General features: G+C 35.6%; 1 protein-coding gene across 1 annotated transcript; it reads left to right on the top strand.

The window, feature by feature from the left end:
* Positions 1-44,126: 44,126 nt before the first annotated feature.
* LOC131078812 (uncharacterized) lies at positions 44,127-65,748 on the top strand. The gene is made up of 2 exons (XM_058016580.2): positions 44,127-44,297; positions 64,288-65,748. Exon 2 carries the CDS (start codon positions 64,356-64,358, stop codon positions 65,433-65,435), a length of 1,080 nt encoding a protein of 359 aa, XP_057872563.1. The 5' UTR covers positions 44,127-44,297; positions 64,288-64,355; the 3' UTR covers positions 65,436-65,748.
* The last annotated feature ends 6,341 nt before the right edge of the window (positions 65,749-72,089 follow it).

Below are 72,089 nucleotides of genomic sequence, written 5' to 3'. Positions count from 1 at the left end.
GTATAGTGGTAGTGGCAGGGATAGTAGGAGCTAGTATTTCTAGACCTTCTAGAGTGTTACCTATGGATTGGGTGACCAAGGTGGTCCAATGGAGGAGATCTAGATATATACAATAGGTTCAACAGGTTGCATAGGAAGATCAAGTACCATAGGTAGAGCAGGTACAGGTACCAGGAGAGACTTCTCGATGGATACTCATTAGGATGTTGTCCATCAACAATAGGCTCAAATTAATGATTTATAGGGCCAGGTGTAGCAGTCACAGGATCAGTTGATAGAGAGAGATACTTAGATAGTCCAACTACATGCACAAACGACATAGTTACAGACACAGGTACAGGGTTAGGTGACTCAGATGTAGACACAAATTTATACGGTGACCATAGAGAGAGATACAACCATAGAAAGGCATGGGCAGGCCCAGGAGTTGATACAGACTTTACAGCGGACAACCTCTCAGGGATTGACCCATGAGACCTTGAGGGATCTAGCACACCACTCTGTTCGGGCAGAGTACTACAAGGAATTATACTTCCAAGTTGTACCTCCAGAGAGGCGGGGGACATCCTATGTGCAAAGCATTGGGCGGGGTAATTCACATCGAGATTTAGAGAGCTGGGGTGTTACAGGTCCTAGGAGGGATCTAGGTGGGTCAGGTCCGTCTGGTGGTGATGGTGCTAGGTCTACAACATTTGGTGTGATCTCAGCTCCTTGTCTTTATTAAGATGTTGAGATATTACAATTTTGATCTGATTGTATACACTCGTTGATGATGCACTAATGGTTCTTGCGATCTATTTTTGTGACGTATCTCTGAACATTGGATCTCGATTATTTTTTATGTTGTATGAGATGCAGTTTATGATGCAACTTTATACTATGGATGCATTTATTTACATGGCTATGTATTTACTTTCTATATGATGGATGCATCCATTTTATGATATGCAATGTATATGATGGATCTTCCAATGTTGAGCTATATACATGATTATGCAATGAATGCGTATTTACTAGGATGATTTAATATTTACATGATGTATGCCTATGTGATTATGTGATTTATTGATTATTGGATTCCATGCATGACAAATCCTATTTGAGATATGTTTATGCTCTTTAAAATGAATGATGCAATAGTGCTGCAATGGTGCTATATGTGATGAATATGAAATGATGCTATGATTCTATGATATAATAATGTTTTATGTAATGATTTTTTATGTATTGATGTTTTATGAATGATTTTATGTACTATGTGATTCATATGCGATGGTATGAGATGCTAACTATATGATATACTGTATTTTTATTGTTGTTGTGATTTTTCAATGTGATTGTTATGAAATGTAATGCTAATGACACTATGATAATGATGTGTAATATGAGATGTATGAGTTAACTAAATGTATGCAGATGGAATGCAGTACAAAGACATGTATGAACTAATGAATGTATGATTTATTTATTTTTGTTGATGTCCAATGTAGTCAATCACTTAATATGAGAGATAACATCACTTGACCTCAGCCTCTAGAAAGTGAAATTTGATCCCTTATGCACCTTGAATGCAACATACAATCTAATCTAAATATGCCAATATTCAAGTATTGTCATGTTATTATCGGTCCGATCACTTTGATCGTGCTTTTTATCATCACCGAGCCTTTAAAATATGGTAAGTGAGTGCAAACATTGATGGTATAATGAACCATGATGACCTGAGTACTATTTACCTGGATTTTGATATTGCAAGTTAACACAAGCATCAAGGTATAATGGACCAAGATGACCTGAGTGTTGCTTGCGTGCAAACAGACAAAAGTTAATCATCCTCCTATGCAAACCCAAAATGTCATTAATGATATTTGATTGATCATGTCTCGTGAAAAGTTTGCACAGTAATAATGATTAACTAACAGACAATAGACAAAGAAAAGATCATGCTTTGTCCTTGTTTCTCTGGTACAAGACATCCTTGAGTCACTCAAGAAGAATGATAACAAATTTCAAAACACAACAGTTGAACATTCAAACTAAAGTTTTTCAGATATGATTTAGATTATATCATCCATTGATTTGTTCTTTGGTTTGATGTTGATGTTGATTTTGATACTCACTGTGTATGCTTAAATTCATCATTAATTCAACTAGAAATAAAGGGAAATCACGAATCCCTATCTAATCAAAGAATTCCAAACAAAACCAATGAAACAACAATCAAGAAATAGTAATATAAAATCTATCAATAAAAACTCCCCATTCCATTGTTCTTCTCTTCTTTGTGGTATGATGGCTCTCAGATATCACGTTGGCAACTTGCAAATGACACAAAGATTCAAAGTTTGTGATTGTTGAAAATGGAGATTGAATGCTCAATTTATAGATTTTTGGAGAGGATTGATTGAGAGGTGGAACTCGGGTGAGCTCACATGCTGATTGATAGTTGAACTGCTGATTTGGTGGTGGAACTCAATTGATTGAATAGATTAATTGAGAAAAAAAGTTGATTGAAGGATATTAAAGAATGAAATAGTTAATGATTGAAAGTTGATTGAATGTTTTTTTGGAAAAAAACAAAGTGGAAGATAGAAATAGGAATTGAAAAGATTATGATTTAATTAATTAATTTAGCATGTGCTTGCACTTTGGTTTAGATTTTCAATTTAATATTTGCATGAGATTTAATTCAAATATTGAATTTATTTTAAATTCAATTTGTCATTTGAATATATTTAGAACTTGACTTTGATTTTTGAAATCATGCACATGTATTTGAATTTAGAGGAAATTGGAAGAATATGAAATTTGGATTTGGATTTGGAGAATTAATGAAATTAGACGAAATTAGATGAAATTAAATGAAATTAGAAGAATATGAAATTAGATGAAATTAGAATTTGGGGATTTGGAATTAGAAAAAATAATTAGTTAATTAAATAATTTAAAGAAAACTATTTAATTATTTTAGAAATTGAATTTAATTAAATAATAAAGATTATTTAAAATAAAGAATTAAAATCAAATTTAATTAAATAATAAATATTTAATTAATATTTAGAAAAGGGTTGCATGATTAATTGAATAGAGATAGAAATTGAAAATCAATTTATTTAATTAATAGAGATTATTTAAATTGGAAGATTAAAAATCACAATTAATTAAATAATAATATTTAATTAACATTAGAAATTGGTTTAAATGATTAAATGATGATAGAATAGAAATAGAATAATTAGTAAGATGATGAAGAAATATGAATTTAGAAGAATAAAATTAATTAACTTAATTAAATAATTAAATAATTATTTAACTAATTAGAGGAATAATTAGTACAGGATTAATGAGATATTTTTAGGTGTCTACATTTGCCCCTCTTTGAGACAATGTCGGAATAATGTTGTTTCAAAGAAAACAAAAAAATTATGCCCCGATGATACTTAGGGTGTAATGTCCCCTCAAGAGATTTGTTTATGCATTAAAGGTATGAATGATCTCTTGAAAGAAGAAAAATGTGAGATAGAAGAATAGTTAATTGATTAGAGATAGAGATAGGTGATATGAAGATGATATTGAGATAGAATATGAGAGAATAGATCGATGAAAGAATAATGTTAGATGATAGAAAATGTTTTAGAAAGAGATGGTTAGAAAAGAATCAACAAACTAGAAATAAGCAAATGAGATGAAATAATAAAGATTTATTCACGAACTTGTGTCATTATTTATTGCACAATATATATTCATCACTGAGCCTTATTATGGAACAATGGAGCTTAGCACATCAAGGTATAAGGAACCAAGATGTAAAGATATCTCATTGAAGAAACAAAAACATAGCAGACAAGGAGTGAAACCCTCCATTCTGGGAATAATGCCAGGGTTCAAGGTATGTGTGATAGTCACAAGCATAACTATCCATGATATTTTGCATGAGGTATTTGTCGAATGAACGTACCAATCATAGACACCCACTGAAACTATTGCCCCAAAACTTCATTGGTCCACACCACAAACAATAAACAAAGAAAAAGATCATGCCCATCATGACTCCTCTAGTCATTTGTGGACATCCTTGAGTGACATAGGAACACATTCTGTCGCCAAATGATAAAAGATAAAGACTGACACGAACAAAATTCAATAGCCATATTGATCTGTGTCTTCGTTTTGATTGTTTGATGTGATAGTTGACAATGCCTAATCTCAGAAAGTTGCGGACGTTGTTTAAGACTGACCTATTTGATTTCGAGTGTATCCTCTTTTGTTTAAGACAAGATAATGATCACTTGATATGGATATTGATACGATTGATAAGATAGTTTGATCAGTTGATTGCAAATGTTTGACTGGATAGTTGTATCCTTTGTTAACTTCGTGCGAAGTGTTTGCTAGATATCTGCTAGGATGTTTGATTCTTGCGAGATATTTTATTGCAAGTTTTTCATTGATTTTTAATTGTTTTTGGATTTTGTGGATTGATATTTGAATGTTTCTGATTGATTTTTTCAGGACTTTATTTGAATGTTTTTGGTATATTTCTCTGTTTTTCAATGTTTTTGAATTTTTTCAGGACTTTATATGGATGTTTTTGATATGATTTTTGTGTTTTTTTAGGACTTTTATGATTTTTAGGATTTTGTGCTTTTCAATGTTTTTGGATTTTTTCAAGATCGTATATGGATGTTTTTTATATGTTTTTTATTTTTTCAGGACTTTTTATGATTTTTTCAGGACTTTTTTATCATTTTTAGTATTTTTTCAGTTATGCCCCCAGTATGCAGACCTATTTGACATGACAATCAACAAAATGCATGTGGAGACAATGAATTTTTAGCCATGACCTATGTTAATGCAATATGTATGATGAATGTGCATTTCCTATTCGAACAAGGATGACTACGTTTGTTTAGTATTTGTAATACACCAATTGAATTGGAGGTACAAAACATTTCATAGATAAGCGGTCAATTGATCCTTAATTTCCCTTGGAACATCCAAATTAACACACTTAGTGATTAGGGTTTACAAATGGAGACGCGAAAAACTTCCCCATTGGTTTTTGAAACTTCGATCTTCTTTTGCCCATGTGTGTGCAAATGAGTTAATTCTCGCTCTTGTGTTCACTAAAGATCCTTAGCATCCTATATGACTGGCTACGTGGATTATTCTAACTTCAAAAGCATCCTGAATAGAGCCTCGCTACCAGCAAGTTTTTAGAGCTCCAACGAGGTTATACTTTGTAATTTCTCAAATATTGCTCTATTGCCAACAAGCGTCCATAGCCCTGATGAAGTTACTCGTATGTTCTTGTTGATGTGTTATTTATGCACATAACAATATAGAATAAATTACCAAGATAATTTACCCTCTCTTGAACAAAATCACCTCAGATGCTAAGAATGAGATCAACTAAAATGATTCCAAGGTTTCTACATGTCAGGTCTTGACGAGTGGGTAAGTTCAGTGGTTGATGTGAATTGTTGTGTTTCACTTGGGGACTTATGCAAATGTTTGGATTATCATGAATGATGCGGAATAGGTGTGCTGACAACTTAAGATTTATCAATGTGGCTCTGGATTTACTTCTTACTAAAAAAGGGGGAAAAAGAATAGGGTTCAGGAAATTTATTCTAAACCTAGGAATGTAGGAAATGATGAATGGATCTAGTGGAATCAAACCAGGCAAGGTCTCATAATCAGGTATTGACACAAGCTTAATGCAATCATCTAAGGTATACTTAAAGATTTTCAGGCTATCACCATCAAACGTAGACACCATCCAAGTTGATGCTTGTCAACGGACAAGTAATAGTTGAAGTTATGCTTACTCAAATTCTAGTTGACCACACAAGGCGCACTTACCAACGACAAGAGGCTAGTGGTATGGATTAAGGATTCCACACAAATATATCAACAAATCTTCCACTCAATCTAACATACATGAAAATAAATTCTAATCTAACTTGGAGTAATTGAGAATCATGGATGCAAATACAACACTTGAAGAGCAAAATCACCAACAATCAAACAATGATTAGGATTCAAATAGCTGTAGCATATACCAACAATTCTACAAAAACTCTCTCTGACAAATGAGAGACAAAGGGGCATATTAGAGTCTCTTACAAAATGGATGGCCCAGATTGATCTAAGATCAACGGTCGAGATCATACCAACAAAACCCTAGAATTGCCCTAATCAGGGTTACATAAAAAACGATGCCACCAACATATGGGCCAATGAAAAGATACCTAGTCATCATATAGGGGATCTTCTATAAGATTCCTCTCTCTCTCTCTCTCTCCTAGCATACTCCAAGAATCTAGCCAATACTAAATCTAACTCCTCCATGGAAATGCTAGGCAAGGTATCCTACTGTAAATCAATCACGTCCAATGAATCTGAGCAAGCATTCAAAGTGTTCTCCCATTCTGGCATGAGCTTCTACGAGCTATGAACATGAATCAACAAAGAGACCAAGTCATCTATCTGATTCTTCTTCAAAGAGTCCAACTGGCAAAAATACAAAAATTTCATCTTGTCTCTTAATTCGGCTAAGTGTAAACCACTAGCATCACTAACACCAACACCCAATAATTCCTCAATCGAGGCAAGGATCTTCATCTGAATGTCCTGAATTAATCCTTCCATCTCCATACAATTCGACTGGGCATTCTCACAAGTTGATTTCTTCATGGCTAATGCACAATACCAACCATGGAAATCGTATCTGTCTCCACTGTGCACAATGTTCTCACTGACCAAGGTGGAATTAGGAACCTTCTTCAATGCCTAGAGGCGTGGAATAGTCTTGTCTTGAATAGGCCGGAAATTATTCCCAAACTCCCTCAAAATACTGGATTTTGAATATAAGCCTTGTTGTCCTATCATATGCATGAACAAACTGAGTAAGGAAACCATCTGTGTACCTCTCGCTACCTCACAGTGTGAATGTATTCCATGGTCAACTGCAATAGGGGAAATAAGGGCGGGATCTTCATGCCTTATGCCTACAATATACTCTTTGAGTCTAATATTTTCTTCTCTGTACCTTTCATTCTCCGCAACTGCTCTGTCTAACCTTGCATTAATTGCCTGGAGGTTGTCACCAATCTCCTGGAATTCCTGCTCTCTGGATGTACGACCAAGGGCGACTGAAGTGATCTGGAAATCCATAGGAGTAGCAATGTTTGCTGTCACGCTTGCAATAGGAATAGCAATCTGTGCAATCTGCATTCCTGTCTCATCTCTAGCTATGTGTGATAAAATCTCCGCTCTCTTGGGCTCCTTCCCCTTAGCACTCCTAGCTAGGTAGTCATCAATATCATCAATAGGTTGTACCTCTATCATTTATTTACTTTTTTCCATACTTCTCCTCAGCCATTCAAGAATAGTGGCCATTTCCATACCATCATCAAGACATATTTCTCGATCAAGCCCTTTCAATGTCAAGATAACATCCTCATTGTCATTAGGATTATCCCTGGTCCAATCATATACCTCATTTCCCAAACTAACTTCCAAAAGGATAGTAGGGGAGTCCGGTTGATCATTATTCTCATCATGAGGTGTAGACGTCGTTGTGGCATGGAACTCCTGAATATTCTCTGGTAGTATCACTGTGTTGGAACACTACTGAGTTTCCTTATTCTGTTCTGTTACTTCAATCACTTTGATTGATGAGACACTAGGAGGGGGTGAAGGAATGATAAGTGGAATCATAGTCTTTTATTTCTTCTTCACATCCTCAATCTTCTTCCCTCTGGCCTTGACTTCTCTTGACGTGTTCTTCCTTCTCTTGGGAGCTTGACTCTCTTCGTCTGCATGAATCCTGACATCACTCACAGTCCTCTGATCATCCTCAGAAGTAGACTCTTCTAACTTCATATTTTTATAAGTGAAGGGAACACCCATGTCAACTAACTTATTCATTTGTATATCCACCCATAGGTGAGAGAAATTCAAGACCTCTCTCATCAATATATTCAGGTCAATCTCTTCTGACTCTGACCAATTAGGCAATAGGATTGCCTTCTTCATTTCGCTCTCATACTATGGATGTGTGTGATCTATATCATCTAATACTTGATCAGGAATGAGGAAGAGTCCACACTTCCTCATGAAATCCACTAACATTCTGGACCACATTCTTCTCTTCACTGCTTGCTCGTCCATCAGGTTATCCCAATAATCTTTTATGTCAACTTTATGAGTGAACTTCTCTCCTCTGATCCTCCCAACCTTCTTGTCTGGATCAAATCTTTCTCTCTTCTTGTATGTAGCAAATCGATAGAATGCAAGCTCCTCACTCGTAGTGCTGGCGGCTATGGAGGATTGGCAAACCTCTGACGTCTTCCCAACTAAAATAGGGAATGTCATGCCCGTCTTGTGCTTCTCTCTCTGAATAAGATCGAACTCTAGAAGTTGTCTCACCACTTCCAGCAATATCATTCTGTTGGTCGAATACCTGGGAAGTCTATAGGGTTCAGATTGAAACCCATGAATCCTGAGGTATGTGAAAGTGGGAAACTGTATATACCACGATCCATACTTTTCTATTAACTCTGTTGCCTCCTTGGACAATCTTCTATGGATTTCGCCTTGCAGCATCCATGTGATGTACATAGTGAATGCATCATTCACTCTCTTACAGTCTTCAATTCTATACATGCTCAGTTGGGGGTAGCATTCATAACTCTTGAATTGTCCTTGCCCATTCCCGACTTCAACTTTTCATATTAATCCTCTGTATGAAACAAATCGTGCAAGCAGGTACACCAGGTAAGAAGTCATGGTGAATGAATTGGACTGCTCTACATTCCTCAGCTGAAAATCCAGGTTGTCACTTATAATCTTTGACCAATTTACTAGTGTTCCTCTAAGACAATCCTGGATGAAGTAGAACATCCATCCATCAAATATTGGTCCCTACAGCATCCCCATCACTCTGTTGAGTAGGAATATCAAATCACTATATTCCTCCTTAAAATCTATGTACATGAGTGTCTTGGGAGCCTTGGAATGATGAGACCTAGGCTCAATCATCCACTCTTTGTTAATTAAATTCTTGCATACACCCATCTTATTCGTGTATCTTTCTGCATAATCATCCTTGGTCACATCCTTCATATATGTTCTGTGTGGAATTTTGAATACCTCTGCAATAGCATCCTCAGCAAGGTAGGTGATGACAATGCCCTTAGGAGTCTTAATCATTCTTGTGAGCGGATCGTAACATCGTGCACATTCCAGGATAATCTCACTACACTGTATGGACTATGGAAATCCATCGGCATGGAAAATGCCACTCTTCATAATATTCGCATATGCTGGGGAAGGAACTTGATCTCTGACTCCGAACATCTGACACTGCATCTGGTCAAAGTCTAGGAAATGCATGTTTGCATTAGTGATCTCCTTCCATCAGGATGAAATCTTAAACTTTGGATAAAATCCAGTCTCCAACATCTTCAATAGTTCTTTCCTTTCCTTATATCCTAACTTTGACATCGCACCTGTACGAAGTTTGAAGTTAGACAGGAAAATAATATTCGTAATAAAATTCCTGACTTTCTAAAGATTTATCTAATTTAGAGCATGGAGTCAGGAAAATAATCCATACACTTGGTAAATTTTAACAATTAAGTTCAAAGTGTGACAACACTAAGGCAAAAATATGCAAGCTAAAATGCAAAGGAGTATACCGGATAAATGATGACTAAGGAAAGGTGTGAAAGGTTGTGTTTTCACACAATGAATGTCTGAAGACACCTTCCACAATCAACAATGGAGGTCAACAATTCTGAAGACAACCTGAACATCAAACTTTTAAAACATATTGCAATCTTCAAAATGTGCATAATCTTGATAAAAATTAGTTCTAATGATGAAAACAATCATTTTCGGGAATGTAAGTATGGCTGGTAAAAAAAATTATTTCAGAGGACAAGTCTGAAAATTGAATACTTTAGACTTACCAGCACCTTGCAAAGTGGTTTAAATCAGTGAAAATGATGAAAAATGGCCAAGGAAACAACCCTAAGCAAATTCGCCAAAAATACCTCCTTATGCTTAGAAAATATGCAAGCTAAAATGCAAAGGAGAATACCGGATAAATGATGACTAAGGAAAGGTGTGAAAGGTTGTGTTTTCACACAATGAATGTCTGAAGACACCTTCCGTAGTCAACAATGGAGGTCAACAATTTTGAAGACAACCTGAAAATCAAACTTTTAAAACATATTGCAATCTTCAAAATGTGCATAATCTTGATAAAAATCAGTTCTAATGATGAAAACAATCATTTTTAGGAATGTAAGTATGGCTGGTAAAAAAATTATTTGTGAGGACAAGCCTGAAAATTGAATACTTCAAACTTACCAGCACCTTGCAAAGTGGTTTAAATCCGTGAAAATGATGAAAAATGGCCAAGGAAACAACCCCAAGCAAATTCGCCAAAAATGGTTAGGTGGCTAGAAATGAAAATTTCTAAAGACAACCACCTAATAATGGAGTTTCAGACCTGCAACAACGATAAAATGGTCTAAAAAATGCACAGAAAACTCCATGAAATACCTCCAAATGCTAAATGTTTAAGTTGGAATTGGCTGGGCAATAAAAAATTAAGTCTAAAAATTAATGGCAGCCATTAATGGAGGTCAAAATCTGAAGCAATCCTTAGATCTGAAGCGAATCAGTAGGTTGGAAATGATGGCAGCCACCAAGAATGAATAAAAATCATCAAAATGTGGCACCAAATCACCTCCCAAGCAAAATCGAAAATTTCCAACTATGGCGGCAAACTAAAAATCTGAAAATTATTGTCAATGGTAGCCTTGATTTGCAGTAATGAAGGTCTGAACAACAAGCAAAAATGGTGGAGGAAAAATCGCCTGTCTCCAAACATGAAATTGCCAATTTTCACCAAAAAATGCTAAAGTTTGAAAAAATCGCCAAACTTAGCAAAATCCAAATTCTGAAACTGGTCTTTAATGGCAACCAAGAGGAATAGATCAGCAAGCTAGAAAAAATGGAGGAAAAGAAATCCTCAATCCCACACTTCACAAAAATGCCTTGCTAAAAAATTCGCCAAACTTGGAGAAAAATCACTTTCATGGAGACACCTGGCAGAAATAATAATAAAATAATGCTAAGTCTCCTCTCATATACTTGCTTTCACCTTTCATTTTCACCACACAAGCAATGTGGGATAAATCAATTGTATAAATACTTGCTTGGTGAAAACCTAACTTGCTTTTAAAAGGTTCAAATATTAAATGATTATTGCAAGTTATTAAATTTGCTTTTAAATTTTAAATAATCATGAATAATTATTTAAAAGCAATTAAAATTGGGGCTTACCTATTAAAATATTGCAAATTAAATCCAAAATAAGCCTCTAGGGGAAAATTGATATGGGTTGGGATTGAAAAATCCCTTCAAAAATCATTAAAATCGTAAAAAAATCCCCATAAGGGAAATTCAACCCATGCTTGGACAAAAATTCATGCATAAATTCATCAAAATGCACACAAAAACCCTCCCAGGGGAAAATCAATATGAGCTTGGACAAAAATCCAGACAAAAATCCACTCTATTTGCAAAAAATCACCCCCAAGGGAAATTCGATATTAGTCTGGACAAAAATCCACACTCAAAACTCACTTAACTTGGAAAAAACCTCCCTGGTGGAATTTCGGCCTCAGTCTGGATGAAAATCCAGACTCAAAACTCCTCAAAATATTCCCAGTGGAAAATTGATCCCTGTTTAGATGAAAATCCGGACAAAAATCCTTACAAATGCTCTTAGGGGAAAATCAACCTCTGTCTAGATGAAAATCCGGACAAAAATCCTTCCTTAGTTGTCACAAAAATCCTAGTGGAAAATCGAGCCAGGCATGGAATCATCCTTAACTTTGTCTGCACTTCAGTCCGCACTCCTGGTGGAAAATCGATGGCAGTCTGGATGAATCCTGACACTTAGCCAAATTTTAGCACTTCTAGGGGAAATTCAACCCAGGTATGGATAAACAGTGGGGGGAAATAGTAGCCAGTATGGATTTCAGGGGAAACCCATGTGTAGTGTGGATTTTGAGTGGGGGAATGGGTTGGGTAGTCTGGAATGTGAGGGGAAAAGCACCTCTAGCATGGATTTTGACCCTTTACCCCTTGGGATATGAATTTCCCTTAGGATTTTATCATTTTAACCACTCAAAATCACTTAGAAACATTAAATTTACACCGAACTTAGGTTAATTTTCAAAAAATATGAGTGAAACGCTAGGAAAATATTGGAATAAAGTGCGAAACCAATTTAAATAATACCTTAGGAGTGAGAAAACAACTCCAAAAGGTCTATGAATATCTTGGCACTTTAAAATCACTGATGCGCGTGTTTAAAAACACGTTAACGCTCAAATAGGTCTACACTTAGACAAAACTTAGGATCATTAAAATATCAACTTTTTTAACTTGATCCTATAACTTCAAAAACCCTAGACGACACTAGGCATGATCAAAACTCCGAGACTCGGGCACGGAAAATGCAAAATTGCCCACTAAGCAGCTAAAACCCTAACCTAACAACGCATAAAACCGACAAAGAGGGGGTCCTCGTTAGCAATGGGGCAATGTGTGAAAAGGTCACAACAATTCCCTTAGTCAATTTTTTTGTCACACTTGTATGCGTGATATTTCAGCTATATATCATTTCTCTTTTTGTCGCTCTTTTTTATTTTCTTACCTTGACTTATAAGTAATGAAACCTACTTGGGTGTGACAATTACAATGGCGTTGAAGATTAATTTTAGATTTTTCACTAGTCATATGATCGACTAGGTGTCTATAACGAATTAGAGATTTTGTTAATGTGTTTGAGGTATAACAATTGATAGATTTTGGGTTAACAATTCTCAAATAGTGAAATCACTACCCAACCATAAGTAAAGCGTCGTCATAGGGTGATGTTGAAAATGAATGACCTTAGGACCTCAAAGACTTCATGTCCGAATATATAAGAAATGAGACGACCCTTTTTTCTATTAAATTCAAACAAATGATAAACTTGGATAGTTGCCTTGTTTTATTGATGTTGCTATGTTTAAATGCAGAAACTATATGCCATAAAATTTGTGAATGTGATGTGCTTGGAAAGAAACTATATGTGATGTAGTGCTTTGAATAAAATGAGATCCAATGTGGAAAGCAAAACCTAAACTAACCCAACCCTTAGATATAGTATCATTTAAGGTGCATGTTATTCATAGGGTTAGGGAGTTTTGTGTAGGTATTTCATTGGTCTTTGTTTGAAGAGTTGGATAAAGATGTCTTTTTCAATAGGATAAAAGGACTCAGCTGAGTGCACATGTTCAGTAACTCCAATGTTGATTTACTTAGTTTTTGGATTTTGTGGATCATAAGAGGGAAATCCAAATTTGGCACCCGTGAATTCAGCTATAGCCTTATCATTTTCAAAGCAATCCAACCGTGGTAGATTCTCTTGCCCCCAATCTATCAAGTGTTGGTGTATGAGGCAAATAGATCCTAGTTTATGAAGTTGTGACATGAGTAGGTGCTATGCATGTTTCTATTGAGGCACTTGAAGAGGACGATGAAGTCAACCAGGTGTTGATCTCATTAGTTGGTGTCATGCTTATTTTTGTCACCACATTGGCATGTGAAAATGGAACACATACAATCATTGATAAATTTTTCTCTGTAGTATGACCAGGATTGGTGATTTCATTGATAATGGGTTCATGAAAAACTTGTGTAGAGGGATTGGGATCATGAGGGGGACTAGGAGAAATGGTAAGTTCATTTGAGAGGGAATCTTGTGAGGAACATGGAGGATTATGATATAGAGATGAAGGGATGAAGGTATCTTGATCAGGAACTGGAGAAATAATGGGATCTTGCTTAGCATATGAAGGTGAAGGAATACTTTGATCTTGACTTGGAAAGGGATTATTAGGAAGGATGGAAGAGATGTCCTGATCTTGTTTATGAGGTGGATGTTGGATGGGACTTGAAAGGACACTTTGTTCTTGAGACAAAAGGGTATCATTATAAATGGAATAGAAAAGAGTGAGGGGATCATCATAAGATTCTTGGTCGGTGGGATCTTGATCAAAAATTGGGTAGGATGGAAGGGTTTGTTCTTGATCTTTATTTGTTTCAGGTTTCATTTCTTCTAACTTGGGATCATCCTCTTGACAAGGGGAAGGAGTTTGGGTATCCATGGGAGATTCTAGGAAGATTTTAACATTTTGGCCTAATGAGAAAGGATTTTGAATGGGACTCTCTGAAGTGGGTTTTCTTGGAAATGGAATATATGATTGCATTGGATCTTGAATTTTTGAATCATGGAAAGGACTAGAATCATGACTTGGATTAGAATGGATTTGTATTATGGATAGCCCTTGGGAGGTTGTGTTATTGGATAAAGATGGTGCGGACTGCTCTTGTGTGACTTCAAGGTATGAGGAAATAGTGGAAGACATGGAGGCTACTTGAGGTGCAAAGTTTTGATGGGAAGAGTCATTGCTAGACATGAGTAGATGACCTTGTTGCATGATAGGTGACACATTGACCATGTTTGATTGATGTCCAAAGGGTGACATGTTTGTAAATACACTTGCATTCATTTGGGACACCCTTGGTGGTGTTTTTGAAAACATAGGAGGATATTCACAGACGAGTGATGTTTTTGAAGGCAAAATTGATTGGGTGATTGTGTGTGAGCTTGGTAGTGGTTGACTAGTTTGCACAATTTGTGGTGCTGAGAGTTGTGTTGTTTGTTATATTGGTTGTTGGAATTGCATTGTTGGGATTGCATTGTTGGATGATGAAATGGTGGATATATATGATTATTTTGGACTTTGGTTGAATGGGATTTGATTTGGGTTGAAAGGGGTTTGAATGTTGGGTTGATGTGATTGATATGATTGATATGATTGATATGTTGGGTTAAAAGAAAAAGAAGGTTGACATGACTGTGATGTTTGTTGAACTGAAGTAGGAGCGATTTTATTGAAGAATGAAGGTTGACTTGTTTGAATGGTCTCACAAGAAAAAGAAGGTTGGTCTGATAATGATTCGCTCGTGGTTATCACTTCCCTCATCATTTTTTATAACCAATCCCTATCGTTGTTAGGACTAGTCATGTCTCTTATTTGTTGTTGCAAAGTCTTAATTTGTTGAGTTAAAATCTCTATGGATGGTGATAGAATAAGAATGGAAGGGATGAATTCTTCACCTTCCCTACGAGATGCATAACACCATTCCATGATGTTTGCTTGATTGGTTTGGACCTAAGACTGCAATAGATAAGATGTTTTCTCTATTTCTCTAGATGTGACAATGTTTTATTTGTTGAACTTGACAAACTTGTTTGACTTGAGGTTGAGTTTGTTTGATCCTCTTATTGTGTTTTGGATGTTTGGGGTAAGACTTTCTAGGATGATAATGAGGACTATGCAAGGACTTTAACATAAGAACTGATGCAAAGTAAGGATGTAAATGAGGACTATAATGAGGATGACAATGAGGACTATGCAAGGACTATAATGCAAGATTATGATGACTATGCAAGGAGTTATGTGAAGATTATGATGACTGTGCAAGGACTATATGTGAAGATCATGATGACTGTGTATGGGAACCCTATAAAGACGTATACGGAGACTATGCATGGACTTATGAAAAGTAAGGACATAAATGAGGACTATAATGAGGATGATAATGAGGACTATGCAAGGACTATAATGCAAAATTATGATGACTATGCAAGGAGTTATGTGAAGATTAAGACGACTATGCAAGGACTATATGCGAATATTATGATGACTATGTATGGGAACTCTATAATGACGTATATGGAGACTATGCAAGGACTTATGCAAAGTAAGGACATAAATGAGGACTATGCAAGGATGCCTATGGTCACAAGTATGTAAAATTTTGGAGTTTGTAGGACTGTCTGATGTTTCAAGATAAACTTTATTTCAAATAACTTTTTTGGTAGGACAAGTCTATTATTTTTCAAATATGAGAATAGTTGTTTGAAGATAAGTATAGCTGACTGAACTGTGTTTTGACTAACTCTGAGAATTTAGAGATATGCAAGGTAGGGCCTAAAATAGCCCAAATACTTACTCAATACTGATCTAGCACAACGATACATGTAAAAACACATAAGTCAATCTTAGGCTGGATAGTGGAAACTGTTTAATGGGGGCCCTGCAGCAAAATGAAACAAGACGAACAGATAGAGAGTCTGGCAGCACTGGCTCCACTCCACGACACACACTTCTTGGGCATGCCAATCTCTCTTACCCTGAAGATCCAAAGATCTTATCACCGAGGAATTTCTGTCTCATTAAGCAATGTATATGGAGGGTATCTATGGGGTATGATCCGCACACCCGAAACCAATAAACGTAGGATTTGGGCTACTAAGTTGGTTCTTATTGTAAGTTTCAAAGGGTCCTGATCCAATGATAGATTATTAGAGCAAGCCACTTAAGACTTTAGTTAAGCTTATCGATGCAGGGAAGCCCCCCACATACGTCGAATTCACTCAACACTCTAGCTGCCTGACCAGTATATTTATATAACGGCTTGAAAAACCCGCTCGAGAGTACACTAGGATAGATGATATCCCCAACGCATCCCAATTTGAAGTACCTTTGTGGGGTGATGAAATCCCCAGTCAAAGATACCCCTCACTACTAAAATGTAAAAGTGGATTTCGTTATCACCTTTCCCTTTCTCTCAAGACCCCGAAGGTGGGTGGAAAGGTAGATAATGCAACAATAGGTCCACCCCAAACACAGTAAAAAGTTCTTTCCCTTAAAAAAACAAAGTGTGAGTTATTCTATTCATAAGCCTGATTCACGTTCATTTTAAAAACCCAAACTTAGGTGTGACATACGTATGTGCATGTCAATTTCAGAACACCAAACTGAAGTGTGAAAGCATGCATGTCAATTTTAACTTAATATATTTTAAGCCCCAAATTGAAGTGTGAAAGCATGCATGTCCATTTTAGCCAGATTTATTTTAAGCCCCAAATTGAAGTGTGAAAGCATGCATGTCTATTTTAACCAGATTTATTTTAAGCCCCAAATTGAAGTGTGAAAGCATGCGTATTAATGATTTCTTAAAATATTCAATAATGACTTGGCCTTCTCTGTGATTTCGCCACATGTTGCAAACAAAGAATCAGTAACCCCAGAAAACACACAAAAAATAGTAAATCAAACTCTTCATTAAATGAACGTGTTATAATACTTGTGCAAATGTGTGATTATGTGTGGGTGATTGTGTGATTATGTGTGGGCGATTGCGTGAAAATGTCTATGCGATTGCGTAATTCTGATAGATCGATTGCGGTATACTGACAGAGTGAATGCGTGATAGAAAGACAGACAAGACAAGGAAAAAATTAAGAAAGCTTAAATTTGATCAGGGACCCACAAAACATACTTGTCATGCCCTAGTAACATCTCTCAAAAAAAATTCTATATTAATCAAATCATATTTCACAGTTTATGAGAGAACTAGGTTGTTGTATCTGTCAATAGCTGGTTGTTCCTCTAGATCTTGTATCTTCTTTTATGCCTTTAGGATTTGCTGACAACGTCTGGCTTGCCTCCTTTGTTCCTTTGTCCTCCTAGCACCTGAAATCTTAAATTGTACCTTGCATGCCATAACATGTCATAACGAAAGCATCAAATAAGGATAAACAATATTCAGATTTAACAAATTTCATACAGAATTAAGACAAAACAAAGGACAAAAAATGAGAAAAATAAGATAAACAAAATGCATAAACAGGTCCGTCGAATGCGTAACAGGTTTTGGGTGAATGTGTGATAGGATCTACGCGATTGCATGATGGGGTCCGCACAAATGTGTGACCCTGCGTTGTCGATTGCGTGATCCTGTCTATGCGATTGTGTGATTCTGTATACTCGATTGCATGATAATTGAATCTGCTTTGCAATCCGTACAAAACCTGCAAAAAAATGAAAAATCCGTATGACCTACAAAAATCACATAGAAAACATAGAGGGTTAATTAGTTATTGATTCACGTCGGGTTCACCAAAATGTGTATGCTTAAATTCATCATCGATTCAACTAGAAATAAAGGGAAATCACAAATCCCTATCTAATCAAAGAATTGCAAACAAAACCAATGAAATAACACAATCAAGCAATAGGAATATAAAATCTATCAATAAAAACTCCCTATTCCATGATCGCATGTAGCTTCCATTGTTCTTCTCTTCTTTGTGGTATGATGGCTCTTAGATATCACACTGGCAACTTGCAAATGACACAAAGATTCAAAGTTCGTGATTGTTGAAAATGGAGATTGAATGCTCAATTTATAGATTTTTGGAGATGATTGATTGAGAGGTGGAACAGATTGATCAAGAGGTGGAACTCAGGTGAGATCACATGCTGATTGATAGTTGAACTGCTGATTTGGAGGTGGAACTCAATTGATTGAATAGATTAATTGAGTTAATTAATTGAGAAAAAAGCTGATTGAAAGATTAAAAAGAATGATTGGAGGATATTAAATATGAAATAGTTAACTGATTGAAAACTGATTGAATACTTTTTGGAAAAAAGCAAAGTGGAAGATAGAAATAGGAATTGAAAAGATAATGATATAATTAATTAATTTAGCATGTGCTTGCACTTTGATTTAGATTTTCAATTTAATCTTTGCATGAGATTTAATTCAAATATTGAATTTATTTTAAATTCAATTTGTCATTTGAATATATTTAGAACTTGACTTTGATTTTCAATTTGATTTTTGAAATCATGCACATCTATTTGAATTTAGAGGAAATTGGAAGAATATGAAATTTGAATTTAGATTTGGAGAATTGATGAAATTAAATGAATTAAATGAAATTAGACAAAACCATATGAAATTAAATGAAATTAGAATTTGGGGATTTTGAATTAGAAAAATAATTAGTTAATTAAATAATTTAAAGAAACTATTTAATTATTTTAGAAATTGAATTTAATTAAATAATAAAGATTATTTAAATTAAAGGATTAAAATCATAATTAATTAAATAATAAATGTTTAATAAATATTTAGAAAAGGGTTGAATGATTAATTGAATAGAGATAGAAATTGAAAATAAATTTATTTAAATAATAAAGATTATTTAAATTGAAAGAGTAAAAATCATAATTAATTAAATAATAAATATTTAATTAACATTAGAAATTGGTTTAAACTATTAAACGGTGATAGAATCGAAATAGAATAATTAGTAAGATGATGAAGAAATATGAATTTAGAAGAATAAGATTAATTAACTTAATTAAATAATTAAAGAATTATTTAACTAATTAGAGGAATAATTAGTACATGATTAATGAGACATTTTTAGGTGTCTACACTCATGTTCAAATGTTGAATTTCTTGATCTTTGTTGTTCTACAAACATTACCTGATTGTTGTTTGCTTGATGTGTTTAAGCTCAAAGTAGATTATTACTGACTAAGTTCAGGATTTTGCCATGAGTCCAACATACATCGGGTATATACAATGTTCCAAACCTTGGTGGGAATTTGCAAATGAGTCTCGATTAGATACAAAAGGCTTTATTGCGAGCATGTACAATGGTGATAGATGGATGCAAGATAAGTGATTGAATAGATGGAGAAGTTGACGGACAAATAGCGGTTGTTACTAGGTTTTCACCATTTGTTTTTATTGCAGTTTTTCTCATATTTGAATTTTTTTTTTTTTGCTTTTTCCAATTTTTTTGGATTTTCTCAGGTATAGAATTTTTTCAGATGAATGCTATTAATGGGTTCCTTGATCTGATCTCCTTTAGGTGTGATAAGCACCATATCCATATGTGGTTGTGACAACAAAAGGACCCAACCAATTTGGCTAAAACTTCCCCTTCTTTTCATGATCCTGCTGATTGTGTGGATTCTCCTTAAGTACAAGATAACCAACTTGAAACATCCCAGGCTTGACCTTATGATTATAGATGTGTGACATCCTTTGTTGGTATACTCTCAAATGATCAACAACATTTTGCCTGTGCTCTTGCAGCAACTCAAGCTCTTGCAATCTAGACACTCGTTGTTCCTCATCTGGAATGAGACCCTTCGATGACACATAGAGAGATGGTATTTCAACCTCTATTGGTAATATTACTTCAGACCCGTAGATAAGAGAATATGGTGTGGAACCTATCGGGGTGCAAATACTAGTGTGATATGCCCATAGAGCGGGGTTCAACTGAACATGCTAGTCCTTGCCAGCATCATTAACTTCTTCCAAATTTTCAAGATTGTTTTGTTTGATGCTTCTGCCTGACCATTTCCTTGAGGGTAATACGACGTGGAAAACCTTTGTTGAATCACAACTTTTCACAGAGCTCTCTTACATCTTGATTTTTTAATAGATGCCCATTGTCAGTTATAATAGTCATAGGAATACCATAGTGATACATGATGTAGTTCAAGATGAATGTGACAATCTGCTTCCATGTGACATTGGTGAGTGGCACTGCTTCAATCCACTTCGTGAAATACTCAATGGCTATGAGTATGAACTTGTGACCATTTGAAGAAGGTGGATGAATTTTTCCTACAAGATCCAAGCCCCATTGACAAAACAACCATGATGTTGCCAAAGCATGAAGCTCCTATGTTGGTGCATGTGAGATCATTGTGGACCTAACATTGTTTGCACTTTTTGGCGAATTGAAAAGAATCCCTTTCCATAGTAGGCCAATAGTAACCCAATCGTATGAGTTTCTTTGAAAGAGTAAGACCACTTGAATGAGTACCACAAATACTATTATCGACTTCATTTAAAGCCTTCTCAGATTCTTCCTGCTCAAGACATCTGAGGAGAGTACCATCCAGACCTCATCTATAGAGGGTATCCGCGACAAGGGTGTAACGAGCGGATTGTCGGATGAAATTTGGTTTTTGCTTCTTTGATAGGTTAGGAGGAAGGTTTTAATCTTTCAAGTAGGTGTAAATTTGGCCATAATAAGATGAATTAGGTCCTATTAGGTAACATATGATCTTGGAATCAGGACAATCATAAGCAGGGTGAAACAGTTCATCCACCAGGAATGCGTAACAATCTTGGTTTTTTTGTGTTTGAAGTAGAGAGCCAATTGTGGCTATGGCATCAATTGCTTTGTTGTCATTCCTCGTGATTTGCTAAAAATAAATATCCACAAAGTAATTTCTAAAGTCATCAACGATCTTCTTATAAGGCATTAACTTATCATATTTTGTTTGATAATCATCATTGGCTTGATTGATGACTAGTTGAGAATCTTCAAAAACTTGCAAATGTGTAATATTCCATTCTGAAGTCATCTTAATTCTTGTTACGAATGCCTCATATTCTGCCATATTATTGATGCAAGGGAAAGTAAGTTTGTATGCTTAGAAGATTGTATGACCTTGAGGTGTGATAAATAGAAAGCCTACCTTCGATCCATGTTGTGTTAATGAACCATCAAAATATAACTACCATGTTTACTTAGTGATTGTGAGAACGTCAGTGTCTGGAAATTCAACATGTATTGGATGATCGTTCTGGAGTGGTGCTTTAGCTAATTGGTCAGAGATCACTTGCCCTTTTATAGCTTTTTTGTCAATATATTAAATGTCAAACTCACTTAGGATCATTACCCATTTTGCCAATCTACATGTTAAGGCTACCTTGCTAAGAAGATATTTTAGCGGATCAATTTTGGCTATCAACTTTACTGAATGGGTTAGCATATAGTGCCTTAGCTTCTGGGATGTGAACACTACTGCTAAGCATGCCTTCTCAATAGATGAGTAGTTGAGCTCATATCCGACTAAGGTCCTGTTGATGTAGTAAATAACTCATTCTTTCCCTTCATGATCCAATTATGCTAACAAAGCTCCTAATGATACATCAGGGGCTGATATATAGAGCAGTAAAGACTTGCATTCAATTGGTGACATTAGGATAGGTGGGTTCATCAGATAATTCTTTATTGCATGAAAGGCTTCTTCTAGTAGAATGGGAATCACCGACAAAGAGGATAGTTCCTAGTGATATAGGAACCCCCAACAAAAGGAGCCAATTCATAGTGCCTATCACTTCTTTGACAATTTAGAATGACCAATTGTTGAAGTGACTAATGGGTTTTAAAGATTCAATAAAGGTTTTAAAACTCTTTCAAGTGTTTTGAAGACCTTTTAAACAATGACACATGCTGAATGAGATCAAATCAACTTGCGACTATTCAGCTCAAACGATTCAACTTCTTTCGTAGACAATATATAAACCAAATTAATATGGTTGAGAAGGAGGTCCTTCATGTAAGGGATATACCTGAGAGAAATATACAACAAAATGAGTGCAAATTAAGACATAAAAAGAATAGAAAATACATAGACATAGATATACATGGTTCACCCAACATGAGACACATACACAAAGAAACTATTAGTCCTCCTTTTTTTCTTTTTCCAACAAAATGAAGGGATACAGCCCATAGCACATCCAATACAACTTCCTCTACCCTTTATCACAATATCCACATACAATATAAAGTCATAATACAATGCCCTTATAAAAGGGAGTTGCCTTCTAGGGAGAAAAAGAAGATAAAATAATCTTTATCATTAGATTTGTGACCTTGTGATAAATGGTCCAGATTTATCACATAAAAAATCACATTTCATAATAAAAATGTATCTTTAAATTTTGGATTCAATGGAATTTCACTTGATCCCTCATCAAAGGAATGGGTAACTCCCCCTTTACCCTCGTAGAATGAAATGGGCTCCAAAAACAATAGTGAAAAAACACCCAAAAATGAGACATTTAACAAGACCAAGCTTTATGACCAACAAGTCATTAATTGAAAAGGAATTGGAGGAGATGTTGGTGGCTAGTAGGAGATGAATCAAAGGTTCTGAAGAATAATATTATATTGTTGTAATTTAATCTTAATTTGATATATCATAATCCTAAATATTGATTGCTACTATTAAATAAGTGCACAATGTTGTTCTGATAACTATTTATATGACATGTATGTTTTTTGGCTACTAATTCTAATTATTTGCTATAACCCTTGGTATTAGATTTGCATTTAGTGGTACTAGAGCTAAGTTCATTATTGTGGGGTGTGGATGTGTCAAGAGATGGGTTCTAATTTTTTTGTTGTGGGGAAAGAAGAAAATGCATGCTTGTAACTACAAATAATCCAAAGAAAACATGATATAAAGAGGACGAGATAGAAGAAGAGCACCATGGATTAGTGACGTGGTAATTATAGAGATGTTGGGAAACATAACAACATAGTTACATGCTATGGAGGCAACACAAGGATGAGGGACCTATACTTGGAAGACGTGAGGATGAAGAAAAAATAGAAGAAAGAGAAGATGATGCAAATGAAGGTGGAGATGAATCGAAACAAAGGTTTTTGAAGGAAATGTATCATTGAATTAGTAGCAAAGCAAGGATTCATCCTCCAAGTCATAATAGAATTTTAAATCTAGAAGAGTTGATTAACTGGATATCAAAAATAGATAAATATTTTGATTTTTAATTTCTTAAAGATCTATGTGAGGTTTTCCCAAACAAAGTTGAAAGCACATGTATTCCTATGGTGAGAATATTTGCAATTTGAAAAATAAACAAAGAGAAAAGAGAATATTAAATCATGGGATAGAATTGTGACTAAATTGAAGTCTAAGTTTTAGCTAGGATCTTGCTAATTGAGTTTATTTAGGAAGTTGCAAAGTAAAAAATAGAACAAAATCAATGTCAAGGAGTATATTGAATAATTTTACTGATTGAATATTGGTGTTGGTCATATTGATTACTATGATGAGAAAGTATCTAGGTATGTAAATGATTTATGTTTGTACATTCGAGATGGAATTAGTATGGTTAAATTGCAAGCTATAAAGGAAGCCTATTATTATGCCTTAAAGGCAAAAGATAAACTAGCTAGGAAACAATAGAATAACTCAAGAGGTAGAGGAAGGATTTCACATGGAAGATGATAGTCTAGTGGCGCAAGAAGTTACCAAAATAAACAAGGACAAGCTAGTACATCACAATCAAATGTGCATGATAATAGAGGGAGACTTGTGATTGGCCTACATGAATATGAGATTATTCTTATGGTAGAGTATAATTTGGAATCTAGGTAGAGGAAGATGATTCATTGATACATGTTACCGGTGTGGAGAAACTTGGTGTAAGGCATTTGAATGTCTCCGAGCACAATCAAACAATAGTAAAGGAAAATAAGCCACAATTCATGTGGTCCAAGTAGAGGAAGAAAGTGTAGCTTCACCCAAGCATGGAGAAGAACTTGAGAATGTCCATAATCATTAATGATGAAAAGGGTTTCATTAGAACCATAATAGGAGCAAAAATAACCAATGTAGATGGGTAATTTGTTCAAAACCAATGTAAATCTAGGGAAAATTTATATATAAAAAAATCTTAGTTAGTGGTAGCACTGGCAATTTGGTGTCAAAAGAGATGGTAGAGAAATTTGCACTGAAAAGGATGATGCATCCCAGTCTCTATGAAGTATCTTCACTACAAAGGGGACATGAATTATTGTTAGTTGAACAATGTTTAGTAAATTTTCATATTGGTAGTTATAAGGATGATACATTCTTTGATATTATGCTAATGCATGCAAACTATATTATATTGGGTGGACTTTGTTAATATGATAGACAAGGCATTCATGATGGAAAAACAAATTATAATGAAGAAGAATAGGAAGGAATATGCTTTGAATCTCATGAAATATAGGGATGAGGGGGAAGAAAATGATCTCAATTTTTTTCGGTAATTGGGAACCAATTTTTGAAGGATGTGGAGAAGGAGAATGCATGTTTTATATTTCATTCCCAAGTGTAGAGGTTGGGAAAGAAGATAAGAATGAAGAATTTCGAAGAGAAATTCAATTTTTTTTGAATTTATTAATAAAAAACTAATGAAGGGGTTAGCGGGTGGATTGCCATCCATGAGAAGTATTAGTCACTACATAGACTTGATATTGGAGGCTAGTTTTCCAAACAAAGCATCGCATATAAAATTTGGTGTATATGGAGAATGAATAAATGCATAAACAAGTGCATGATTTTTTAGATAAGGGGTTGATTAGAGAAAGTCTTAATTTTTGTGATGTACTAGTTATGCTCACATTGAAGAAATATGGAGAATGATAGACATGTATCAATTCTAAGGTCATAAATAAGATTACTATAAAGTACAAATTTCTTTTGACTCAAATGATTGACATGATGGTTGTTTAAGTAGAGTTAAGTAATTCACAGAGATTGAATTGAAAAGTGGACACCATCATATCTAAATTAGAAAAAGAGACGAGTAGAAGAAAAATTTCAAGACCAAGAATGATTTGTATAAGTGATGGGTGATGCCACTTTAGTTAACAATGCACCTAGTACTTTTGTGAGGTTGATGAATGAAGTATCAAAACCTTTCCATGGTAAGTTTGTCATTGTTTATTTGGATGACATTCTAATTTTTAGTAAGACAAAGGAAGAGCTTTTATTGCATGTTAGAGCGGTTATGTAGATATTAAAGGAAGAGAAATTGTTGGTAAATTTAAATAAATTTAGTTTTATGAAGAAAGAACTAGTGTATTTTGATTTTTTTTGTGTCTAAAGAGGGCTTGAAGACGGGCCTAAAGAATTTTAAGGAAATACTATCCAGTGGCCTTCATGAAGAAGTATGTTTGAGGCCAAAAGTTTTCGTGGCTTAGTGAGCTTCTACAGTGAATTCATAAAGAAATTTAGTGGGATATGTGCATCTATCATAGAGATAATAAAACATGGTAGGAAATAATTTTAATGGACAACTACAACAAATAGAAGTTTCTAGCAATTAAAGAGAACGGTGATAGAACAATCAGTATTGGCCTTACCATATTTTGGTAAAGTGTTTCAGGTATATTGTGATGCAAGTGGATGTGCAATTGAAGGATTTTTGAGTCAAGAAATAAGAGCCATTGTTTATTTCAATGAAAATTTGAATGAGGTAAAAAATATTTAGTATGTGATGAGGAATTTTATGCAATAGTGTAAGCACTTATTTTTTGCCTAAGGAGTTTTTATTGTGCATAGATCACCATGCACTGCCATTTATAAATAGCCAAGGTAAGTTAAGTTAGAAACATCTGAAATGACTATAATTTTCATAGAGTTATTCATTTGTTTTAAAGCATAGAAGTGGTCAATCTAAGAGGGTAGTAGATGCACTTAGTAAAATATGTTTATTGTTGAATGAACTAAGAGTTAGTGTTGTTGGATTTGATGCAATGAAAGGATTGCATAAATATGATACAAATTCAGGGAAGCATCATGGGCAGTGTGTAAGAGTCTAGTGAAGACGGATAAAACATTATGGTTGGAGTATTTTTTTTTAGAATGATTATTGTTTATAAGTAAAATATTGTGCACACCATAGGGCTCCATAAGAGAAAACTTGAAAAGGGACAAGCATAATGGGGGTCGTAGTAGACATTGTGGATAAAACATTGGCACAACATAATGGAGAGTAATACTGGTTGGGAATAAATGCAGATGTAAAAATTATGGTGCAAGATTTTAGAGCATACCAACGTGGCAAAGGAGTAAGACAAAACATAGAGTTGTATCAATTATTGCTTATTTTGAAAAAAACCTTGGGAGGATGTGAGTATGGATTTTGTTCCTGGTTTACCTATAACTCAAAGAGGATGTGATTTAATTTTTGTCGTAGTTGATAGATTCTTAAAAATGGCATGATTCATTACATGTAATAAATTCAATGCCGCTTCACATATTGCTAATTTATTTTTCAAGGAGTAGTAAGATTGCATGGGTTGTCAAAGAACATAGTTTCAGATGAGGACACTAAATTTGCTGGCCATTTATGGCATACACTACAGAAGAAGTTAGATACTAAAATATGATTTAGTTTAGTAGGTCCTCCCCAAACTGATGGGAAAACTAAGGTCGTAAATAGTTATAAATTTATTGAGATTTCTGGTAGGAGATAAACCACAATAATGAGAACTTATATTTGCACAAGAAAAATTAACTCATAATAACATGATCAATAATAGTGTAGGAAAGATCCCATTGTAGATAGTTTATGAGTACAACAAAAGAGGAGTTGATGAGTTGAGAGATACAACAAATATAAGGAGGAAAAGTGTAAAAGTATAAGTTTTTTCTAGCTATTTACAAGAATTATGTAAGGGGGTGAAATAGATTTTAGAGAAGAGTGTTAATAAATCCAAAGAACGTGTTGATTTGTATAGGAGAGAACAATAATTTTAGGTGGGAGACATGGTTTTGGCACAATTGAGGAAACAAGATAGGTCATTGTAGGGTAGTGAGGAGGTTTTCATCTAGTGCATATGAAATAGAATTTATAGTAGGTATAGATGTTTTCCCTGTCTTCAATATTGCATATTTGTATCAATATTATATAGGTAAAGTAGTGCAAAATGGAATACAAGTTAATATTTATAGAATGAATAGTAATGAAAATATCATTTTCTCGAAAAGAACCTATAAGAAGTGGATAAAGTAATAGATTCTCGAGTAGTAATAATATGGGGAAAGGAAAACAAGGAGAACCTAATCTAGTAGAAGAATAAAGCAACAACAAAGGATACTTCAATTAGTTGCTCTAAATTAGTTAAGTATAGAATTTCTATTCTATACAATGAAATGCCCATGAGTTTCAAAAATCATGAAATATTTCACTTACTTGATTTGTCTAATGCAAGAGCATCTAGGTTCACAAGCAATCACGTGCTACCCAAAAATATTTCTATTTTTAACTTTTCCTCACTTTTTGTTATGTTCTAGTTACTTTTGGTGATTTATTTTAGGAGGCATTTTCATATTAATTTTAGTAAAGAAAGGACTTCATTTAGGTGCAAATTTGTGTCTCCAATTTTATTTTGGTGGAAATGTGAGCAAATTTGATTAATTTTGAAGGAATTTTGAGTTTCAAGTCTATTTAGGAACAAATTAGAGCTTCATTATGTTTTGATAACATTAGGAACCATCAATAAGTTCTTGTTTTCATTAAAATATTTGATGGTTTTTTAACTTAGTGTTTTCAACAAAGTTTTTTTTTCTATTGGGCATTTCCATCTTAGCCAAAAGTATTTGATGAGATGAATTTATATATGGATTAAAGTTTCAAACTTGAAACTCCCAATGTTCTTATTCCTATCTATATGTTTGACAATCTAAATATTTGCCTCAACGAGTAAATTAGAGAGTGATAATTCTTGATACAATTGAAACCTCTAACAAAGTCTTCTTACGAAAGAGAATAGAAACATTGGATAGTTCTTGGAACATCAACAATACTTGATAAAGTTTCAAATGTTCCCTTAATATTTGACATTTGGAAGTGTTAAGTAGTGCCTAGTGGTGTAGGAAATTTCAAGAAAGGGGAATAGATTCTAGTTCCCATTAGGAAGAGAATCCTAGACAAAATGAACTAGAGTCAAACACTTAAACTTTTCAAAAAATGAAATAGTTCCTAGTGGGATAGGAACCACCAATAAAGATGAAGAGTTTCCAATGAGATAGGAACCCTTGACAAAAGGAGTTGGTTCCTAGTTCCTATCACATATTTAATGGATTGAAATGACTAATTATTGAAGCGACCGATTCCCTCCAAGGTAGTTGGGAAATACCAATAGAGTTCATAATGGATCTTACAACTCTAAAAAATCTTTGATATCTATTTCAACTATTTTGAGGACCTTTTAAATGGTGGCATGGGGTATAAGGAGATTAAAATGACTCGTGACTTTTCAAATTCCAACAATTCAAATTATTTTCATGGATATTGTATAAACTAGATTGATACGTTGGAAAGGAGGTTCATCATTTGTTAAAGAGGAATTACAAGAGATGTTAGTGGCTCATAGTAGACAAATCAAAGTTTTTGAAGAAGAATAATATAACTAATGAATTTAGATTTTGATTTGATACATTATACTCCTGATATTGATTACTATTGATGAACAAATGCATAATTTTGTTATGAAAATAATTTATATAATGTCTATTTATTTTAGCTGCTAATTCTAATAATCTGATAATACTATTGGGATTAGATTTGCATCAATATTCATCTCCTTGTTGATTCTTGATTTCATTTCTGGCTACTCGAGCTCTTAGTGGTTGGTGTCAATCCATCAATGCTCGATCCTTAGATAGATTATACCAACTTGGATTGCACACCATTTAATTAAAGTTATCTTCTTTTTTATGTCTCATACCATATTTATACTATTTAGTATATGCTAATAAACTCGTTTGTCATCTTTGAGCTAATGCAACATCCTCAAATGAACTACATTATTCAGCTTTATCCTTGTTCCTATGCCTATTTCAACTTATCACATTAAACATCATTATTAGGGGAGATTGCATTTAATCACTAGCTTCTTATGTCATTTTAATTTCGACTATATTATTCCTTAAGCCTTTTGTTTTAATTTTAGTTGATTAGCTGTGATTCCAACATTGGTGAATCAACCCTATTACCCTTTGCGATCTCCTACTATTAGTTACATGTTATTCTCTTGTTATAGTTAGTATTAACATCACTCTCGATTGCAACACGTGGGATTATACTACCTAGTGTTTTTTCCTAGCAATTTAATAGATTGCCTATTTTATGTTGCAGTTTGTCCCAACCACTAGCTTGTCTCTATATTTAGCATCTACGTGGTCTATGTTGCTTTGTTTCCACTAATCTTTGTTTGCCACCTGAAATTTTTATGTTGGCCATAATAGAGTAGACAACATCGATGATTTCCTCCTATATCGAGGCCACCATTGCATGCAATCTTAACTATTGGAGTCTACTCAAATCATTTTTTAAACCCATCTCATTCCAATAATCACCTTTTTATCAAAGAACCTTCATCCTCGATACCCTTTTTTTGTCAAAATATCATTTTAAATTTTAACCCCCATAAATATTTAAGAATGAACTTGACATCATGTCTTTTATTGGAGACCTCGAAATTTGGTTTCCCATCTCTCTCTTCATTATACACGTGTTTTACAACTTCCTTGCTATGTTGCTTACCAGTTTACAGGCTATTGTTTTCTCTTCTACTAAGTTTTTTTAAGCTATTATTTTCCATCGTTTGACCAACATTTGAGAAACTAACATGTGACCTCATAATTCCAATACGCACCACACAAAAACATGAAAACCATTCATCCCTCTTCCATAAGACCAACCTTAATTTACTGGCCCTTTTTCATGTCATGTGTTGGTAATTGTTCTCATTTATAATAAATCATCATCCCAAAAACAAAGATGCTTTCTATGGTAATAAGGGAAGCAATAACTACCAAAATAAAAGACACACACTTGAGCTAGAGATATTAAATATTGAAAAGTGAGATTTATTAGTGAGGAAAATGTATCCAACATAGCTTTTGAAACTCACTTTAGTACATAGGTTGAAAGTGAAATATCCTATCTAAACATCTAAAAGATAAGATTTGTCCCAACTACTCAACCAATTACTATGTTTGATTGACTTCTTCTCTTACTTGAAACCCTTTTCCTAGTTGTCAAATGTCATCTAGATCAAGTTTGATGGCTCCTTTCAAATATTTTAAATTCTAGTATGTATTCACTTACCATAATAAACTTGTTGGGTGAAAAATTTGCAAACTTGAGAGAGCTTACAAAATATGGGTTTCACCACAATATGTGAGACAATATCTCTCAGAAGGCAAGATATGGTCCCTCCTACTTGTAAGGGAAGACTCCCCCTTTGCACTGCAAACTATATCTAGTATTATCCTATCTGCTAACTTTACACTAATCTTGGATGATACAATTACTTTACTCTCTTTTTTCAGAGTAAGTATCTACCCAATTCTCTATTTAAAATAGAGCAACAAAATAATTTTAACTTGCAATAATCTTAAGAATCTATGCTAATTGGGAGCAAAGTGTCCATAAGAGTACAAAGCCTCTCATTGATCCCTTTTTTCTGAAAATAACTTTGGGATGAGAAAGTAACTACAAAGTTCAAATTCTTCTTCTAATTACTATCTTATCAACCTTTTACAAATGACTCTTTTTCTTACAATAAAATTTCAAGTACAATCAAGTAGAATAAACCAAGAAGCTCATGAAAGCTCAAAGACTTTCCATGACTTCCTTTAAATCTTCAAGAACAAATATGAGATACGTGTAGCTCAGAGACTTCAACATGCACTTCAACTTAAATGCTCAAACGTAAAAGGTAAAAGCAACACAAAGACTGCAAAATATCTCTTTGCTTGAGTATGAAACATTAGCTTCAAACGTGATAAGTAGCTCAAAGACTAAAAGATCAAGTTTGACAGCATAACGCTAATTATAAACACAATAAGCAACTCAAAGGCTACAAGATTGGGTTTAAATCTCTTTCAAATAACACCACAATACTCACAATCAACTTTGTCATCACATTACAAATTGTCCCAACACAAAGATTGAAATCAACTTGTCTCTTTTATTGATTGCAATTTTATTTACATCTTAAAAAAAAGTTTTAGAGTGCTTTCCAAACCGACAAAGTTTTGTTGCATTACCAAAAAGATTAAAAAAATATGAAAAGGAAGATCAAAAAAGATCTTTATTACAATGAGAATCTTCATATATATAGAGGAGAGGTGCAACATGAAACTAGGAAAGTTACAACTAATTTGTGACCAAGTCAAAAGTAGAGTCCTATTTGACTTAGGACACATGTATTCCTACATGTGTACTATAGAATACATAGAATGACACTTGAGGTGTTAATAGCTTATTACAAAATGACACTTGAAGTGTCGATTGAAAATACAAAATTCCACTGCGCTAAAGATGCATAAAAATGACTAAGTGTCCAGAGACACGTCTTCATTATCATCATCCTTCTTCATAAAATATTCATATTGTTTGCAAGAGCCTGTATTTTAGAGTCATCTGGTCCTCGTGTGTGGAATTTGGCATCTAGAGTGGAGTGCAGACTAATTTGAAGAATTCCAAGAGTTGGACAAAAAAAAGAAGCAGAAAAGCAAATAGGGGTTACTTTGGTGCAATTCAGGTTTATAAACCCGATTTACACCAAAAGGGTGACTTTGGTGCATTCAGAATTATAAACCCGATATACACCAATAAGGGGGACTTTGGTGCAAATCAAGGCTTTAAACCCGATTTAAATACCAAAAAGGATTACTTTGGTGCAATTTGGGTTTATAACCCAATTTACACCAAGAAGGGGGACTTTGGTGCAAATCGGGGCTATAAACCCGATTTACACCAAAAGGGGTGATATTGGTGCAAATTGGGGCTATAAACCCGATTTACATCAAAAAGGGGGACTTTGGTGCAAATAGGGCTATAAACCCGATTTACACCAAAAGGGTGAATTTGGTGCAAATCAGGGCTATGAACTCGATTTACACCAAAAGGGTGAATTTGGTGCAAATCGGGGCTATGAACTCAATTTACACCAAAAGGGTGAACTTGGTGCGAATTGAGGCTATGAACTCGATTTACACCCAAAAGGGGGATTTTGGTGCAAATCGGGGCTATAAACCCGATTTATACCAAAATGGTGAATTTGGTGCAAATCAGGGCTATAAACCCAATTTACACCAAAAATGGCGAATTTGGTGCAAATCGAGGCTATAAACCCAATTTATTGCAAAAAGGGCGAATTTGGTGCAAATCAGAGCTATAAACCCAATTTACACCCAAAAGGGCGAATTTGGTGCAAATCGGGGCTATAAACCCAATTTACACCCAAAAGGGCGAATTTTGGTGCAAATCAGAGCTATAAACCCGATTTACACCAAAAGCATGAACTTGGTACAAATCGAGGCTATAAACCCAATTTCCACCAAAAGGGAAACTTTGGTGCAAATCGGGGCTATAAACCCGATTTACACCAAACAATAAAAAACTAAATCCTAAAAAGAGAATTTGTCAATTTTTTAGATTGACGAATTGAGACTCCAATCAAGATGATTTCTCGAGAGCCTGACTACACATGAGGGGGTTTGACAAGCGCCTCAACATAGAGGGTGTGGGCTATAAATTGGACAAAATTTATAGGAGTTATTCCACAATTTTGAGCAAGCCAAAATTGAGGATAACAATTGGCTTTGATTAGGGAACTTCCTTCGATTGTTGGAAAGATTGAAAGGGGTAGAATCCAAAACTCTAAGTACCTTCATCCATCCATTGGGCTACATAGTCAAACAACAAAAACATAAAAGACAAAGGGGAAGAGGCAACTGACTAAAACAAAACATGACTCGATCTTTGTGCAACTGCACTTACTGGAAAGGGAAACTAACCTATCTTAGACTAACCGACAATGGAAACTTCTTCAAATGAAACCATTAACTGGTACTCCAAAGTAGCTACCCTTCTTCAATAAGGTAGAATGTGTTACATGTTCATAAGCAGCCACAACCAGTTGAAGCATGAACAATTCTACCATAGCTTGATGCACTACTTTTTGGAAGAAATGAACAAATGCACTTGCCACCTGAAATGGGTTATATGTACTATTGCTCCAAAGTGGATCAATGAACCAAGACTACTCCTGCTCAACTGCCAATGCATCTTTGGTCTCACTCTCAATTGTATCTTCATGTTCAGGAACAAGTGTGGCCTTTGATTTATTGTTGGCTTCCAATCAAGCTAGAAGTCTTACAGGACATCCCCTTGATATGAAAAACTCTGAGCTCTTCTCGCCTATCGTGCCTTTATCATTTGATTCCACAACCACAACCTCATGTTGAGTGGAATGATTTTCCTCATGTGAGTCAGGTGAAAACATGGTTGCATAGCTTGCTTAATCATGTCGTTCACAAACTTTAGATTTCGGAGAATTGCCATCAAGACTTAAGCAAAACTCCTTTATTATGCTTGTGAAAAGGTCTTCATCAAGTTCCCCGGTAGTTCTCTCATGCAAAATATGTCCAAGTTCATGACCTTGAAATATAGATGCATTCTTCTCATTTTGTTCAACTTGAATGATACTTTCATGCATGTCCATTTTTTTACATCTCATGATATGACGGTCCTCTTTTACCAACACCTTTGAAAAGTGGCCTTCAACCTCTTGTTGTGTATTCCCCATGATATTTGACATCGTGTTTTTCTTCCTGTTCAATAAATTTCTGGTACTGCATAAACCAACTATGAGAGTCGCTAACTATGCATGCTTCCTATTATTGGAAGAGATTAGCAAGATCACTTTGTTCAGATTCAGAGTTCCCCACTACTGGATTTATTGGTGGTGCCTCAAGTACAAACTTTTCTAGTGGTGAAGGAAGCTTGTTATGATTCGCTTCGGCATAATCATAGATAGTATTTGGATGTCCTTAGTATATCTCTACAAGAGATAAAAGAAGAGCCTTGTGATAACTACTTCTTAAGGGCTAACACTTCATTAGCCAGCCTTTGCACCATGGGTTTTGTTCTGCAGGTAGAAAACGATTCCATAGAAGAGTTTTCTCTAGACCCATTTGGCTCTATCTTTATCTTACTCGCAAGGATAAGATCATCTTCAATCTCAACTGCTAGGACTTGTGCTGCTGCAAGGTCTCTTGGAATTGCCCTCTTCAACAAGAAACTCACCTCAGGCAAATGAGTGTTGATGAAGAAGCACTTCAAATTTTCAGCAATGGGTTGAGCCACTATTGGAATTCTGTTAGACAACTTGTTAAATTTAGCCATAAATGCCTGCATGGGTTCTTGTGGTTCTTTATTCATTTGAGTCAACTATGTTAACAATGCATGAGCATCTTCTGTAGGCTTGAACCTCTCTTCAAACTTTGTTCTGAGTTTTTGCCATTTGGTGATGGTTCGTGGTGTAAGATGGTAGAACCAATCAACAACAACACCTTGGAATGTCTCAATAAAACTCCACACTGAGACATCTTCATGTTCAACTCTAAGAATACCGCATGCAATGTAGAAAGCAACAAGATTTCATCTGGATGTTGTTTGCCATCCCTATAGAACTTGGGGAAGTTCTTTCATGAACCATCGGGAAGAGCATGTATGGGTGGAGTCAGATTCAATGGACCAAAAACATTCCCCCAAGGATCTTGGGTAGCCACTTCACATGTCCTTGGTGAAACCTTGACAAATTAAAAGAAAATAAATTACAATGGATAGGGTACTAGTATACATCAACCAAAACCGTGAGGCCTTTGGATGCGTATCGTATCCCCAACAGAGTCACCAAAAAACTGTTGGGTAAAATTTTTGTAAACTTGAGAGAGCTTAAAAAATGTGGGTTTCACCATAGTATGTGAGACAATATATCTCAGAAGGAAAGATATGGTCCCTCCTACTTATAAGGAAAGGCTCCCCCTTTGTACTGCAAACTATATCTACTATTATACTATTTACTAACTTTACACTAATCCAGGATGATACAAACACTTAACTCTCTTTTTTCAGAGCAAGTATCTACACAATTCTCTATTTAAAATGGAGCAACAAAATAATTTGAACTTGCAGTAATTTTAAGAATCTATGCTAATTGGGAGCAAAGTGTCCACAAGAGTACAAAGCCTCTCGTTGCTCCCTTTTTTTGAAAATAACTTTGGGATGGGAAAGTAGCTACGAAGCTCAAAGTCTTCTTCTAATTACTGTCCTATCAACCTTTTACAAATGACTATTTTTCTTACAATAAACTTTCAAGTACAATCAAGCAAAATAAACCAAGAATTTCATGAAAGCTCAAAGACTTTCCATGACTTCCTTTAAAGCTTCAAGAACAAAGATAAAATGTGTGTAGCTCAAAGACTTCAACATACACTTCACCTTAAATGCACAAATGTAGAAGGTAAAAGCAACACAAAGATTGGAAAATATCTCTTTGCTTGAGTATGAAACATTAGCTTCAAACGTGATAAGTAGCTCAAAGACTACAAGATCAAGTTTGACAACATAACACTAATTATAAACACAATAAACGGCTCAAAGACTACAAGATTGGGTTTAAATCGCTTTCAAATAACACCACAATACTTGCAATCAACTCCGAATAATGTCGTCACATCACAACTTGTTCCAACACAAAGATTGAAAGCAACTTGTCTCTTTTATTGATTGCAAAGTTTTAGAGTGCTTCCCAAATCGGCAAAGTTTTGTTGCATTACCCAAAAGATTGAAAAAATATGAAAAGGAAGATCCAAAAAGATCTTTATTACAATGAAAATCCTCATATATATAGAGGAGAGGTGCAACATGAAACTAGGAAAGTTACAACTAATTTGTGACCAAGTCAAAAGTAGAGTCCTATTTGACTTAGGACACATGTAGTCCTACATGTGTACTAGATCATACATAGAATGATACTCGAGGTGTCAATAGCTTATTACAAAATGACACTTGAAGTGTCGAATGAAAGTACAAAATGCCATTGTGCTAAAGATGCATAAAAAAATGACTATGTGTCCAGAGACACATCTTCATTATTATCATCCTTCTTCATAAAATATTCATATTGTTTGCAAGGTAGCCTTTAATTTAGAGTCATTTGGTTTGCGTGTGTGGAATTTGACATCTGGAGTAGAGTTCAAACTGATTTGAAGAATTCCCAGAGTTGGACAAAAAAAAAGGGGTTGCTTTGGTGCAATTTGGGTTTATAAACACGATTTACACCAAAAGCGCGACTTTGGTGCAATTCAGGTTTATAAACCAGATTTACACCAAGAAGGGAGAATTTGGTGCAAATTAGGGCTATAAACCCGATTTATACCAAAAAGGGTGACTTTGGTGCAATTTGAGTTTATAAACCCGATTTACACGAAGAAGGGAGACTTTGGTGCAAATCGGGGCTATAAACCTGATTTCCACCTAAAAGGGTGACTTTGGTGCAAATAAGGGCTATAAACCCAATTTACACCAAAAAGGGGGACTTTGGTGCAAGTTGGGGCTATAAACTCGATTTACACCAAAAGGGTGAATTTGGTGCAAATTAGGGCTATAAACTCGATTTACACCAAAAGGGTGAATTTGGTGCAAATTGAGGCTTTAAACCTAATTTACTCGAAAAGGGTGAACTTGGTGCAAATCGGGGCTATAAACCTGATTTACACCAAAAAGGCAGACTTTGGTGCAAATCGGGGCTATAAACCCGATTTACACCAAAAGGGTGAACTTGGTGCAAATCGGGGCTATAAACCCGATTTACACCAAAAGGGGGACTTTGCTGCAAATCAGGGCTATAAACCCGATTTACACCAAAAGGGTGAATTTGTTGCAAATCGGGGCTATAAAATCGATTTATGCCAAATGGGGGACTTTGGTGCAAATCGCGGCTATAAACCCGATTTACACCCCAAAAAAAAGTAACTCCTAAAAAGAGAATTTGTCAAATTTTCAGATTGACAAATTGAGACTCAAATCAAGATGATTTCTCGAGAGCCTGACTACACATGAGGGGTTTGACAAGTGCCTCAACATACATGCTTAGAGGGTGTGGGCTACAAATTGGACAAAATTTGTAAGAGTTATTCCACAATTTTGAGCAAGCCAAAATTGAGGATAATAAAATAGTGAAGAAGTATATAGTCACCTCTATATGAGCTTCCCCTATGGCTGCAAATATATGATAGTTGTAGTGTCTATCCAACATTGAGGATGTCTTATAGGGTGTTGTGAATGTATCAATAATTAGAACCTCAAGGTATTCTTCTTTGAAAGAAGTATTACATCATAATGTACATGTGAGGCAAGTGAAGAATTGTGAATCGTAATCAAAATCATAATGTCAAACACAAGTTAGTGCTATACTAACTGTAGCGTCATAAATTATAAACCTTTAATTAGCGTATCCAATTCCACACTTGGTTAGCACTCATTTTAGTATGTCTCATTATACTATGCATTGAAGGACTTCCATATGCATTTAATTAATTAAATAAATTTGAGTCCTTTTATTAATTCAAATCACATCACAGTCTATAAATTGGGCCCTTGATTCTACATGTGCCCTTTTATCATTTTATCCTGATTTATCCTTAATCCTAACCTAATTGAAACTTCCAAAACACATTTCGTATATCTTTACATCATGGTTTAATGAGCCATTGAGTTGGAATTAGCATTAGAACCCCTTTATCTTGCATCCCCAAAAATTCAAGACAAAGTTGTTAGTGTGAGATTATGCTTGAAGCAACCAAGATCAAAGAGACCAATGTATAACACAATGACAAGAGAGATAAAATATTCAACAAGAATAAACTGTATTCCTATCAAGATGCAAAAGAGGTCAATTGGATCATCACAAGAGCCTGCTTATAAAGGCAAGGCTGAGAGACAAGAGCGCACATAATGATGACATGTGGCTCAATGAGAGGCAAGAGTAGGTAGGATAAATAGTAAAATATTCCACATGAGGTGGATCACCCACCAAAGGTGGAATTATCATCCCACAATAAGTGGATATGATAAAGTAATAACAAGGTCACACCATAAAAGGTGGAAATTCTCCTACATACACACTCCCAATGTATCACATATCCCTAAGTGTCTCATATGAAAAATGCAATGTTATGCATGTACCTAAGTAAACTAAAGTAAAGCGTAATTATATCCAACATGAATAAATAATTACACCAAAAGTTAGGACTAGGATGGTCGTGCACCCCCTTAGTCCCGCACTTTTTTTCCTCGAATTTCAGGAGGATAATTTGGCGATCTTAATTAATTCAAATCCTTCCATGTGAAAAAATAGCAAATTTAAGTTGACTTTTCATCAAATTCAAATCTAAGATTTCATATATAAGGCAACTCACTTTCTCATTTGTGATAACAATTGAGGCATCTTCAAACAGCAACAATTATGCAATTGAAGGTATGCCAAGGAATTAAAGGTGCTTTTTGTAGACACCCAAATTAATTAAATTAATTTAACTTTTTCGCATAATTAATCATTGAGACATAGACCAGCTAGGACTTGAACCTAGGACCTTCCATACGCTGCTGGAGTGCTCTACCACTGAGCTACTGGCCCCTCTTGGGGTCCATCATCAGTCTGGGTGTGGCTTATTTCCAACGCCAACACCCCCCCTTAAGCCACACCTCTTGTGTGCTTGGGGCTCCTAGCCTGGACCTGGCTCTGATACCATGTTGAGACATGGACCAGCTAGGACTCGAACCTAGGACCTTCCATACATTGCTGGAGTGCTCTACCACTGAGCTACTAGCCCCTCTTGGACTAGTCCATCGTCGGTCCAGGTGTGGCTTATTTCCAACACCAACATTAATTATATTAATTATGTTAGTCTTCTTTCTTCTTAAAATTAATTAAATTATATTTTAAATAATTTTATCACCTTAGCCTTATAATTAATTTATTGAAATTAATCATATCCCATTCTTCTAAAAAGCATTTCAATCCCTAACCTTAGCTAACATTTCTTCTAAAATCTTAATTAGTTAGTTAATCCCAGTTAATTAACTAATCCTTTGATTCCTTTAAATCACCCTTCTAAACCCATCATCTAGCCTAATTAATTATAGCCTTTAATACTGGGTTACACTTTTTGGCCTAACTTGTCATCGGAATTAGCATTTTGCATCAAATCTATACTTTCTAAAACCCATAGCAGCCAAACCATTAAAAAATTGAAGATGAAGTAAAATACTAATTTGTGAGATTTTTCATATGGATTCTAATTTTTTTTTTTAAAATGATTAGAAATTAATTGTCCATATTATTATGTTAATTTTAATAACTCAATATTTACAGTAATCAACATTTTTCATAAGTGACATTTATTTGGTAATGCATAACATTTTTTATAGAAATAAAGAAATTCTAATTTTGTAAATATAGAATTGGCACACCAATATCCAGTGAATGGATATTTTTTCATAGTTTTTTGTTACGTATATTTTTTTTAGTTAATTTTTGAAGACAAACTTCTTCTTTTTGTGTTGAAATGAAGAAATCAATACCTAGGAAAAAGATATTTCTAACAATTTTTTTTCTCTATTTTAAAAATTTTCCACATGTGTGAAACATAATCCTTGATGTTCGATAAAAAACCTACATTCATAAAAAATAAAACATAAATATATTAATGAAATTAAATATATTAAAAATTATACTATTTGGAAAGCTTATAATAAGAACTAAAAACTTAAAAAAACAAAACTTCTAAATGAATTCATTTGAGCCCCCAAAAGCTAATGTAAAAGTGGGTTTTTAACAGCATTTTGATAGCTGTGAAGCAAACTTCATTGTAGGTATGATTTAGAAGTAGAGAGATTCTATCCACAAAATTTTGATTTAAGAGTCTTTGATCTAACTCTCCTTAATTGATTACTTCAAATGGGACCTCATAAAGCTTAAATCATTATATTTTCTAAAAAATGTATGATTTTAGCAAAAATCAGGGTGTATCGAAAAGTGTAATTAGAATAATGATTATCATTTCCTTGAATTTTATATTCCTCCACTCATTCTCTCTCCCCATCTCCCATCTTCCTAACTTGCCCACTTTGTAATGTCCCCTTTTTGGGACATTAGAAAATAAATTAAATAATTAAGTTTTAAGTTGTCAAAACATAATAACTTTAAAGACAACTTAAATTGATTATTTATTAAAGCAAATTAAAGTGACTTTTATGTCAACACCAAATTATAAAACAAGTCACTTTACTCTTTAAGGGGAATTCCAGGGGATATGCAGAGGTTATGCGAAGAGTCACAGGGATGTGTTTTTTAAGAGCATGGAGAGACTCATTTTGGCATGCTTGGTTTATGCTTGGTTGCTGTTTCTCTTGGAGAATTTTGGGAAGCTTTGACTTTCAGTAGGTTTGAGGACAAAAACCCTTGAGCTTGGAGGCAGTGGATGGAGAACCATTGTTTGTTGGAGATATCACTTAGGTGTCTCACTTTGTGCTTCAAGTTTTTATTATTGTTTATCCAATCAGACTGTAAGTTCTATGGCTACGATTGGATTTTTTCTGTTGTTGCTCTACTAAAGATTTAAGGCAATATTCATATCTAATTTCAGAATCTCCTTTTCAATATGAAATTTAATGATTTTCAATATAATTTGTTGGATAAATTGAAGTCAATTACATGCAAATTGTTTGTTAGTTTTTTTATGGATCATATAGTAAATAACTCATAATATCCATAGGGGGATCTTATACACATGCACTCTAATGTCTCATTAGCTTGATGGGTCAACTCTTTGCCATAATGGTTTTCCCATCCCATCCTCCAAAACATAAATGCCACCAATTTGGTTCATCCAAGGAATTTCAAATTTCTCGAATCTTCCCATGCCCCCTGTTCCCAAGGAATTTTTAATTCCTTTATCTTTTATTCTTCCCACACATCCTCTTTTTTAGAAGTTTTTGATTCCTCTCGTCTTCTCCCAAGGAATTTTATATTATTTTCCTTTTCCCAAGGTACTTGGGGAGCTCTTCCCCATGTACTTGAGAAGTGTGGAGACAACAAATTCCTTTATGGAAAATCTCTTGGATCTTCCACTTGTCCTCTCAAATCCTCTCCTGCTCACTTTCAATCCTAGCCTTCCATTCCTCTTCAATCTTGGCCATCCATTTTGGGCCCCTCCAATGTATAAATTGGAGTCTCATCTCCTCTCATTTTATCCACTTCCATTGCACTCTCATGCTGCTTTTTTGAATCCACAAAGTCATCCATTATACCCATGTTATGCCCAAATATTGCCACATATAAGCCAAATCCATCATCCATCAAATCCATCCAATACTATCCTTTTGTTGTGTAGTGGAGAGCAATCCACATCCTTCATTCATGAGGAGGAAATCGAGTGAAGGTCTTGGGTGCATACTTTCACTTCCTGCTCAATTGGAGGAGGAGAAGAATCAATGTCAAACACGTTTACATTTGTATGCTTTTATTGCTTTTGATTGTTATTTAACATTGCATGCTTGTGATTTTGCTAACCCCGATTTCCTCATCCTCACTATTTTAAAGAAGTCTCAAATCTGCAAATCAATCAATTCTTCATAAACATTCATTCAACCATGGAAGCTTCAAGAGACATTAAAGGATCATAGAGAATCACCGACTGATGATTGGATTGTACCTCTTACTGAGGGATTTGGTATGATTTCATGTTGTTTTTATTTTTCTACCATTGAGCTTCATATCCACATCATATTTAGTTTTAGATTTACACTATTGCTTTAGATCTACATTCTAATTTTGTGATTTAAAGCATTTTTAATCCAATCATTATCATTTAGGGTTTTCGCTCTAACACATTTGAGCATGACTCTAGTTTGCATATTAGACACTTTAGCTCATAGCAATCTTAGACACACTTAAGATTCATGAGAACAAACATTATTCCAATTTAAGTATTGGCTATTTGTGGAGGTGGAAATCACCAAGGGTTGACCAAGGCAAACCCCTATATAGTCACCACCCTACCATTTTCCATCTTGCAATTATAGCTACAAGTACCAGAGAAAGCCAAGAAGCTTGAAATAACATCAAGAGATTGTCTTAGGCCTGCTCCCAAAATTGAGATCTGATTACCTGGGACTAAATCACTAGGGGTGCCTCTATTTAGGACTAGGGTGTTAGGGGCACCCCCATCCTCAAAATTCCTCAGCAAATTTTACAAGTGGCTTCTAGACAACTTCAGGTTGCTGATTTCCAAATAGTGGTTTATACTCAAAAGACCAGGGCATTCTGAGCATCCTAGACCTGTAGATTCAACTTCAAATTGCAATTACAGGTGCACAATCATATCTCCCATCCATTAATGTGTCTATTACAACATTTCAGTGTGTTAATTAGTCAATTACAACAACACACGTGTCCATATACTTCATATTTTAGTTTTAGTTTTGCATTGTTCCAACATATCTCCATAGTTCATTCCCTTTCCAAAGCAACAAATGAATAGAAACCCTAGAAGTGTCATTTGACTATCTTCTACAAGTGTTAGTCAAATGCAATCACTTCTTTAGGTGATTTCATATTCAAATGTTGGTGTGAAAGTGGATCTTAGTCTTATGTACCGCCCAATTCCCTTTTTATGCTATACACTAACATTAAAAAATCCTGTAGTATATATTGCATCATTATCACATGATACTTGATGGATTGATACATATAACTCACAACTTGATTCATAGATAATAAAAAGACAAGATATAAGTACATCTAATGTAGAGATAATGTCATTATTTTTTAAGGTCATAATAACATATATGCTCAAAAAGTTATTATTTTTATTTAATTTTATACAAGGTTGGAATAAAGGATAAATGATATTAACTAATAAAATTGAAGAGGTGAATGATATTAGAAAATCAAATTGCTAATAAGTCAATTTAAAATTATTTTTATTCAACAAAATTCTATAATAACTTTTACAAAATTAATAATTAGACAAAAATTTCTAAATTTTAATTATTAAAATAATAATAATTAATTAAATAACTTTCATCATAATTCAACAAAATTTTGTAATAATTTTTACAAAATTAATAATTAGTTAGACAAAAATTTATAAATTTTAATTATTAAAATAGTAATTAATTAAATAACTTTAATCATAATATAATTAACTAATTAATTAGTCTTGTTTTTTGATAATAGATTACTCAGTAAACATCCATTAATAACATACACAATTTATTTCAAAAATAAATATTTTAAATGTAATTAGTTGAGAGGTTTCATGTGGGAGGTTTTAAGTCATTATTTCGAAAAAATTGTCAACCTTTGACAAAAAGGCGCACAAAAATAACAACTTTATGTTTTGTATGCAACTTTTTATAATTTATAATGTATCTAGAAATTTTATTTTATAGATTATCTTAATTTTTTTAAATATCAATTTTAAAATTTAATATTATAAATGATTATAAATACTTTTTTTCATTTTACCATATTTTGAAAATTACAATAAAGATGAAAAAAAATAAAATAAAAATAATAAAAATGGTCCAACTACTAATAATATTTAGTGAAGACTAATAACAAAATCAAAGAGTCCAAAACCAAGGGTGCAAGTACACATCCCATCTGAGTAGAGCAATTTGAAGGTCGAACGGAGTGACGAGGAGTTTTCTACCGCTTTAGGCAAATTCATTCGATATATTCGCTGAGACGACATACAGGCAGAGAGGCCTCGACAGATTACCTCAACGTTTTTCAGGTTTGTTTTTTCTTTCAGCAAGTCTTGTTTTCGGCTAAATTTCAGCACTATGTTTTTCTTTTTCTTTCTGTGCTGCGGGCGTTCTGGCCATGCATCGAACCTCTGACTTCAGGTCCCAAAAATCCTTTACTAATAATCAAATCACGACAGTTTTGTATTTCTGGAACGTTTATTTGCAACAATTTGTAGAAAACAATTATGATAGTATAGAGTGCGAAGCTGCGCCTATTTTTAAAATCCGGGAAAAATAAATCTGCGTTTCACTGTGTTGGATTTTAAGTACTTGTAAACCCTAATAAATTAGGGCACTTCTAGAGTACCATTCGAAATCGGCCCATGGGATAATTCTATCATGGTATGAAACTACAGAAGCACACATTCAAACCGAACGGATGTAACTATGAATGAATGTAGAGTCGCTTCCCATTCCTGCCCGAATGTGTTTGGGTTCAGATGTATAACGAACAAGGAAAGCAAAGGTCCTCTATAGGTTCACGACACTTGGAGCATATCTTTGCTTACATGTCAACTAACAGTAATGGATCACCCCAAACACATCAGTATGCTTCGACGACGGGCAGTTCGTACCCTTCTGCCCTCTATATTTGAATCATGCCTTCCTACCCAAGCTCAAAATCGTTACCATTATGCCCTCGCAGGTGCGTAAGACTCGGCAAGATTTTTTAATAAGAGTTACTTACACCTCTGCTCTTAGCAGCTCAGGGAAAACCCTTTTGCTGGGTAGTTAGAGGTGTGACTTTTGGTTCTGGACCAGGGTGATTATTACTGAACTTAGGTGCAATCTCCTAGTATATGGGATTGTCTGTTGACGGCGAGTATGGAGTGTCTTATGTTGGAGAACTTTGCTGAGGATTGACCTTTAATCGGGATTGCTCAAAATTGTGGGTTAGAAGTTTAGAACAGGAGTGATATGCTTGACCATCTTGAAAAATGATATCCAGGTCAAAGGAGTTGCAATTATTGTCGGGCTTCCCTTGTGGCTGCATTTCCTACTTCCAACGGTTTGAAAGCTAGTATTTGAAACAAAAAATACTCTAGAATAATAAAACAACCACAAGAACCAAGGACAAACAGAGTAAAATTGATTAAATCAAAGAGTCGAATGGGTCCATGGAGGAATGAGGCAAAGATCCATCTTAAAAACACAATGAAAGCAAAGAAGTGCCGATCCCGTTAACATGCTACAGTCCTTAACCAGCTAGTCACTGTTTGCATAGCGATAAACCAAACAAATCTGAACAAGTTAGAACATTTCAATAGTGAACCAACCCCAGTTAGTGCCTATTTGACTGATGATGAACAGAAGAATCCCAACTCATTTTGAATATATCAGCAGTGGAATGAACCGGCACTGAGAGTGTGGGGGCATTCACCTTTGTTTATCGAGGAATGAGGCAAAGATCCATTTTAAAAACACAATGAAAGCAAAGAAGTGCCGATCCCGTTAACATGCTACAGTCCTTAACCAGCTAGTCACTGTTTGCATAGCGATAAACCAAACAAATCTGAACAAGTTAGAACATTTCAATAGTGAAGCAACCCCAGTTAGTGCCTATTTGACTGATGATGAACAGAAGAATCCCGACTCATTTTGAATATATCAGCAGTGGAATGAACCGGCACTGAGAGTGTGGGGGCATTCACCTTTGTTTATCAGCGACTAATGAATCCCCAACCAGTTTTGAGCATATGTAAATCTTGGAAGTTCCTAACAATAAAGAACAAGCAAGACTGTTGGAAATGACCCAATGAGACTAAAGTATCGATACACAAAGACATCTTCAAAAATGAAAGAACGTGCAAGATTGTGATGAGGGGTCCATTCAGATGAGAAAATATTGTGTGAGTGAGTTACAAATCCGAAGTAAGGGATGATATTGCTCGGTATATGGCTAGCATGAGTAAGTTGAATTCTATTGTTAACTAAGAGGAGTTTTATTTGAATGTTTTGATGGCCTTGTTTGTCATATATGGACTATATTAGACATGTTCGCAAAAATACTTCATGGGAATAGCTAGCAAACCAAAAGATAAAGATTTTTTCAAGTAATTTGAAATAATCTAAGTTGCCAGCTTGGGTATGGGTATGAGAACCCGGTGTGTGGGTACGGGCAATTTTTGTTGCCCTTGGGTACGTCTGCACACACACACACACACATATACTAAAAATTTAAAGAAATATACAGAATTGTAAAACTAAATACATTTGATAGTATGATACTTCATCATTGATCAATGCCAAATGCCAAAATGGTAGTGATAAAGTTAAATATTAAATGCCAATTGATAGTTAAATATTGAATATTTATTTTTATCAATTGGCATTTAATAGTGATAGTTTTAGTTGTCTAAGTTCTTGATTCTGGTCTCCACTCCCATATCCCCTCATTGTAATCAAATTTCTTATATGACAAGAGATTCCACTAACTAGTGGGGGTTTGGGAGTGGAAACCCTAATGGGTTTGAGGGGCAGCAATGATAAGCTGCACAAGGTGTTAGATGTGAGAAAAACCCAATGATAGAGTTGGGCCGAAAGTGTGAGTTCGGGGGCTATGCCCCCAATTTTTCTTTTTTTTAGAGAAAATGAGAAAAGAGAGAGTGAAGAGAGCAGAATGATCTTTGTATTGGGCAAAATGATGCATTTAGGGACATTTTAGGATTTCTGGATTTAAAAAAAGGTCAAAATTTGTGTTTTTCTGTTGCTTTTTGATGCTCAGTGCGTCTGGGTATGCCCGAGCACGTAGAGGAACACCCAGTACGTACCCTAGGCATACCCAAACACTCAATTACGTACCCAAGGCGTACCCAGACGTACCCCTAGGTAAACCCGTACCTGGGTATGTGCCCCAGAATGGCTGAATCCTGCAACATAGGAAAAAATAGTTTAGGGTTAGGGAGTTTTAAAAAAAAGAAAGAAAAACACTGCAGAAATTGAATAAACACAGAAGCCTTAAAATATTCTGACCAAAATAATACCAAAAAATAGTGGAAAAGTTGCTAGAAAATTGCTATTATCACTATTTTATTGTGATATGCAATTTGTTTCAGGTATAATCACACTTTTCTACAGGCAAAGAGTGTTGATCTGTGTTCATTACAAAATATGCTATATTTCATTGCGTTTTTTCGTGTGGAAACATTAGGAAATGTAGGGATGCATTCCTAAGATTGTAGGGGAAGGGAGGCCTTTCTTTACGGGATGACAACTAAAAAAGGGGAATTAAAATACAGAAAATTCTAAATATTTGTATGATAAGGCCTTATATTCATTACATACAATATTTCAAAACATTAGAGTTTAATTAAGAATTCACAAGTCAACATACTAATTGACGTAGTCATGACCAGGGGGTCTGATAAGGATTATACAACCATACAACCAGATACACATATGTTAGTAGTAGAATCCAATGACATAATAACATACGATATTTCAAAACATTAGAGTTTAATTAAGAATTCACAAGTCAACATACTAATTGATGAGGTCATGACCAGGGGGTCTGATAAGGATTATACAACCATACAACCAGATACACATATGTTAGTAGTAGAATCCAATGATATAATATATAAATAGAAATATGATCTTTATTGATTCACATTCAACCTTACATTCAATATATACTGTAAGGGCTTACAGTATGAAGCCTCAAACTTCAAATATACATGCATAATTAGTGTGCAAATGCCAATCATCTCATATGACATGTATTACAATGATCTTTAATATGTTACTGAACAAACTCTCAAAATCAATTTGCAATTTAGGCTAAGTTGCCTATCATTAACTGCTAACTAACCACCTCCCAAATGGTCATGAATGATTCTTGTTGCTGTTTCTGGATTTGATTGTGTGTGTATTTTTTGCATCAACATTTCGAATCACACTCTGTGATTGATCATCAGGATGATAGAGAGCACAAGGAGTAGAAAAATGAATTGTTGCAGACCAAGGGTGACTAAAAAGATATGGGATAGGGAGAGGGGAGGGGGAAAGTTACACTTGTCAAGAAGTGGTTGGAGGGAGGAAAGAAAGGTATAACACAAAAGGAAAATAATAAATGTAATCAAATAATTAGATAGTAAGAAATTCTAAACTAATATAAATGAGAAAAAAAGAAGGGAGAGAAATAATATTTCTCATTAGATAGAGTATATGACATATTAATGCACAATGAGATGCTCAGGACCTGTCAAATGAATTTTGTGTGTGGTTAGGTCTAAGCTATGAAATTCCATGTGTTTCTGATTACAAACGACTCCATGTGTTTCTAATTACAAATGTCATTCAGACCAATAAAATTGGACGTGTATTCAAATGTTGGTGCGAAGCTTGAAAGCTTGCTGTTTACTCAAAAATGTCTTCCTTAAAGATTTAAATGAGCCATAACTTTGAACCATCAACTAGTTTTCGAAAACATTCAACATTATTGTAGACAAATCTATCTTCAAGGATCTCTGCAAGTGAATTGAAGTGATGTGCAACACTTTGCTTTGCAATGTTGCATAGTGAATTTGAATTTGAACTCTTATGTTCTTGAAATACATCTAGAACCTGAATATGTGTTTGCTGTTAGATTGTCTTTTGCGGTGAAAATATGATAACTGGAACTTTTAGAAACCTACAAAACAAAAAAAAATGTGAAAGAAAACATTTTTTTGGTTGTTGCAAGATTGCTCTTACACCTTGGAAGCTCTTGCATCACAGATTAACTAAACTTCAATATCTTGTCATTTGAGTTTTCATCATCAATGTTCATTTACAACAAAATAAAAAGGCTAAAATGTTACAATTACAAAATGACAAAATGGAGACAACTAGATCTACAACTGCTATCCCTCTGCCTCATCTTTGCCTAAATCTAAATCATGGTTGGGATTTGAGTCATTGCCAATATGAGGGACTGCTTTATCCAACTGAGCGCAAACCAATTTGTCTAATGCCTCCCATATTTTTTTGTGGCATCTTTGGGATCAACCTCACACCATAATGTTGGAGTTTGTTGATCTTGAAGTCAGAAGCATAGTGCATGGCCACCAAGTACTTGACTTGTTGAGAGGTATGCCTATTCCTCTTAATTGACTGAATGGAGTTGTAGGTAGATCAATTCTTGTTTGTAGTAGAGGAATCAACAACTTGTGAAAGGAGTTAAGTGTCAATCATCTTCAATTCTAGTGCATTCTTTCCATGTCATATCCACCATCCATTAAGGTTGGATTGAGCTAGTGCAACTCTATTTATTTTCATTTCTAGTCTACTCAATATTGGGCCTTGAAGATTATCAAAAACTATTTACTATGTTTGCAATGCCATACATTTTTAAAGGGCTCTAATTAATCCTTCTTTCACCTTTTCATCATCAGAAGGAGGCACTCTTTGAGCCCTTGGTGCATATCATTTGATTTTTAGAGCATAGGTTGCTACATGAAGTGGAGTGTTCATAGTGTTCTATTGTCACATCACAATGGGCCTAATATCCTCATATAATCTCATATCAACATTCTTGCTATGAATTGTTTGCTTAATATGCTCAAATATGCTATCAAATGTTTCGTAGATCTTCTAAGACTAGAAGTGTTGAATATAGTGTTGTCATTGATGTCAAAGTATCGAGTAGATTACTGATGTCAAGGAGGTTGCTGAACTGTTGAATTACTGTTAGTCATGTCAAAGCATTTGAGAGCAACAAAGGATACAGTCTAGGAATGATTGGTGAGCTCTCCTGATGTTATCATTATGTACCCACATTTGTTGTTACTGTCTGCGGAAGTGTCTACAGTAGTTTCCTGAGGTTTGTTGCTGAGAGATAGTATTTGTACCTATTTGCATTGTCATGGTCTTTGGTACCACATTCTACTACAATGAAGTATTATGTTTTGCAGTTTGGAAGATAAGTAAGGCTATACACGAAGACAAATATTCTAGAGTTTCAAACGATTTGGTCAAGCAGACAAAAAGTTAGAAGTGACAGAGTGCACATTGTATTAGCTTGTTGATTGTGCAGATGTTCCTGTTGAATATGCCAGAGAAGGATAACATGCGCCAATGGAAGCGTATGAAGGTAGTTCGGGGTCAGTTGAGTTCATGTTGAGTAACACATAGTGTGATCCAACTCTTGGTGTAACATGTTGGTTTTAGGACTGAGTCAACTACACGTTTGGTTTAAGGAATGTACGCTTGGCTGACTTGCAGATATTGTAAATATGTTCTTGGCCAATATGAAGATTTGATTAACATTGGAATGCAGATATAATACCAATCAGATTCATTCCAATATGTGGTGGTTGTGTTGAGGTCATAGTAGTGGCAAAAATTGTGCAAGTTGTATGCTCAATAGAGAGTATGTGTTGTGAAATGTGCGAACTATTATGTATATCTTATACACATTGCTAAGAGTGTTTTGAAGCGAATTGCATCAGATAGATGATGAGGGTTGAGTTTGACAGATCCACATGATATATCTTTTATATTTCCTATATCTTATTTGTATTTAATGTTGGTGCCTCATAATTTGAGTTGGTGCTCAGTTCTTTGGACTAGGAGATTGATGTCTCCTGTAGGTTGGTGCTTGCAAATCTGATTGGGGATTGGTGTCTTTATCTAAGGTTGAAATTCACATGGGTTGCTGCAAATCATTGTAAGCTCTTTATTTTTGTGAGGCTGGATTTGGGCAGTAGATCCAAATAACTATTCTAACCGTGGTTTTCCCCTTTTGGGTTTCCACGTACATCTGGTGTTCTGTTTTTATGTGCGAATGTGCTACATTAGCATAATTGTTTTAATGATAATGTGACATGTGGTAACGGTTGTAATGTTGCATTGCATTTGAGCTTAAAACTGGTATATACTGATTCACCCCCCCTCTTAGTAATCCGTGTGCTTAATAATTGGCATCAGAACTAAGTTCCTTGGAGAAGCTTAACCACTTGAGATAGATCCAAGATAGTGCACACAACAGTTCAAGGTCTTTCTTCAAGCAAGGCACCACTGTTTGATGGATCCAATTATGTATTTTGGAGTGCAAGGATGGGAGCCTATTCAATGGCTCTAGGGTTTGATGATTGGCAATTCGTTATAGATTGTTTGAGATTCAAAAAAATCCTCCAAGAGATTAGGCAAGAAGGGAAGCATGTGAGACTAATGCAAATGCAAGAAATGATATTTTATGTGGTTTATCAAACTTTGAGTTTGTAAAGATAATGCATTTCAGGATTGCAAAGGAGATTTGGACAAGCTTTTCATAATATCTATGAATTTGATAATAATTCAAGGAAGCAAAACTTCAGACCTATCGAGGATTGTTTTTGATGAAATTGCTAATACCATCATAGGACTTGGTGAAGAAGTGAAAGAATTAGTGATTGTCAAAGAGGTACTCGGATCCCTTCCCTCTAAGTTTGATTCAAAAGTTTTTGTGGTAGAAGAAGCCAAAGATTTGAATAGTTTGACAATGGATAAGTTGCATGGGATACTAACTCTATATGAGATGAGGATTAAGAATGATAAAACTTCAAGAAAGGAGGCAACTTTTAGGGCATCATAACAGAATGAGGATTCAGACTAGAAGGATGATTTAGATCCGAAAGAAACTAATTTTGTGAGGAAGTTAAAAAGAGGTTTCAGCAAGTATAAAGGCAAGCCACCCTTCAAATGTTTCGATTGTGGTGAAATTGGTCACATTGCTTCTAATTGTAGTAAGAAGAGCAATTTTCATAAGCATAGCTTCTATACTAAGGAAAATGGCTACTCATTTGATGAATATGGTCAGTACACCTCTGGAAGTTAAAGTAAAAAGGAAGGAGCTCTATTCATAGCAATGGAAACCCTAGGTGGTGGTGCAAAAAAATATTATTTAGAGATGAAGAAGAATTTGAAGTGAATTTCGAGGAAGAACTTTATACTCACAATGAGATCAATAATCTTAAGAAAAGAATTGCGAAACAAGGATTACAAAGTTTAGAATACATTAAAACCAAAGAAAAATTAGAGAAGTTGATTATAGATTTGAAAGTTCAATTGGAACAAGTAGAAAGGAGAAATGGTATCTTAACAAAAATTAAGGGCCAAAGAGGAGGACTGTGAAAGAATTGAAGCGAAAGTAGTATCCTTGAGAAAGGATCTAGAGAAAGCAAACAACCAGTTGAGCAAGAATTTGAAGTTTGGAAAAAGTACAAAGATCCTAGATGAGATCATAAACAATTAGATGTCATTTCATAACAAGACTATTCTGGCTTAAATGAAAATTAGAACAGTAAGCTCACAATTTTTAGGATTGTTAATGGGTTGGATCGGGTTAATCTGGATTCGAGTTGAACAAAGGACGTCACCTGGTCAAAACCTGTGGAGGGATGGTGTGAAATCAACTTTGATGGTGCCTCTAAGGGCAATCCTGGTCCTTTGGGTGTTGGTTTTGTGGAATAGGATTGGGCAGGAACTATCATTGCCATGGGTGGATGGAACAAATAACGTGGTTGAGGCAATGGTGGCCCTTCAAGTAGTCAAATTCGGCAAACGTTTGGGACTCTTGAAAATCCATTTGGAGGGTGATTCTCTAATCACCATTAATGCAATTATTTCAGGTGATTTGTAAGGCGGCCCTTCAAGCGGTCAAATTCGACAAATGTTTGGGACTCTTGAAAATCTATTTGGAGAGTGATTCTCTAATCACCATTAATGCAATTATTTAAGGTGATTTGCAAGCTTGGCTCTTGCAAAAGTACATTTTTGCAATCAAAAGTGAATTGGCAACTTTCGATAGTTACCAAATTAGTCATGTTTGGCGTATGGGAAATAAGGTGGCGAATGTTATCCAAATGGGCGCTATCGTTTAATGATGTCGAGGAGATGAGAGTTGAGGACTACTATACTCACACATTCAATGACTGACATCGTTGGCACACAGTTGCATGAATGGAGCATTAATGAGACAACAAGGGAAGGTGTTTGATGGGACAAGGGTCTCAAGGTGGCGAAGAGTGTTTTTTCTCCACAGATTGAAACAAAGGTGATTGGACTGTGACAAGGCAATGGAGGCAAATTTCAATTTGGTGACCTCTCGTCAACATGTGGCCTTTTTTGGGCTGGTTTTTGCGAAGCGACGCAGAATTTGTGCAAATGATGGAGTTGCTGTTGGGTAAAGTCTTTTTTCAAGTGAATCATCGTTATAGAATCAACATGGACATTGTCACCATGGTTATTGCGTGGGGCTTGGACTTGGGCAAGGCCACAAACACCATTAAATGGGTAATGAGGGCGATCTTGGAGGAGGATTGGATGTTCGGTCTGGACTCTATTTTGGAGTGGGCTGTCTTGGGAGTGGGATTTGATATCAGAGAGGGCATTGATTGCTTGAATGTAGAGGAGGTGCATGAATTGACTCCTTTCATGCGTTGGCCAATTGGGTGCAATAGGGACGAGCGGTGAGTTGAGGCGCTTATTGGGTGGGAGTCGTTGAAGGCTTTCATTGAATAGAAGGAGGCTATGACGAACAGTGCATTGGTGGTTGTGGACACGAAGGCCAAAGGGAAAGGGAAGCGGTGTGCGAGGAAGATGAAGGTGGCGAAGTTGAAGAAACAGTCACAGAGGTGGGTGTCATGGGCACAAAGTGAAATTCTCTGTTTTTCTTCTGTTCTTGAAAATTGTTCATACTGTTACAATGTATTTATCGGGGGTTTGGTGGGTGTATCTTTGTTATTGGTGGGATGGAGTTTTTGATTTTTTTGTACCCTTTTGTGTTACAGATAGTGGTGTGTGGGTAGTTTCTATGGTTTGAGAGGGTAGATGGATTGTTGCAATAGATAGTGTGCTTTTTGCATGGTAATGTATAGCTTGATTAGGGCTTCATGGTGGGTGGTGGCTTTGGGGGGGTGAGGTACTGGTCTTTTTGAATCTCAGACCAGTCAATTTTGGATGGTAGCATAAACTTTGTAATTTCCTTATTTTAATATTAATAAATTATATCATTATTATCTATCAAAAAAAGAAAATTAGAACAGTAAGGCTATTGAGCATCTCTTGAAAACAACTATAAAGGATCTAGATGAGTATGGCTCCGAAAGTTCAAGATCTAGGTAATTCAAGGTGACTGAGGACAACGAGAAAGAAGATGATGCTTTCTTCCTAGTTCATGGCCATAAGAGGAGATTCGGAAGACAACGTCCAGGTTGACAAACATACAATTCTAGGTTCCATTATTCTTTTTTCGGTTACTATTTTAATTGCAATCATTTTGGACATAAGGTGGTAGATTGTAGAATGTTCACTGCAAGGAAGAATCATGAATAACTTCGTGAGCAGAAATGCATTTGCACCATTGTTTGATCTCAATGTTATATGTTACAAGTGCAACAATTTTGGATATATTGCAAGGTATTGTAGAAGCAGTTTTGTGAAGACTTCTAAATTAGCTGACAAAGAATGCACCTCTGTTGATCAAAAGAATGAGTTTAAAAAGGTGTGGAAAAGGAAGCAAGAGGAGCAAAAATCTTGAAGATGAATAATTGCTCATATCGCATAACATGCACAAATTGAAAAGAATGGCGAAATGACAAATGCTACAATTCTTCATCTGGTATGAAAGAGTCTGAAATTAGAGAAGTAGATGTTAACAAGTTTGTAGAAAGATGCAAGAGAGAAAGTGATGACCTTAGTGAGATCAAGGAAATAGAATGCCTTTTGGGACAAAAACATGAAAGTTGGCCATGGTACAAAAAGATGGTTAATGATAGTACATTTGAGTATTTTAGGCCTAAGACGAGGGAGTGATCTCTCTCCTTTCAATTTATGAGGAAGTACAGTCACCGCAAGTAGACAAGTTGGTCTTGTGGTGAAGTGCAAAATGTAACAGTGCATGGATTGTATAAGACATGGGGAGTGAAAGTCTCAGAGAAGGATCTAAGTGTCCCCTTGCCATTGATGTCAAAGGGGGAGAGAGAAAGCCAAAATGCTTCAGAGAGAAGAGCTAGAAGGAGAATGGGGTGTTAATGACAGGGGGAGCATTTTGTTGTTTGGCATCAATGACAAAGGGGGTGATTGTTGAATATAGTGTTGTCATTGATGTCAAAGTGTCAAGTAGATTATTGATGTCAAGGAGGTTGTTGAATTACTATCAGTCACGTCAGAGTTTTTGAGAGCAACAGAGGATAGAGATTAGTAATGATTGGTTAGCTCTCTTGATGTTATCATTATGTATTGACATCTGTTGTCCTTGATTTTCTAGTATATTTGTAGAGGTTTGAAAGTGTATGCGGTCCGTTTATAAGGTTTGTTGCTCAAAGACAACATTTGTACCTTGTTGCACTATCATGGTCTTTGGTATTGCATTCTACTGCAGTGAAGTATTATGGCTTGCAGTTTAGAAGATAAGTAAGGCTATACACGAAGACAAATATTTCAGAGTTCTCGAGGATTTAGTCAAGCAAACAGAAAGTTAGAAGTGATAGAGTGCACACTCTGTTAGCTTGTTGATTGTGCAAATGTTTCTGTTGAGTGAACTAGAGAAGGATAACATGCGCCTACTAGAGGAAGTGCATGAAACTAGTTTGGGACTAGTTGAGTTCATGCTGGTTTACACATAGCATGATCCTACTATTGGTGTAACATGTTGCCTTTAGGACTGAATCAACAACATGTTGTCTGTAGGACCGAGTCGTCGACATGTCTGGTTTGAGGAATGTACTCTTGGCCAACTTGTGGATATTGTAAGTATGTTTAGGCCAACATGAAGATGCAATTTTGGAATGCATATATGATACCAATCAGATTCATTCCAATGTGTGGTTGTTGTGTTGAGGTAGTAGTAGTGGCAAAAGTTGTGCAAGCTGTATACTCAATAGAGAGTACATGTTGTGAAGTGTGTGAACTCTTATGTATATCTTATACACATTGTGAGCGTGCTGAAGCAGCTGAGATGAGGGTTGAGTTTGAAAGGTCTGCATGATATATCTTTTGTATTTCCTATATCTTATTTATATTTAATGTTGGTGCCTTATAATTTGAGTTGGTGCTCAATTATTTGGAATAGGGAATTGGTGTCTTTTGTAGGTTGGTGCTTGCAAGTCTCTAGGGATTGGTGTCTCCATCTAAGGTGAAAATCTTGTGGGTTTGTGTCTGCAAAATCATTGTAAGTTCTTCAGTGTTTTTGTGAGGCTGGATTTGGGCAGTAGATCCAAGCAGCTATTCTCACTATGGTTTTTCCTTTCTGTGTTTCCATGTAAATCTGATGTTCTCGTGTTGATGTGTGAATGTGCTTAACATTAGCATAGTTATTTTAATGATATTGTGAGATCCGGTAATGATTTTAATGTTGCATTGGATTTGAGGTTAAAATTTGTATATTCTGATTCACCCACCGCCCCTAAGTATATCTGTGTGCTTAACAAGAAGAGTTTGTATCTACATATTAATGACCAGCAGCATAGGTGAGATGGAACAAATGTATCTTTAATTTAAAAAAACTAAAATGAATAAGATTTAAACGATAGAGTAAATTCTAATACAAAAACTGAATGTAATTTGTAAGTTACAAATATTAATAAAATCAATAATTTAGCAATAAAATTCGAAATCCCTTATGCCACGATGGATCACCAATCACTATCAAGGATCTTTTACTTCACATTTTTTTATTTAGTTGTGTTTGGCTTTGGTCATCTACCCCACTTTGGTTTAACTATCATTAATTGTTGAGGCTCTTTCACTTCAAGCATCTTTTTTAACAAAATAAAATAGTTGAGGAACTCCTCCCCTAAAATGAATTTTGAAGAGAGCAAGTGAGGTTGTGGTAGTTGCCAGTAAATGTTTGTATATCTCTTGTTTTTGTTGCCACTCTCTTTACCTAATCTGTCTAAACAATGTCTTTCAATATGTTGTTCAATGCATGAATGCAACACAAATGCTTGTAAAGGACCATCCACCATAATTCTAGCTAACTTGCACATACATACTGAATTGGTGACCACCTATACAACATTTGACTCCCAATCTCCTCTATGACATCCTTCAAAATTTGAAATTGGAAGTTTGCATTCTCAAAGTTTCTAAACAATCTTTAAGTCTAATAAATAGTAGTCAGTTGCACATGTGACTATGATATTGATGTTTAACTGGTGTCTCATATCAGTCCACCCACCCTTAATAATAGAGCAACTCGTCCTTAGCTTAGCCAAGTTCGCCTCATGACATCCATTAACAAATTGACCTTTATGACTCTGCCAAATGACATGGTATGGCATGGGCAAAGAAAAAATTGGCAATTGAAGAATCTGCCACTTGTTGTTTGTAACTAGGGTTATGTATGGGTTCGGATTGCCTTAAGGCAACATCCGAACCCCCTTTAGGTCCGGGCCCTATCCTAGGGTAACATGACTCTAATATATGCCCAGCCCAATCCTAAACACACACCACCTAATTAAATTAGTGCCAAAAACCAAAGGAGGCCGACTTGCAATCAAGGATTTCAATGTGTATAATTAAGAGACATTTGCAAGTCTATAATCATTAAGTTCAAATCTCATACAAATGCGAATTAGCTCTGCTGTGCGAATTCTTCAAGAAGGGTGCGAACTTAACTTCAAGGAAGAGTGCGAACCTATCCAGATTGGTGCGAAATTGTCCAAGAGGACATAGTGGATTTTGATGCAAGTTTTGAAGCATGCAAAGGGACAGATCTGATATGTGAAGATCAGATTCAAGCTAAGTATTGTACTTATGATTTAGAGGAGAATATATAATGTGACCTGTGGGTCTTTCATGCTGGGTTTTTTCCTCCTTGGAGGTTTTCCCAGGGTATGCTTGTTTGTCTACTGTTTTATTTCTGATTTATGTTGGCTTATTAAATACTGCAAATCTGATTACAATCTAGGGCATAATTAATTTATGTTGGCTTATTAAAGTACTGCAAATCTGATTACATACCTAGGTTTTAAAATTACATGGTATCAGAGCCAAGGTTATTCTAACCCTCAGATTTCAGTAAGCTCTTACCTTCAGGTTGCTGTTCGTCTTTTATTAAGATAATGACGGGTGAAGTTAGCGGGCATCATCAGGTCCTCATCAAGGAGTCATTCTTTAATTCATTGTGGAGATTCGAGTGATAAACAAAAAAAAGAGGTGTCTTCTCACAAATGACACGAACTCTTGAGAAGAAGAAGAACCTCTCATCATTTGAGGTAGGATATAAGACACCATTCCAGCGCCCAAGGAGACATAATAAGATTTAGATTTCTACATCTCTCTCAGTAGAATTGGGTTGAACTCCAGTGATATCGGTTCCTGTACACATACATCTAATTGATGACCATTTCTGCATAAGGGTATCTGTATATTTCTGCATATTCATTATATTGTATTCTGTATATTTTAATTGAATACTGCCATTCTGGATATCCTTGTTAAACAGTATATTATGTTCATACCTGCTAAAATAAATCTGAATTATGAGATATTAGTGTTGGTATTCTGAGTATTAATTTTATGATAGAGGAAGAGAAGTAACAGTTAGAGGAAAACGGTGATAGGGTCACCTTCTAGGCATGCCACCTCATGGTATAAGACCGGGGAGTCCCATGAGGCCAAAGGGGTACGGAGGGTTCTGCCTTTGGGCCTATGAAGGATGGACTTCCAGGGCACCCTGCTGTGATAGCCCTCCTACTCTTCATCATAATGAATTGATGTGTAAATCATGAGGCATAGGACAAGGATGGCATGATTAGGGAAAATGGTGATAGGATACCTCACTGGGTTCTCCACCTCAGATGGTATGGTAGATTTATTTGCTACTAGTCATGCAACTGCTATTTTGTATTGCTAACAAAATCAGTTGTATACCCACCAATCTTCAAACCCTAGTTGACTGTGCTAAGGCACATCAAGAGGAGATTGTGAAGTATGGCTTTTGAAGATAGACTGCAAAGATAGTTTCTTTTGGGGAAGCTTTCGGTTCCAGTGTTAGTGTTATCTAAACATCAACAGGTGTATTTTCCTTAATTCTTTATTAACTTTGTGATGAGAGACTTTATGATAATTGAAGATTAAGTATTCCTGTTGAATAACTTTGTCAATTTGTTTACATAGGTTTCATTTGCTTTTGTGTTTACTTAGTTTTGTAAAACCCTTGTTGGGTTGTGTGAAAGGAAAACGATATTCTCCTTGATTTAACCCGTGTTGGGCCAATCATGTTTTGAGGTTCCTTGTGATAGGTGTTTATCCTTGTAGGTTTGCAAGCAAGTTTGTGCCTGTGTTATCCCAAGTTAACATACTTATTACATTTGAGCTCATGTCATTAAATGTTGTGGCAAGTGCAGTTTTATTATGTGTCAGTTATTTGTTAAAATAACTGCATGACAGATTGCTTGCAGTTAATTGGTTATGATGATGCTCCTTCCTACATAGTAGAAGTTAGAATGTATTGTTGATTTCTTAGGACTTTTCTATCGATAACATTTATTGGCAATCTTGCTGTGTAATCTCTTGATGGAATTTATCCCCATCTTATCTCAACAATTGTGCTATGGTCCACCTTATTGAAAGATAGATGGACAGGATCCTTGAGATTAACATAAAAGATTGATTGTGCAGAAGTTAAGGAGGAGCGTCTCCTTCTGAGTTGGTATACTCTAACCTATGTTGGTTGATTACCTTTTATTATGAGTATTAGCATGTAATTCTTTTCTTGAGTCAAGCATTTTGTTCCTTTTCAATTTCATCATAGAGTATGATTTCCTATCCCGGAGTACAGGAAATTGATTGGATCTTTCAGTGGCTTGGAATGCTTCTGAAACAGGGCATACTAAATCTTCAAGGGAAATTATTGGGATGGGCATACACTCAAAGGAAGTTCAAGTACCTTGGAAGCTGTGATTGGACACAGCTGCTGTTGAGAAGGAGTTCCAGCTATTTTGGTATATCTTAAGGGGTTATGAGATTCAGGTGTGCAGATTGAAGAAAGCTTTGTATGGCCTCAAACAGGACTTTCATGCTTGGTATGAAAGAATGCTTGTTAAGTTTAGAATTTCGTAAAATGATGCTGACTCTAACATCTACTTTAAGTCATCCAATGATGAAATGCTAATTATAGTTCGATATGTGGATGATTCATTTCTTACTGGTAAAGATGAACTTATCATTAGATGTAAGAAAGAACTAGCTTCAGAATTTGAAATGAAGGACTTAGGTTTAATGCATTATTTACTAGGTTTGGAAGTATGGCAAAGGTCTAACGAAATTTTTCTAAGTCAAGGAAAGTATACTATTGTTATTTTTGAAAAGATTTAGAATGATGAATTGTAAACCCATGTCTACTCCTATGGAATCTAACTTAAAGAAGTTAAGTGTTTCTATAGCTAACTCTGATTTTGCAGATCCATCAGAGTACAGGCAGTCGATTGGATCACTGATGTATCTAGTTAACACTAGACTAGATATATGCCTTGCAGTGAATGCTCTTAGTCAGCTCATGAGCTTGTCCAAACATGTTTATCGTGTTGTAGCCAAGCACATCATAAGATACTTGCGAGGCACAGTTGATTATGGGCTGAAGCTGCTTAAGTTCAGATTGGTCAAGAAGTGTTACAGACAAGGAAAACTCTTCAAGCATTCACCCATTGCGATCTCTTGGACCTACAGGGACAGTCCTCAGTGGCATTAAGTATTACTGTAGATAAATAAATTGTTGCAAGTGTTGCATCAAGAGAAGCAGCGTGATTTCTTAAAAGTCTTGTTGTGCTATTTTGATTTATTATCAGGGTTGTATATTGATGCCTGACAATTCAGTGTTTTATGGCAAGACAATCCTATGTTGCAGATGTCCTCACCAAGTCTCTTGAAGCTTGAGATAGACTTGGAGCTGTGGAGAACACCGCCTTGGTTGAGAGGGAGTCTCAATCTTTGTGATACATTGTGTTGTATCAACCATCCTCTGCGGGCAATGTAAAATGGTAGAAAAGATCCTCTCCACCCTTTGCAGGCAATGTAAGGTGGATCCAGTCTATGCTTGTGTGCGAGCTGGAAGACTATGTTATGTAGTTCCATTCTATGTTTGTGTGCAAGATGGAAGACTACAATATTCTGATTGTGTCTATTCCATTTCTTGATTGTGTGCAAGATGGAAGATTATGATCTTACATTCTTCTTTGAGAGAAGACTGAGGTAAAGACAATAAATGATGGATATGCGTGATCGATGACATGGAAAGACTCCATGATGTGCATGAATAAATTATGTATGTATTCATGACTTGCAAGTGTGCATGTTAAAGTTTGAAGTCATCCTCCACCGGCATTACAAGATGGATACTATGGGATATTGTGCAAAGAGGAGCAAAGAGGAACCATTCAGCTAAAGTATATTAACATAGATGAACATGTTGTAGATATCCTTACCGAACCCTTATCCAGAGTGAAGTTTGAATACTTCAGAGACAGTCTTGGTATTGTGGAAAACGGAACCCTGATTGAGAGGGAGCTTCAATCTGAGTGACTATTTGTAGCACTTTGAATCATTCCTTGCTTGTGTGCGAGAATGAATTACATCCAATCTATGCTTGTGTGCTAGACGGATAATTGTAATAATGTAAAGACCCACTGGTGTATTACACTTTCTATGCTTGTGTGCTAGAACCATCCTATGCTTGCGTGCTAGGTGGAAGATGTAATTCTATGCTTGTGTGCTAGATCCATTCTATGCTTGTGTGCTAGATGGAACTTAAAGGTTTAGATTATGTATTCTCCTCCTCCCTAGTTAAGAGGGAGTGTTGTTTGTAACTAGGGTTATGTATGGGTTCGGATTGCCTTAAGGCAACATCCGAACCCCCTTTAGGTCTGGGCCCTATCCTAGGGTAACGTGACTCTAATTTATGTCCAGCCCAATCCTAAACACACGCCACCTAATTAAATTAGCGCCAAAAACCAAAGGAGGCCGACTTGCAATCAAGGATTTCAATGTGTATAAATAAGAGACATTTGCAAGTCTATAATCATTAAGTTCGAATCTCATACAAATGCTAATTAGCTCTGCTGTGCGAATTCTTCAAGAAGGGTGCGAACTTAACTTCAAGGAAGAGTGCGAACCTATCCAAATTGGTGCGAAATTGTCCAAGAGGACATAGTAGATTTTGATGCAAGTTTTGAAGCATGCAAAGGGACAGATCTGATATGTGAAGATCAGATTCAAGCTAAGTATTGTACTTATGATTTAGAGGAGAATATATAATGTGACCTGTGGGTCTTTCATGCTGGGTTTTTTCCTCCTTGGAGGTTTTCCCAGGGTATGCTTGTTTGTCTACTGTTTTATTTCTGATTTATGTTGGCTTATTAAATACTGCAAATCTGATTACAATCTAGGGCATAATTAATTTATGTTGGCTTATTAAAATACTGCAAATCTGATTACATACCTAGGTTTTAAAATTACACCACTTGCCATGATTTCACATTCAACATTCTTGCAACTTTGCTCTATATAAACCATATATTTACGGTTTATCTCTATTTTTAGGTACGGTTATCTTTGGACAAACCTTAAAACCTCCTTAGATACCTTTGTATAGCTCCCTTTGAAATCTTTATTGCACAAATGAGACAAGCAAACTTTACTCCCCCTGTTTTTTTTTTAATCTGTTTTAAGTCATAACAAATTGCAGAAGAGTTTATAGGGTTTGAATGGGACCTTTGCAGAAAGAATCCCCAATTGAAACTCTTTTTTGATTTGTGCCAAAAGTTTCATGTTCACTACCCTTACTGCTGTTCGTGTTGTTGTTTTGAGAAAAGAATTAGAGTGCAAGGTTGCAAACTGAAAAGAAAACAAAGTGAAAATTCAAAAAACTGTCTTAGTTGCTTTAGGTTTAATTTTTAACTCTAAATTTTGAAAGAGAAGAAAATTCTAAAAGTAAACCGTTGCTGCTTCCTCTCTTTAGCTGCAAACTGCCTGCTGAACTGCTGCTTTTCTTTAGCTGCAAACTGCCTGCTGAAACTAGCTGCCCACTGCAATAGTAAACCTCAGGAGTTGGCCCTAAACTATATGGATGATGCTGCAATAGTAAACATTATGATGCAAACTGCCCACTCATGTTGCATGTTCAATTTTTCTGTTGCTTTTAGGGACTATGAGCCAAGTTCTTTTGTTGCACGTTCAGTTGCAAGTTCATTCAATATTGTCAGTCCGTGGATGCTTCTTGGGTTATGCGGGTCTTGTGGGCCCTCACCCCTCTTGTTTTATTTTATTTTGTTCTTGAAGCGGTATATGTATTGATGGATTTGCCAGCTGTTCCTGGATGTCTCCAGATATTTGTGGTCGGCTCTGAGTGATGGGGGACAATGCAGGGATGTTTCTGACTTGGTCACCATCCCCAAAATTTCCTGGGTATGGGATGGGCAGAAAAGCCTAGAAGATGCATCCCATGAAACATAAAAATGTAATTTTCTGTTAAAAAAATTAGAAACTTTCCCATCCCTAAAATGTGCTGGGTATGGGATGGCCAGAAAGCCTAGGAGACGTGTCCCATGAGACATAAAAATGTGATTTTCTGTTGAATAAATTAAGAACCTTCCCAAGCAGCAATTTATCATGATTAAATTGCACTTTCTGCAATTACCCTAAGCTCCCACGTTCTCATTGCTGGATGATCTGCAACTTTGCCACCACCTATTCAAATATCCAGGTTATGGAAAAGCGTGGATTGAACCCCTCAAAGCTACAAAATACTGGAGTGTTTCAAGCCTTCTAAGCTCTAATACATGTGGATTTAAAGTGCATGCGCACTTTTCTTAGGATCAAAATACATCCATTCTCCATAATATAAAGCTGATGCAATAAGAACTTTCAATGTTTCATATCACGTTTCTTAATTTATCATTCGGTGTTTTTGTTGTTGTTTTTGGTTGTCATTACAATTATTAGTTTCTAGTCTTATTGAGCATCATGTTACTTGCTGTGTAAGTTACATTTTTTAGACCATTGAATTTCTTGCAGATTGACCAGTGGATGCAAGTGGCTTTTACACTTGTTGCTTGCAAGGTATATTTCTCTTAAGAAAAAAAATGCTTGGTACAAAGAGACCACTAGACGAGCCTATGATGATAGTGAAACGACCAAAAACAGATCTGTCAGCCTTCTCATATGGTATCCAAACATCCAATCAGATTGGAGTTCGTAAGGATGGGCCTCGAAGAACGTCCAGCTTGGAATCTCCTATCATGGCGTTGACTGGGCACCAAGGTGCGATATATACATTGAAATTCAATCCATTGGGAACTGTGGTTGCATCTGGATCACATGACAGGGAGATTTTCTTGTGGAACGTGTATGGAGAGTGCAAGAGTTTTATGGTTTTGAAAGGTCACAAAAATGCAGTACTGGATCTCCACTGGACTAGTGATGGTAGTCAAATCATATCAGCAAGCCCTGATAAGACTCTACGAGCTTGGGATGCAGATACAGGCATGCAAATAAAGAAAATGTCAGAGCACTCGTCATTTGTTAATTCATGTTGCCCCTCACGTAGGGGCCCTCCTCTTGTGGTGAGTGGCTCTGATGATGGTACAGCAAAGTTATGGGATTTGCGTCTCAGAGGAGCTATTCAGACGTTTCCAGACAAATACCAAATCACTGCTGTTGGATTCTCTGATTCTGCAGACAAGATATTTTCTGGTGGAATTGACAATGAGATTAAGGTGTGGGACCTGCGAAGAAATGAGGTAACCATGCGGCTCCAAGGCCACACAGACACAATTACAGGTATGCAGTTGAGCCCTGATGGATCATATCTCCTGACAAATTCCATGGACTGTTCTCTTCGTATTTGGGATATGCGACCATATGCCCCACAAAATCGATGTGTAAAGATCCTGACAGGCCACCAACACAACTTTGAAAAGAACCTCCTGAAATGTAGTTGGTCCTCAGATGGAAGTAAGGTCACAGCTGGGAGTGCAGATCGTATGGTCTATATATGGGATACCACATCTCGTCGTATCTTGTACAAGCTCCCAGGTCACAATGGTTCTGTAAATGAGTGTGTTTTCCATCCCACAGAGCCAATTATTGGATCCTGTAGTAGTGACAAGCAGATTTACTTAGGAGAGATCGAGACTAATGTAGGATATCAGGCTCCTATGTAATCTTGTAGTGAGCAAGAGCTGAGTCCATTCTTGGGAAGGATCCAGCTCATTTTCTTTTAAAAGCCAATAGATATGCTTTAATGTTTTAAATTTGTTTTTACCAACCAGGTCATTTGAATCAAATGCAATCAAAGTTATTACAAAGGCTGTGTTATTTGGTTGAAAGGGCCCGCTGTACGCAGAGATATACCTGCTTTAGAGGACTTTTATCCAAAAGATAACTTTATCAATGGTTGATACTTAGTAGTTAATACTGTTTGTTTATTTGGTCCCCACAGCATGATTAAAACAAGCATCAAATTATTCTTGCTGAGCTTCAATGGTTAATACTGTGGTTTACTTGGTTCACTTTCATGATTAAATAGTTTTCATGCATATAATTACTATGTAACCTGGGGACGCGTCCCCGGGTTAAAATCCCCCGTCCCCGTACCGAGGACGTTTCAGGGACTTGGGGACGGCTAGGGCTAGCCGTCCCCCCGCCATCCCCAAAATTGCAAAATTTCTGGGAAATGTCCCAGAAACTTGGGGACGGCAGTGACTCTCAAAGGGTACGTCCCCCCGTCCCCCATATGGTTTGGGGACGTCCCCCCGTCCCCTAACCGTCCCGAGGACGGCCAGCCGTCCCCCTTTTCCCAGCACATTTAAAAAACAAAAAAAGACTTGTGCCCAAAAAAACATTTTTTTATTTTATTATAGGTCTAAAAAATTGGATTTCATTAATATGATGGGTAAACATGTCTCAATCACTTCCAAAAGCACTTAAAAATAATGAGCAGCAGCCTGGTAATAAATTTCACACACTCTTAGGAAGCGGTAGTGCGTAAAAAAGTGGTTGTAGGTCTGCAATATTGGACTTTGCACAGTTATGAAAGGTAAACAAGTCTGTATCATAGCCAAAAACACTCAGAAATATGAATAACAGCTTGGTATAGAATTTCACAAACATCCAAAACTTTGTAGTGCATAAAGAAGCAGTTGTAGATCATAATAGAAATGGAAAACTATCAAAATATCCTTTAACCTTAAATAAACAATGAACTACATGCAAACAAGTGTTGGCATATTGACAATGTATTTTCAATTATGAATGCATATTGAGTATTGACAACGAATTCTGAACACAAATGTGGTATGTTAAGGTTCTATAATATACATATACTTGCTTTATCCATGTTTTCATATGAATATAATGTATATATACATGCTTTATCTATTTTTCATATGAACATTTAAAATTTCACTATATATTTTAAATTTTCCCTATATTTGCTGCCCTCCCGCCGTCCCCAAAATTGGCAAAAAAAATTTGCCGTACCGGAAACTCGTCCTGCTGTCCCCTGCCGTCCCGTCCCGGAAACTCGGGGTAACATAGATATAATAAGATGGAAGCATGGCTTTCTTTGGACATTGGTGAGGAAATGTCCCTACAACAATTTTATTTCTCATAAGGTTATTTTTACCAACAGATTCACAACTATAACTCATCAATTGTGAGCAGTGACTTAGGATTTTGAAATGAAAACATGACATCGTGGTTGATTACCCACAGTATATTCTTGTTAAATTCTGAGCAATGAGTTGGGATTTTGATATAAAAGCATGGCATAGTAGAGGCTGGACATAGCTAGCTATTCTGGCTCCAAAACAGCAGCATGATATGCACAACACGCCAGTCAGTCATGTTTTACACTACAGATTTTGCAAACAACGGCTGCGTATGATTTGGCGTATTTGGAGCCAGAATAGCTGCGGCCGTAGAGGCTTGCCCCTAATGGATTTATTAAATAGTGAGGATGACAATATACTCTATCATTACTCATGTAAACATGGCACGGTAGATGTTCATCTTTTGAGCTTGTGACATTATATCAAATCTGGAAACCTGATTTAAACTTAATATTTTAAAGGGGAAAGTTTGAAGACTGGTGCTATAATCTGAATTTTCTCGTCTGTGTGTTGGAACTTGGAACTTGGAACCTGGAGCCGTGCCCATTATTGAAATTACATCACTAAAATGAGGACAATATGCTCCTAGCTTAAATAATTTAGTTTTGAAAATAAATATATTCTTTTTCAATTTAATGTTGTTAAAAGGAACCTATCGGAGAGCCTAAGATAATGATCACTGTGCTTCTTGGAAAATTATCATTTTTCTGAGTTTAAGCATTAAATGAAACATGACCTCTGATCTGTAGAAAAATCATTGATCCATAGGAAGAGTTAGATGATTAATAATTATAATTTATTACAATTATCCTTAGACCAAAGGATTTGCTAGGTGAAAGATATTATGATATTGCTATCAGAATTTATCTGTATAGTTTTCAAGTTGAAGTCATTAACTCATGTTTCATGAGTAGTGGTTCACAAAAACCCATTTGTCATGAGAATGAATGGTACACTTAGCACTCATTGCATCCAGGTGATGCTCATAGAGGTGAAGCATCGGGCCTTCCCAAGAGGTCACCCATGCCAGCACTACTTCGACTCAAGTGCACTTAACTATGGAGTTTCCTCCAACTCACTTAGTTTGCTATCCCATTTGCAAAATGTTTAGCAAGTGTTGTACTTTATGAACCATTCATTGTAGAGCCTCTTAAACTCTTTAATTGATAAGTAGGAGATATTTTCCACATCAAGTCAGATAATGATATTGCTATCAGTATTTAACTATGTAGTTTTCAAGTCAAACTCATTGACTCATGCTATCAGTATTTAACTATGTAGTTTTCAAGTCAAACTCATTGACTCATACTTCATGAGTAGTGGAGTAGTGGTTCACAAGAACCCAACTCTCTTGAGAATAAATGGTACATTTAGCATTCATTACATCTAGGTGATGCTCATAGAGGTGAAGCATTGGCACCCATCCCAGTACTACTCCAACTCAAGCGCTCTTAACTATGGAGTTTTGTCCAAGGTTAAGCCCACTTAGCTTGCTACCCCATTAGCAAAACCTTCAACAAATTTTGTGCCTTATGAGCCATTCATTATAGAGCCCCTTAAGCACATCAATTGATAAGTAGGAGATATTTTCCACAAGAAGTCAAATTATGATATTGCTATCAGGATTAAATTGTGTAGTTTTCAATTCAATTGGATAGTTTTATGAGTTGGAGTAGTATTGTGATGGGTGACCTCTTGGGAAGGCCCAATGCTTCACCTCTGTGAGCATCACCTAGATGCAATGAGTGCGAAGTGTACCATTCATTTTCATGAGAGATGTGTTCTTGTTAACCATTGCTCATGAAACATGGGTCAATGATTTTTTTTTATTTTTTATTTTTTATTTTATTGTTTTTTTTGTACGCTAGGGGTATCCCCGCGACCCAATCTGCCTTACCTTGGGCTTACTTTTATTGCCAAGTTGGGGCTAGGAAGGGGTGAACTGAGGCGAGACTAGTCCCCTAGGGAGAGAATCCAGAGCCCGCAACCAGTCCTCAACATGGGTCAATGAATTTTACTTGAAAATTCCCATTGCTTGTTGACTCGAAGCATGCTTTTAAGGGAAATTAGTCTTGAAGCATGCTTTTAAGGGGAGTACATCCAATAGAGATGACTAAAACCACATCTACTAGGGATTCATGATGCATACCTCATGAAGTACCTTCAAGAGAGCCTTTTTGCAGAGTTGCCAAACTGTAAACATTTGCATGAATTACTCGGTTGAAGACATGCGAGGCCATAAAAATTACTAACTAAAATCATGTGGGAGAAAAAGGGTTTTCCCGTGTCAAGGGCATGGTATAACATAAGGAAAGCTAAAGACTACAAAAAAGTCACAAACACTATCAGAGCGAAGTTCCCACCAAGATCTGATTCACAACTTGCATTTTGGCTATAAACTTGTATGGAAAATTGGCCTATTAGAATTTGATACATTATAAATGTTATTTCAAAATCTATTAGACAAGTTGTTATTAGTCATCTATGGAAGAAAGATTGTATTGTAGCCTTTAAGCACTCATGTTTTTCACTAGAAATAGCAATCCAAAAGCTTTACTCTATCATTGTTTTCTAAACGGCGACCTTGTCCAACCTCTTATATGATACACTCAAGGCCTATCAACTACTACTTCAATAGATGCAACAAGTACAACAACATATATCTTAATTGAAATCTACTTAGAAAGGACATACCAAACACATTGATGAAATCACTATCTCATCCACATCTGTCATAACAACTACTCTTCAAAACCATTTTTTTGAGTCAAAATAATACACGAAACAACCTTTAAAAATAAAATCTAGTGCTCTATAATGAAAATCAATTTTCAATATTTTATAATATTCAATTATAATTCTGAATTCAAATCTTCATAATTAGAACAATATATAATTTTTTCTATCATGTAACCCATCTTTAATCAATATTAATTCTTTTTTTCTTTTTCTGTTTTGAAACTGCAAACTCAACCCCTCAATATATAGACTCGTAGGGGCTCAAAATACCACCATAAAACATTACCATGAGTCAAAACAAGGTTTCAAAAGCCCATGGTAAAAATCCATACCACCCCAGCTTAGTGGACAACCTATAAATATAGTAAATTGTTTCACATAACTTCCACATGGCGATTGCCTTCTTATCCAATCAACTGGTTGTCATAAAGATGCTATGTAATTTCTCCAAACCCCAAGAATAACACATACAAAGATATGCAAGCTTGGGTTCCCCAATTTGGGAGGCACACAAGTGACATGTGTCAACATACATAGGCATGCATGACAAAAGTCACTAACTTCCAAAATGGACGCCTAAGTTTGGTATTCTTTCAACCATTGATGACAAGTGTTACAAATTACTTCCACTTTCCAAAGTGGGTGCATTAGTCAAGGATTCTTTCATTATGCTTTGTATTTTCCATCAAAATGTGTTCAACTCCCATACAAGATACCACCTTAAGGACTTGGCCAAATATTTATTAAATATCTAGGCCACAAAAACATTAAATTTATTCATCATAACATTATTCCACAAATTGCACAAAAAATAAATACAATATTTTTTTGGTTGATTTAGATTACCCTTACACCACTAGATGCTCCTACATCATAATTGCATCTAGGTGATGCTCATAGAGGTGAAGCATTGGGCCTTCTAAGGAGGTCACCCATCCCAACACTACTTCAACTTAAGTGCGCCTAACCATGGACTTTCCTTCAAAGTTAAGCCCACTTAGTTTGCTACCTCATTTGCAAAATGTTCAACAAGTGTTGTACTTTATGAACCCTTCATTATAGAGCCCCTTAAGATCATCAATTGATAAGTAGGAGATATTTTCCACATCAATTCAAATTATGATATCACTATCAGAATTCAACTGTGTAGTTTTGGAGTCAAACTCATTGATCCACATTTCATGAGTAGTGGTTCAAAAGAACCCATCTCCCATGAGAATGAATGGTACACTTAGCACTCATTGCATCTAGGTGATGCTCATAGAGGTGAAACATTGGCACCCATTCTAGGGCTACTTCAACTCAAACACTCTTAACCATACACTCTTAACCATGGAGTTTCCTCCAAGGTTAAGCCCACTTAGCTTGCTACCCCATTCACAAAACCTTCAACAAATGTTGTGCCTTGTGAACCATTCATTACAGAGCCCCTTAAGCTCATCAATTGATAAGTAGGAGATATTTTTCATAAGAAGTCAAATTCTAATATTGCTATCAGGATTCAATTGTGTTGTTATCAATTCAATTGGATAGTTTTATGAGTTGGAGTCGTACTAGGATGGGTGACCTTTTGGGAAGGTCAATGCTTCAATTCTGTGAGCATCACCTAGATGCAATGAGTGCTAAGTGTACCATTTATTCTCATGAGAGATGGGTTCTTGTGAATCACTACTCATGAAATATGGGTCAATGGGTTTGACTTGAAAATCACATGCATGGTGTATTGCTTGTTGACTTAGTCTCGAAGCATGCTTTTAGGGAGAGTGAATCCAACATGGATGGAAAAAATCACATCTATTAGGAATTCAAAATGCACACCTCATGAAATAACCTCAAGATGAACTCTCAAGGTCACTTGTTCGAGAGATCCATTTTGCAAAGTTGTCAAAGTGTAAACATCTACATGAACTACTAGGTTGAAGTCGTTTGAGGCCATATAAATGACTAACTAAAAATTATAATAAATGTGGGAGAAAAAGGGTTTTCCTACATCAAGGGAATGGTAAACATAAGGAAAGCCAAAGAATACAAAAAAGACACAAACCACAGCAGAGCCAAGTTCCCACCAAGATCCAATTCATAACTACTTGTAATTTTTGGCTATCAACTTGTATGGAAAATTGGTTTATTAGAATTGACAACATTATATATGTTATTTCAAAATCTATTAGACAAGTTCTTCGTAGTCATCTATGAAAGAAAGATTGGTTTGAAGCCTTTAGGCACTCATGTTTTGCACTAGAAATAGCAATCCAAAAGCTTTACTCTATCATTGTTTTCTAAATGCCCACCTTGCCCAACCTTTTATACGATGAACTCAAGGCCTATCAACAACTAGTTCACTAGATGCAACAAGTACAACGACATATATTTAAGTTGAAATCTACTTAGAAAGGACATACCTAACACATTGATACAATCACCCTGAGAACCTCATCCCTATTTGTCATAAAAACCACTCTTTAA

The sequence above is a fragment of the Cryptomeria japonica genome, chromosome 2, assembly GCF_030272615.1.
Source record: "Cryptomeria japonica chromosome 2, Sugi_1.0, whole genome shotgun sequence".
Classification (NCBI taxonomy): Eukaryota; Viridiplantae; Streptophyta; class Pinopsida; order Cupressales; family Cupressaceae; genus Cryptomeria; species Cryptomeria japonica.
The sequence above is the reverse complement of the archived record's forward strand: the minus strand, read 5'-3'. Positions and strand labels throughout refer to the sequence as shown.

What these genes read in the sequence shown, in the direction of transcription:
- LOC131078812 (XM_058016580.2), top strand. Translation starts at nt 64,356, where the DNA reads ATGCTTGGTACAAAGAGACCACTAGACGAGCCTATGATGATAGTGAAA.